Below are 60,948 nucleotides of genomic sequence, written 5' to 3' on the forward strand. Positions count from 1 at the left end.
GGCCTTATTAGCCCCAGTTATGTGTCATTTCATCTTGGGCAATCTTTTTTCCCACCCATTTAATTCAAGAGTAATCTTTTGTCATGGTTATTTTTTAACACTTAAGAATCAGGTGAACTGCCATCATGGCCACTTTCCTCATACAAATCATTCCTCTTTAATGAATTTTCAAGATGCCTTCTAGTCTTTCTGAAAGCTGTTCATAAAAGGCTTTTTTTTTTTTAATGTGTAGGTTTCTGCTCTTTATCAGTCTTGCAGAAGGGTTTTCCCTCGTGTTTAATTGAAGAGTTGATGTGCTAGGTGGAGAAATTCCAACCTGTGGATAGATTAATGGTCTGGGACACAGCAACTGTTTCTCTATGGTCTTCTGTCTTCAAGATTTCCAAACATGGGGTTGAGCTGACCAACATTTGAAAGTAACTGGATCTTTGAATGCCAGCAAATGCTCATCTCCTTCTAAAATACCAAGTGTTCTGCATCAATTGCATTATATTATGAACAGAACAGACAAGTCATCTCAGCAATACAGAGAGATAGAGGCCATCGCAACCTTTCCTGTATTTCAGCTTAGAGATGTAGTCCTGTAAATAGGCAACACTGTTGTTGACGAAGATCTCCTTCCAAAAAAAAAAATAAAAAAATTATTTACAGAACATTCAAATCCTCAAAGTTTGGTTCCATTGCATCCCTTCCCCAGAGAACACAAGAGAAGCTGGGTAGTGCCATGTAGACTGCTCTGGCATGGCCTTAAGAAGACTTGGGCTGCTACAGGTGGAATTCATTTCACAGCTGTGGGTTGAAAAGGAAGATTTCAGAGGCATCTGATGTGTGAAGTTCCTTTTGTGTTTCTAAGGACATGTGTATGCTAAGCTTTCACAGGCATCCTCAGAGACAGCCTGGTGACTTTTTGCTACCTCCCTTAGGACAGCCAAAGGCTTTATGCTCCCTGCGAGCAGGTAGGAACTCCACTTCCCTCCACTGTGGCTTGCACCACAAAGCTTGATAGACTTGTAAAACTATAGGTGACTCAAGTTAACATCATCCCTAGGGAATACGAGATTTTTTTGTGGCATGTGTTATCTAGCTTTTGAAGTTCCTGAAAAAGCCCAAAAGTTGAAGGAAAGAGAAGAAATTTGAACAAAATGCAGTGGAATACTTTTGGGATGGAAGGAAGTGAAAGATGTTGAAACTAGTGTTATGCTGATTACACCAAAGCATTTAGACATCAACACTCAAAGATTCAGGGTAGCTGGATATAAGCAAAATTTTCAGATGTGCAAGCTAGGTAATTGTGGTGGTTTCAGATGGACTCCACCACAACCACTTTCAAATTCACCCTCCTCAAAGGGAAAGGGGGAGAAAATACAATGGAAAGGGCTCAAGGGCTGAGATAAGGACAGAGAGATCACTCAACAATTATCACGGGCAAAACAGACTCAGCATAAGGGAGATTAATGTAATTTATTGCCTATCACTAGCAGACTACAACAGTACAAAAACAAAAGCAAACACCTTCCACCCATCCATACTCTTCCAACTCCTTCCTCCAAGTGGCGCAGAAGAGCAGGGACTGGGGGCTGTGGTCAGTCCCTGATGCTTCGTCTCCACTGCTTCTTCACAGTCACTCCCTACCCCTGCTCCACGTGGGGTCCCTCCCACGGGATGCCGTCCTTCCCGAACTGAGCCTGGGGGGCTGCCCACAGGCAGCAGCTCTTCAAGAACTGCTCCCACATGGATCCGTACTATGGGGTCCATCCTCCAGGAGCAAACTGCTCCAGCACTGGTCCCCCATGGGTGGGCAGCAGCTCCCCCCAGATCCCCTGCTCCTGCATGGGCTCCTCTCCATGGGCTGCAGCTCCGGCCCAGGGCCTGCTCCTGCAGGGGCTCTCCATGGGCCGCAGCCTCCTCCAGGCCACATCCACCTGCTCCACTGGGGGCTTCTCCATGGGCTGCAGGGGGGCAGCCTGCTCCACCAGGGGCTTCTCCGCAGGCCACAGGGGAACTGCTGCTGTGTGCCTGGAGCACCTCCTGACCTCCTGCTGCACTGACCTTGGGGTCTGCAGGGCTGCTTCTCACTTCTCTCTCCCAGCTGCTGTTGCATAGCAGTTTTTTTCTTCTCTTAAATCTTCTGTCCCAGAGGCCAACCCAGCGTCACTCCCTGGCTCAGATCTGGCCAGCAGCAGGTCCCTATGGAGCCAGCTACAGCTACAGCTACAGCTCTTGACACGGGGAAGCTGCTGGGCTCCGCTCACTGGTACCATGTTTGCAGCTTCCCTGCTACCAAACTCTTGCCACATAAACCTATTACAGGAATATGCTTTAAATGTGGATTTTATGTAATTAACCCATTTCTTTGGAAGCCAAAAACATACAGTTGATAGACATATACTGAAATTTGGTGAAATATTTAGACAAAATTCTGAATCTCTGTGACAAGTACTTCTAGGCTCGTGTTGTTGTAAAAGAGACCTTCTTCTTAATCACTCATGTCTTGAATCAGTTCATAACCATGCCTGAGGTGAGCACTATGGTCCTCAGAAAAAAATAAGCAGGACACAAAGCTGAAGTTTAAAGGAACATGTACAGTGCTGCAAATGAAATTAGCAGAAAAGGGTATTAAACACCAGCTTCTCTCTCATCAAGTGACACAGTGGTGGCTCATCTAAGTTAGAGCTGCAGCAGCCCTTGCAAAGGAAATATGTTTCCTTTAGCCAACCTGAGAGAGAATTTATCATCTGCATAGTTAAAGTCTAGGTAAAGAAAACCACAAATATATGGATGAATGAGATAAGATCTATTTTGAAGAAGAAATTGTCATAATTGGATAACATGATACAGATGGGTATTATAGTTGTCTACAATAACTGGGAGCAAATGGATTGTTTGTTGAAGAGCCTTCATGGCAGTAACTGAATATATGCTCTCCATAGCAAAGGGTTGCCCAGCCCACAGTTCCTAAAGCCTATACATGAGGATGAAACTCACTCAGCTTGCATTAATCAATGTGCCAATACACACCAGGCACTGGGAACATGTTTTGTCTGGGTGGGACAGAAAGGGCTTTGCAATTGCATGATGGCTCATCACGTTTCCCTGAGACAGAACAGGATTTCATGATGATACCAAGGAGATGGACACCATTCATGCAAGGTACAAAAACTCCTTGGAGACAAATTCACCCTGGATTCCTGTACTCCACTTAGAGTTGGGCAGGTCATCCAGCAAAATTCATTAAACTTCTGCACTATGTTTGTCTGCAATTAGATGGAAGGATGGCAAAAATAAATAAATAGACAAACAAACAAACAAACAAACAAGAGGACCTTAACAAGCTTTTCGATAACTAACATTATTAGTACAAAACCCTGCAATCTAAAACTTTCAACTGAAAATCTACACTAAGATTCCTGATTAGTCCTGTTTTTTTTTTTTTTTTTCCCCTCATGAAATGTCTCATTCTTGTCTTCAAGACTATGCAGTAACATAAGTGCCTGGGATACCCTGGTATGCACAGAAGTTACCCTGGTAACTTCTCTTCTCATGGCTCCTTTCCTTAACCAATCTTGGACAAGAAAAGTTTCTTCAACTTTTTCGGTATTTCTGTTACAACACCTTGCCGAGCCAGCCTGATCACACACTGAAAGAAAGTGACAGTGTTCCCTGCCTCATCTACTTTCCTCTCTCTGCATGGTGTAACCAGTCTGGATAACACTGGAAGCCACCAGTCTGGTGTGCACTGGTCTGATATGAACCTTTACTGATCATGTTTATCCAGCACCTACTCGGTTTGATCTGCATACTGAGCCACATGAAAGCCGTGAGGCAGAAAGTGCATTTCAAAAATGTGATTTTCCTTTCAGATAAATGCTTTTTACTCAGAGCAAGCTGAATTCTAACTTCTCTCCCAGATTTTTCATTTAAAAATTACTCTTGAAAGTTGAGCAGCTAAGCATCCATATACATGGTGAAAGTTCCAGCATCAGTCTATAAGGCAAGAACTCTGCTCTACCCATGCCCTGTGTCTTTTTGCTAACATGTCTTGAATTTGTGTATTTTTTATTGTAGCCAGGACAATTTCAGATGTCTCCAAATGCCCAGATGACTGCTGATTAATTAATATAATTGTAGATCCATGCCTAAATTACCAGAAATATGAAAGTTTTCCTATGTGTTTTCCCTGTATTTGTGGTTGCTTAGCTGGACTTCTTTAATTGACATTAGTTAACTCAGAAGTGAAACCAACGACTGGGAGAAGCCCACCAAGCTTGCATTTCCCAAAGCTGCTGCTATGGGTTACTCACCTGAACTGACTAATGCCTTTGAACAAATTTCCTGGATGTGCCATAGCACCACATGGGGGCCTCCTTCAGTGTTGTAACTGGGGTCTACAGCAAGATGAGGCTTGTTTTTCCCATGCTTTCTGTGAAAACTGGGACCAAGAGCAAGGAGCCAGGGATGAGAAATGAGCAGAGTGGTGGGGAGAGGTTCACAAGAAAAGACATGCCACCAGCAACTGCATTGCATTTGTACATGCTTTGTATATTAATGGAAGTGCCTTGTGAAAACAGAGCCCATGTTCCAGGCATTTTAAACCGACCGTCCAAAAGAAGTCTAACTGCAGCTCCTCCTTGCCTCTGCTCCTCATCTGTAAGACAGCAACACCATGTCACCATCGCCACCATCCCTCTGGAGTCATGAAAATAAAATGAGGTTTCTGAAGCACCATGAAAACACGGTGAAGGACAATACAGCAAAAACTCAAGAAAATTAACAACTTCTGGCTACAGAGCAGAGTTTGAATAGTGTGCAGAGACCACACACAGAACAAGACAAAAACATAGTACTGAATGGTTGCCTTTTAAGTAAGTATTGCCCCTTCCATGCACAGAACAAGGCTACAGCCCCGTGGGAAAAATATTATGCAACACTGTGACTAAAGCTTGTTATGCAGGGGGGTAAATTAAGGGCTGCATAGGAAACTTTGACACTGTTGATTTATGTCTTCTGGGTGCTTGTTGACATAATAATTTACTTTGAAAGAAACTTTTAATGTAATAGATATAGGAGAAGGAAATTATTCAGAGCCATGCTTCAGTGCTGGACAGAGATGAAATGCTCGTGTTGTGCTTTCAGGTGGACTCTCAGATGAGTGGCTCAGGGCCCCTTGCATGGGTTTCTCTGATTTCAGATCCTTTCCCTAAACTTTCTGTCTTAATTTCTAGAAGCCAAAATAGGCGATCAGTTTGATAAATTCAGGTTTCCTCCATTTTCTTTTTGCATACATCCCCATAGCCAATGGCAAGTAAATGTCTCTTTCTGACAGCGTATGCTCACAAAGTCAGTACAGCCATTTGGAAGGGGGAGCTTGACCCACCCAATTCACTCCTGAAGAGCTTGTCTCAGAATTTCTGCCCAGCTTCAGGTTTATGATTATATTATCTCCAATCCTGAGGCAGCCCAACACACCTCGCAGAAGAGAAAGCCTGCATGTTTAAGACCTGTGTCTGTATCTCTGTATCTGTTAATGTCTTTATATATATACATAGAAAAATACATATATGTCTCTGAAATGCACTATATCTATACTTAAAGTTCTATTTGTATTTAGGTGTATAAATAAAGGCATACACGTGTGTATATAGATGTACCAAATGGTGTATCAAGAATTTGGAGAACAAAACGCCGACTCCCGTGGGCAGCACAGACCCAGCCCCAGCATCCAGGGGACATGGCTGGCACAGGGAAGTCACTTGTGCACTGGTGTGGCCACAGTGTCACAGCAGGATGGGAACAGGAGGGGGAAGTGACCATGCACAGGGTGGGGACTGCCCTGCTACCGGGGTCCCCAGCGGTGTCGGGCTGACAGGGCAATGCTGTGGTTGCCCCAGTCTGCAACATCACCCTCCCAGGGAAGGAGGGGCTGGGGGGGCTCAGTTTCCAGATTAAATTTTATACATCCCTCCACTGTTTCTCAGGTTGCTTTTAGAATCAGAAAATCCAAGAAATATATTCACAGATGTTCCCTTGTTTATTTGTTGACTCTGTGTAATTTGTTTGCCCTAATTTGTTTTTGTCTATCATGGGACTTCCCTTTTTAATTTCCCTTTCTCTGTTTACCACTCTTTGTGGAGCAGCGGTCTGTTAAGCTGTGAGAGGCACATGCCAAATTAAAAAAAAAAAAAAAAAAAAAAAAAAAAAGGCACTGCAGATTGTTTTAAGCATTGGCTGCCCCTTTGGGCCTGAAGGCCTTGCTTGAAGCCTGCACCTGCTCCTCCTCTGGAGACACAGGGCTCCTGATCTTTATCCCCTGCCTTTAAGCTGCCTGATTCCTATTATCCAAAGTCAAACAGCGTTCTCTACATTCACGCCTCCAGCACTTGGCATGAAATTAATAAGCCTGGCTGATATATTTCCCTGGAAGCCTGCCACTCTTTAACAGTGGTGTTAGATTAAAAATTTTGGCATGGTTAATGAACAGGGAAAAGCTGAAGCCAAAAGTTTCATGCAGCAATGCAAAGATTTGGGGGTTATGAAAAGAATACCAACTTTGTTCACATTTTCTGAATGCCATCCTAATTACAGGGTTAGATAACAGACACAACAAAATAGTCATCGCTAGAAGAAAGGACGTGTTCTCATCCTTCCCTCGCGCTTGATTTTATCTTTAGCCTTTTCAATCGCATCGCATTCTGCTGTATTGTGCAATCTGAGACACAGCAGCGCTCAGTTGTGTGCAGAACTGTGCTCTTGGCCACCACTAGCAACAAAAGGGGGGCCACATCCAGCCTCCACCCTGTCCCTGTCATCCCCAGGGCTGGGGAGCAGTGCAACCCTCCTTCAGCCTCCTCTGGAGACTGGAACTGGACTCTCCTCCAGGCAGAAAACCCAGTGCAGATGCTGGGCTGCAGCATAGTGCTGCAGGTCCCAAATCATAACACTGTGTGGGCACTTCAGGTCTTCATCCGTCCCCAGTTTTAACAGGTTTTACTTAAAGGATATGGCCAGCAGGGTTAGATTTTTTCCTAGAAATAATAACCCTAAAAAGAAATTCCATATGCTTAAGTGTGTATGTAAGCATGAATGCTGCATAAATGCATAAAACCACAGAACAGTTTGGGCTGGAAGGGACCTTAAAGACCACCCAGTTCCACCCCTCTGCCATGGGCAGGGACACCTCCCACCAGACCAGGTTGCCCAAAGCCCCATCCAGCCTGGCCTTGAGCACCTCCACCTTGAGCACCTCCAGGGATGGGGCAGCCACAGATTCTCTGGGCAGCCTGTGCCAGTGCCTCACCACCTCTGAGTGAAGAATTTCTTCTGTAGATCTAGTCTAAATCTCCCCTCTTTTAGTTAAAAGCCATTCCCCCTTGTCCTATCCCTACACTCCCTGACAAAGAGTCCCTCCCCAGCTTTCCTGTAGGCCCCCTTTAGGTACTGGAAGGCTGCTATAAGGTATCCCTGGAGCCTTCTCTTCTCTAGGCTGAACAACCCCAACTTCCTCAGCCTCTCTTAGGAGAGGTGCTCCAGCCCTCTGATCATCCTAGTGGCCCTTCTTTGGCCTCACTCCAACATGTACAGGTATGCATATATACATAAATACTTGGGCATAAGTTTGTGTATGTGTACCATATAAGAAGAGTTATCAGATTCTTTCAGGTGCAAGACTTTCACCCAAATTCATGTGGCACATAGCATGCAATCACCATCTTTCTGTTCTCCCACTTTGAAGATGTTTTCTTTGGAAATGAATGATCTTAAAGTTTCAGTCTGCCTCCTGATCTCTGCATCATGATGATGCTGTTATTAACAAGGCTATAAAAATAATCTTAAACACACATTCTGACAAACTGAAAGAAGTGGAAAAGAAGCTGGTGATAAAGGATCCTTAGCAGGTCACCTACAGCTCTAATTTAGTGTTAGGAAGAACATGAGACCTCCTTCCTTGTCTGCCATAGGTCCCAGCTGTAAAGCCACAGTGCCTTACTAGTGGCAGAAATCCTCCCACCTTCCATTCCCTATATACCAGACCTTACCAAGCAACTGAGCTGTATACAAATGGGCACCCTCTACTGCAAAGAGGGCAGCTCTGGGGATACGTGTAAAAACGCCAATGGAAAAGAATCACCTCTCTGGCTCAGTGCTCAGGGGAAACATGGTGGGAAGGGGCCTGGTATTGCCTTATTGTTGTCCTACCTCTAGCTGATCTGCTTTCTCTCCCCTGACTTTTTCTCCCTCTGTTTACAGACACAGATTTGTCACCCTCCCTTGAACAAAGCTGTTCAGCATCTCCTGGCTTTTCTGCTAGTCCTACCTTCCTTCTCCCTTTACCTTCTGCCTCCTTTCTCTTTCTTTCAAGGTATGTTTTGGATCTGTGTTTTCCTGGTCTGTCTGATAGATTCCCTCCATCAGAATTTCCTTTTCCACAGCCTGTAATGACTTCCAACCAAGTCAAAGGGATATCTCTTCCACATAAAATGCTTTGATCACTCTGTCACCATTCAGGCAGCCAAACTCCTTCTCCCTTGGAGGAATTTCCTGTCCTTGGTACAGTTTTTATAAAGCATGTCCCTCCCTTGAATTATCAATGTGAGGCACCCTGGTAGGCCTGGCTGCTAGCTCTTCACCCACCACACTGTCCGGTCCTGTTCAGAAAGTGCCAGTATCACACAGCAGCTAGTGCACTAATGGCTAGCTTACACAGAACAGCTGTGACCTCAGCTGATATCGTACAGAAGTGTGAAATGATAAGGAAATTGCTAATTTGAGTGATAGGGCATGGCTCTGTGTGCAGCTCCTGCCTTTCAGAGCCGCTCTTTACACATGCATACCCTTGGACAGCTTCCCAGGCTGTCTCACTCCAAGGGTCTTCCGTAACTTTTCCCCTCCCCACCTAGGGTCAAGCCGTGTTCTCCTGTGCTGGCACCAACAGCTGGAGGCCAATGACACGTGAAGTGCATGCGGAACATAATAGGAGTTTACAATGCTAATAACTTAAGCAGGCAGCCTGTGACCGAGGCCTAAGTGTGTGACACGGCAAAAAAGAAAAAGAAAAAAAAAAAGTGATACAGAAGTTTAGACAGCACAACTTGTCAGACTTAGTATCATACATCCAGATGAAAGAGGGCATCTGCAAGGAATGACCTTTCCTCAGCTGTCCTGCTCGACCTTCTGCAGAGCTGTTCCAGGCATCAGAAGGACAGGCACATGGGGAGTTGGCTAGAAAAGGGGAGCTTTCCATCAAGAATTTCAAAATTTTGCTGAGTATCTAGAAACCTTTTTTTTTTTTTCAATTATCTGCCAAAAGAAAAAGAAGCTTAGATGTTTTATTTTACAAGGAACAACTTCAAGGAAAATAACATTTTTTTTTCCATCGAAATACCAATTTCCCATTTGAAGAAATCAGATTTCTGGGAAAGTTTTTGAGCCGTCAAAGCCACCAAATATTGATTCTTCATTCTGCTCTCCTGCTTTCTGAGTCCTTTGTGCACCATTGAGCCCAGTTCCTCCAGCCTAGACACAGCAAGTGTCTCTGTGCAGCCACAGCAGGTTATGCAGAAATGGCATGCATTTCCACTGGATTGCAAGGCGGGGTAGCCCCAGCCTTACAGCTCCAAATACTGGCAAATTTATGGTGTTATGAATGTCCAATGCATCTCTCATTTTTAATAATGAGTTACATATGAGTTTAACATCAATTTAACAGAATCATAATTAATTGATTATGAGTTCAGTGTGTATTAATCAGTACTGTCTGCTATTGCTAGAAATAATAATTATATTTTTAATGTGAGAGGACTGGTTTAAATAGAAGTAAGTCATCATTTAGCAGTATGTGGCTCCCGCCGTATTGGTCTTTCTCTTCTGTACAAGAAAAGCAATATCAAGAGATGTAGAGCACGATCATACTACTTCAACTGCTACTGGTAGAAACAACAATACAGAAATTATTTGTTTATGTGACATTTTGAAAAGAATGTGGCAAAAATGCTAAGTGTCTCTCTACATAATCTCACTACATAAGCTGTTTCTAGCGTCTGAATCCGCCATACTACGTGCTACTGCAAACTCTGCAGATTACCAGAAGTTTGAGAAGTGCGGATAAACACAAATGTTATAATTGCCAAAATAAAAGAGTGTTAAGGCAGGGGGAATCCAGCTTAAAGCCTAGCTTAAGAGACTGGATCAGTTCTCTTTCTGAAACAGCTTCGGCTGAGCACAGTTAGAAATCTCCCTATAAATCTTCATCTGTAGTGGTGTTTATTTCCTCTGTTCCCTGTAGGCAGCCTGATGCGATGCCTTCATGCCTCCTCTTTATATTAATTCCCTCTCCCCTTATATTTTAGCTGACTAGAAACTTTTTTTTTCTTAATCTTTATTGTTGTTTATGTTGATATATGGAAATTAACGATCACAAGGGAAAAAGACATCTGTATTTAGACAGGGTTGCAGGAATAGCAGACATAATGAAGAGGGGCTGGGACCTACTTTGCAGTATGTTCCCAGTAGATGCACTGAGGAGGTGCATGGATTACTTATAGCTGCAGTTTAATAATCTGCAAAGCACCGTGACGTTAGTCCCTGTTTCAGATCTGTTCTACCACCCAGCATTCCCATGTACCTTTGTCCATTCTCACTGTTGACCCTATCTCCACACTTCTTTTCCAAAGCCTGTGAAAGTGAATCCCAGCCCACTGCTGGCACATGGTGAGGCATAAGCAGAGCAACTGGTGCATGCCAACATGTGAAGTTGAACTCTGGTGTAACATGGTGGCTGCAGTGAGGAACGGGGCTGTGGGGTTATCTGGTGAGTTAGGGAAGTGGTATAGGAGAAATGGGTACTGTCTGTGAGAAATGCACATGTTTCAGAGACCCACACAAGAAAAAAGTGACAACAATAGAAACTGGACCTGAAAGGTCATTCATTCCACAGCCTTTCTCAAATGACATCAGATAGTCAGAGGTCAACTGTAAAGCAGCAAAGATAACAAAACTATGACACTGCAGGGTCTTGAGAAGGTCAGCTATTCCCTGGCCACTTTCCCTATCTTCCTTCTGTCCCCAGTGTGTTTCCCAAGATTATGATAGGATGGTACTAACCTTGCTAACCTCAAGATTTTCTCGCATCATTTTTTCTGTCACCCACAGGAGTGGAGAAGTGCCAGGTATTTCCTGCAAGACCTATTCAGATGGTGTCCCCTGACATCAACTTCACTGCAGCACCTTGCAGGTGGAGGCACCGATGCTGCACCACAAGCAGTCCCCATCCCAAGTCACGCATGGGCACTGGGGAGAGCTGGCACCCATGAGATGATGTGAGGAGCGTGTCTCCTGCAGGGTCCTGCTCCCCTGCCCTGCCACACAGCGTATTTAGGGACATACTTCTTGCATGATCCCATGAACATCACATTCATCATATGATTCAACATGCCAGATTTCCACCCCAACATGTGACCCAAGAAGCTGCATACACTTACCTTGTTCTAAGTTGCTTCTCAGCAGTTCATATTTCCTGTCTTTTTGTGAAATTTCTTCTCATCTTCCTTTCCTTTCCTTTCCTTTCCTTTCCTTTCCTTTCCTTTCCTTTCCTTTCCTTTCCTTTCCTTTCCTTTCCTTTCCTTTCCTTTCCTTTCCTTTCCTTTCCTTTCCTTTCCTTTCCTTTCCTTTCCTTTCATCTTTTAAGGAAAAGGGTAGTTGTCAAATAATAATTCCATGTTATCTGCGAGGCTCAGTCGTAGTCAGAGCTGGAACAAGCACATCATTGGAGTTTTTCCCTGGGGTTGCCTGTGAACCACGCACACTGCTCTGTGGCAATCTCCCTTGCCCTGCAACCAGCTAAAAGATCTTAAACCAACACAGGTGCCAGCTGCATTCTGCCAGATGGTCAGGGATTTTCTCTGTTGGTTATAAACTGGCCCAGCAAAGATGGCACGCTCCCACCAACTCCGCATGACCCACTCAGAGCTACATGCTTACACTCAGATGGCTTTGAATGGCTGCTCTCCCGTAAATGTGTTACTCTTGTTTTTTTAGAGATCTGGGAGGGGAGGATCAATCTTCATTAATCTGTGGGACATGAACCTTGCAGTTACAAAATGATTTGTCTCCACAGTGCTTAGGAGTGCACTGCTCCCTCCAGCCCTGGAAAACCCCAGTTGCAGACACCAGAGGCACCTGGTGCAAAACTTCATGCCTCCAGCTCAAATCTCACCTCATGTTTGCTGTGAGGCTGAAGGCCAGATATGCTGAAGATGTCATTCATTATCCTGAGGGCTTTGCTGACACCCTGCCAGAATCAGACTGGCAAGGGCTGCCAAGGCAGATGCTTGCCCACATCTCCCAGCAGAAGCAAAGCCGAGTGGTGACTATCCAGAAGAGGGAAAGAGTTACGAATAAAATCCTCAAAGTAAGAGCATGGTGTGCCTGTGAAATCTGATTCTTTCTTAATTATTTCACTTAGCACTCTTAGTGTTGCCAATTATACAAGAGGGTGCAATTATTCATGCTATAGGAATTGTGACATGAGAGCAGGTCAGTGGACTTTTTATTATTAGATAAAGTTCATCTTTGCAGAAATATTCTCATGGGCCAGGCTGTGGCAGCAGAATGAACTCTCACAGGAGTGATGAGACTTTGCTAATTCTCCTCTGCTCCACATGCAGAGCCTGTTTCACCATCCTCATCAACACTATCAGAAAAGTCTCTTAAAAAATCTAAAGACCCTACAACAGATGCCTCCACAGTTCTCTGCCCCTGGAAGAGAAGAATACAAAGTTAAATAAATACATATATGTATGTGGAAAATATACACTGCCTAAAGTAGCATAGGAAAAGCTTAGTATAGGCACACTGAAGTTAGTGTTACTGTGACAGAAAAGAGCAGAACAGAACAGAGCAGAGGTTACTTCTTTGTCCAGATCAATTAGCCTACGTTCTGGCAATTAGTAGTTAAAATATGTGATGCAGTCAGAAACCTCTTTGAATCCTCTTTATTTACAGGCATGTATAGAATGTCCTGTTCCCTGAGCAGAGCAGGAATCAAGCAAAAGGGAAGTTTCCTGAGTCCCGCTTTTAGACCTCTTCCAGACCACACTTTACCCAAAAAGTGAGTCCTCTTCCCTTTTTTGGCAGCATCATATTTCCTGCCCTTTTCTTTCCATCCCTTAGATTTTCTTAGATGTGTAGTTGGTCAAACACTTCTCCCTCCCCTAAAAAAGGGAGCTCCTGACCAGGCTTACAAGCAATATACTTTTTATGACACTATTGTCTCTATTTTAGTCCTTAGTGCCACATTGCCTAATTGCCACATTCACTGGCTTTGAACAAATTTCACCAAATCTCCATGATAAAATTCCAATAGCCAAATAAACTAAGTTTGAAAATGTTCTAATCAAAGTATGATTGTTCAGCAGCAGATACGTTGAAGAAAGGTCAAGAAGTCTTCATACAGACAGCTGAGAAGAAACCTGTCCTTGGAAGAGCCTGCTGAATCTCAAATGGTTTCTATATTCTCTTAAGCAAAAAGTTTTATAATCCTTTTGCATTTTTCACCCTATCTAATATGTCTGTACACTTCTTAGCTATCTATAATTGCCCTAGTAGTAAATGTCGAATCCACTCTTAATCCTGCTAACTACCTGGAGCTCTATGATAGCTAGCCACCATGAGTTTCACAAGTTGCTTTTTTTTTTTTTTTTATGTGTTAAAAACGCATTTCTTTGGATTTTATGTAGTTACAGAGCCTCTTAATTTAGATATACATTTCATCTGCCATTGACAGAAAGAACATGTGATCTATTTACTTCCTCCACCTTCGTTTTTTTCTGTTCTACCAATATGTTTCCACTTCCTTATCATCTTTCCAAACCAAGCAACCTCTGTTATTTCAGCCATAACTCAGGTGTAAGGACCTTTTATTTTTACAACCACCTTTGCTACCTGGATGCCAGCTTGTGTTTTCATACTTCTTTTTGAGACAAAGGAAGCAGGACTTAGACCAGAATCCTGGATGATGTCAAATTTCATCATTTATGTCTTCATGACGTGTCAGATACGGCTTTAACATGCTCAGTATTCAGCCCCATTCAGACCTATAGCCCCATATTGATCAGCCACTTTCACTAAGCTGTTAGACTATCACAATTCTTTCCTTAGTGCTGAACAACAATATTTATGAATAGCTTAAATTATTCCCTCCAATGAACTGTATTAAAAGGAATAATTTAAGCTACCTTGTATTCACTAACAACAAAAACCTTCACTTCTCATGTCACAATCTATTAATTAATTTATTTTTTAAATCCTCTTTTCAAAACCTGGCTGTCAACCTCTAGTTTTTGGCATAGTCTGATCTTCCAGGTTATCAAACATTTTCCCATTGGTCTCAGTTTTATGTGAGCCCCCTGTACTTCCCATACAAACTCTGTTCTATGCTTGAGGTTCCAAGTCAATGCTCCTCTATTTTTTCTTGGCATAAAAATAGAGTAGCTGATATCTCTTCCTCTACATTCTGAAAATTTACATGCAAACAAGGAAAAGTTTACAGCCTGGGTCAGTGATGCTTGGTTATTCCCATACTTCATGGTACTAGCACCTTGAACCTTGCTTTGAGAAGCTATTTTTGCCATTCTTCTCCCAGTACAACATATACTTAAAACTAGTAGTCCATTATGTCAGTCATTTTGTTTCTGTAACCACAAAGACCAAAAATACATTTTAAGACCACTTTCTTTTGCTGTTAAAGTAATGCAACAGAGAATAAATTCTAGCATTCTCATAAAGGTAAAGAGAGAGAGAAGCATGACCTGCTGATGTAAATAAGACAATATGGTAAGCCCAATGCAGCAGGTGGAATTTCTCTTTTTAGTTTTATAACTGTGGACAACACAGTCATTGCATTAAGATATTCATAATGGCATGTCTTAACTCTGGCTATTCCAGAGTGTAAATTGAATTTAACTACAGACATACAAGAGAAAAGTGTGCAATTATGTTTGGCCCCAAAGATCTTAACAATAAAATAATATCCCTGACCCATCTCCATGACAGAAAAAGTGCTGCCAAGACAATGTCAGAAGACAGGATGTAATTATGTGACAAGGAAAGACCAAGATTTTGAAAGAAGGAATTAAATGTGGGAACCAAGTACATTGACAAAAGGATCTATCTGTCCTAACTTCTAAAGCTGAAGAAAACAAAGCCTGACCTTGTTGATTTATGTATATTTAATTATCAATGGAAGGAAACAGAAGTCTCCAGCAGTGATTCATTGCCACCTGTTGTAGGTATCTGTCTGAGGATGATGTGAAATGCTCTCTGGAGATATCTGCTCTATATATAGGACTCCAAATGGAGCCCTCACAACCTCATTCCAGTGAAGAAATCCAAGAGCCATAAGGGAACCAGACTTGACAGAAACATCTAACTTTAAGGCGGCTGAATTAGGTTGGATATACTTAATGATATACTTAATCCAGTTGTCCTTCTGTTTAATGCTGTGTCCCCTTTCCAGAAGACCCCTACAGCAACCCTATTACAAAGTCACCCCAAGTGGTCACAGTGCAATGGACTCAAACAGACACTAACCACAGCAGGAGTCTGCAGCATCTGGCATTGCAGTGGCCCAAACCTTAGCAGTAGCTTTTCCAGAGATGAGCTGCCTAACAGCTCACAGCTAACAGCTCACGTACGTGTATTCACAGTTGCATGTAGACAAAAAAAAATAAATATAAAAAATCCAAGTTTTCTCCATTACCCCGTAAAACCCACAGTAAAGAGGTGAAGGGAAAACATGAGCAGGCATGAGAGGCACACTGACATGACTGGATGCAGATGGACATAATCTTGTTACGGTTATGGCCTCAAGCTGCACCAGGGGAGGTTCAGGTTGGAAATTAGGAGACATTTCTTCTCAGAAAGAGCAGCCGAGCATTGGACCGAGTTGCCCAAGGAGGTGGTGGAGTCACCGTCCCTGGAGGTGTTCAAGGAAAGGTTGGATGTGGTGCTAAGGGACATGATTTAGTGGGTGACATTGGTGGTAGGGGGATGATTGGACCAGATGATCTTAGAGGTCTTTTCCAACCTTAGTGATTTAATGATTTGGTACAAAAAGAAGAACTACATTACGTGCATAGGTGTGCTTGAGCTAAAAGCTCACCACTATCTTCTCAGACCTTACTTTCCTTCTAGAGAGAGCTGATGAGGACAGCAGTTGTGAACACCAGTGTGACAGAAATGAGTGTGAAATGCAATACTGCTTGTTCAGCTCTTTGACTACTTTATTGCCACTAAAACACTGCAAGTGCTACATATATTATTCAACTTTTAAGAGTATAACAGAAACTGGCAATCATTACTGGCTTGGCCCAGATCTGTGTCAAATTTGTTCTAGCTGAAAATAAAGAGTATAGCTATTACATTTTGAGTATGAGAATTTGATCATTAGCTCATATAATTGTCTATTAATATATGAGGATTGGTTTCTCTCTCTGTGAATGGACAAGGAAAATAAGCTCATAATGCTCATAGTCAGTCCCACCAGCTTTAGTGTTGGCCATACATGGCTGAAAAATTCAGTTCAAATCCTGCTGTGGTAGAGAATCTATGTAGACCTAGTGCAGGCAAACAAGCTAGGTGGGATGTGAAAATTTTATGATAAACAAAGAAAGAAAGAAAACTAAAAAAATAAATAAGGAAATCTACTTCCACCTTAAAAATTCAATGATACAACCCAGTCAGTTCATTGCCACTGGGATTCTCCTGCCATTGGGCTTCATCAGCCAGACTAAGGCTGTGCACAAACAGCTGCCCTCCTACTGCACTGCAAGAGGTATCTCATCCAGGAGGTCCTGCATAACACCTGCTCCTTGTGTCACCATACTGCCCACCCCAGACATTTTCTAAAATGTTATCATGACCATTAGTAGAGGCCAAAAACCTTTGCCCCAGCTGCATAGAGAAAGAGGAAGAGACATCTGCCAGGCCTCAAAGACCATTTATATATTTGTTAGATTAATAAGTGAGGCAGCAATATAAGTGTTCAGGAGTTAGAAAATAACAAAATTAATGTGACTCTAAAGCTGTCTTGTGCATTTGTCTTATAATACTGTCCTTAATTACATTACCACTGCTTTTTCTCTTTCTTTCAGTACTCAAGATAATTGCTGGTTAATTGCTGTTTTCTCCTTATAATTTGCTACTGTAGTACCCAACTTTATCTGAACCACTTACATCAACGCAGCTACACACCCTGTAATGAACGTCCCACACTCATACTAGAACCAGTACACCCCAGAGCATGAGGCTAACTGTAGATACCTGAGGTACTCCATGAGCTGGTTTGACAGCTGGATTTAACACACTTGTGTACAAACAGCCCGTGTAATACTTTTTCTGAGCGCACCCCATGAACTTGATACTTTTGGGAGCGTCTGCATGCATGTACCAAGTCTTCAATGGGGCATTGCCGTATGGAGGGACCTTTTGCCTCTCTGAGTATACAGAAGCTATAGCAACCACATTCCTAACTTAAGCATTAGTCAGGCAAGACGAACAAGCACCCATGGCACCTATTTTGTTGGATAGCCAGCATTTTTGTAGTAGCCACTGTTTCAGGTCAGTCTTCATGTAGGCCATTCATGCCAAAGACAGAATGTGGAGTGCCTGCAGACAATTCTCCCTCCTAGCACCCAGTCCAGCCACATCTCCTGCACACCATCCCAGCTGTGTGTAAGGACAGCCATCTGAGCCCTGAGAGTCCCATGGTCTGAAGAAGGGCTAATTGTAACCAAATAATTTTACATGCTTCCTGGATATTTTAGTTCCCCTGCACTGAGGAAGAAAGAAAAAAAGTGGAAAAATACATTCACTGTATTCAATCAGAGTGAAAACAATGGCAAAAAGGTTTATGAAGATCATAAGACAAAATTTTTAAGCACTTTTAAACTACTCTTACAGAGGTAATTGTCCCCTCTCCTAGAATTATATGTTACATACCCATCTTCCTGAGGAGAAAGGCAAAAAGAGAAGGATTCAGGAGAGTGAAGAGCATTTTAGGAAGGATGTAGTTCGATAAGCAAAGAAAAAAAAAAAAAAAAAAAAAAAAAAAGATTAAAAACGTATTTAAAAAAATAATAATTAAAAACAGGAAGGTTAAAACCAATCTTCAGTTGAAATGGGCTTGGTTAGGAATATCAGTTCAAGAAAAACTTATCCCTTCTACTGTTTCTCTTCAACTTTCACCTCTAGGCTTATCATCAGGCTCTTGAAATGAATCCACAACTGTTCAAAAAGTCATAACAGTCAGCAGGACCTATTTCTGCACAACAATAGTCCTCACAGTCCTCTTTAGATGCAAAATCAATGAGACTGCAAAGCACAGAGCTTTCATCAGCCTTCTAAATTTGCTCAATTAAAATGGTGCTTACGTAGAGCAAGCAGCTTCTGTAACATTTGGAAAAATCTCTGAAGGCCAACTGGAAACAAGCTAGCACCACCTACACTGGATGTAGCAGGTAAAATTAATGTATAAATTTGGCTAAACAAATCAGAATTCCACTGGCATGCAGCAGAGTTGAACCTGATCTACTGTTTTGACACTGTAATTAGCTGCTACCTGATTTATCCTCTACCCTTTATAAGATTTGACACTTCACTGATCAAACATAGTTGTGTTTTTTTTCTTATCAAAAGGGGTCAAAATCTTCTGTTTTGTGAGCCAGAACTTGGCTAGCCAGACCACTTTGCATTAGTATTCGGATGGTGGCCCAGCAGCAGAGTAGTATGGAGGGTAGCAGTTGTTTTGGTTTGAGCCCACTTTGTGTTTTTTAGCCCTAAGCATTGCCTCTAGCCAGTTGCACTTCCTTAAGAGGATTATTTGCTAGTGATATTTTCTTGAAAACACATCAACACAATGTGATGCTGTTGCCTTTGCTTAGGAAAATAAGAGAAGTTAATGACCAGGCATATGTCCAGGAGGGATTACTGGTGTCATTAATATTTCTTGTTTATTTAGTGGCTTAAAAATAACAGCAACAAAACCAGACTTCTCTCAAAACTTGTTTAGTGCAGATATAGCTGATTTTGGTAAGCCCGTATCCCTCTCTACCCTTCCACCACTCAATTCCAGTTCTTAGCCTGAGAGAAACATTTGGCTTTCAGCCCTACAGGCAACAGAGTAAGCTCTCACAACAAAATATTCCTTAAGCTTGACCCAGATCAATATGTTTCATCATTTCCAGTGAATTAGGCAACAACTCTGGTCATTTTTGCTAAAGAGTAGATCACTGGGGGGGGAATCACTGTCACAAAATACTTCCCATGAAGGGTGTTCATAATGGGGAGAGCTTTGTGCCCTGGTGCTGAAGGCACTCATGGGGATGTGTTGCTCTGAGGGAGACTGCGTTTTAGTGAGAGCATGGAGCTGAAATGAAGCCTTCCACTGTTCAGAACAATGCCCTAAATCTCATCATAGCACTGTGGTGTCCATCCTCCCTTAATGAGCAGGCCACTTAGCCTCTTCCACTCTCCAGGCAAGGTCCTGTGTCATAAGACGAGTATACAAATTTGGGGGTATGATCATAGAATCATAGTATAATTAAGGTTGGAAAAGACCTTCAAGATCAACTGGTCCAACCATCACCCTACTACCAATGTCACCCACTAAACCTAAGCACCACATCCAAATTTTCCTTAAACTGCCCCAGGGTCAGTGACTCCACCACCTCCCTGGGCAACCTGTTCCAGTGCCTGACTGCTCTTTCTGAGAAGAAATGTCTCCTCATTTCCAACCTGAATTTCCCTTGGCACAACTTGAGGCCATTCCCTCTTGTCCTATCACTGGTTATCTGCAAGAAGAGACCGACCCCCAGCTCCTCACAACTTCCTTTCAGGCAGCTGGAGAGAGCAATAAGGTCTCCCCTGAGCCTCCTCTTCTCCAGACTAAACAACACCAGCTCCCTCAGCTGCTCCTCACAGGACTTGTGTTCCAGGCCCTTCACCAGCTTCATAGCCCTTCTCTGGACATGCTCCCAGGCCTCGATGTCCTTCTTGTAGTGAGAGACCCAAAGCTGAACACAGTACTCAAGGTGTGGCCTCACCAGAGCTGAGTACAGGGGGACGATCACCTCCCTGGTTCGGCTGGTTACACTATTCCTGATACAAGTCAGTTTGCTGTTGGCCTTCTTGGCCGCCTGGGAACACTGCCAGCTCATGTTCAGAAGAGCATCAATCAGCACCCCCAGATCCTTTTCCTCTGCACAGCTTTCAAGCCACTCTTCCCCAAGCCTGATGAGTTCGTCAGGACAGAAAGCGATGTCCATATCCTGAGACAAGAACTCTCTCGAACTCTTCATAATAAAGCTGATCTGTTTGGTAGGAAATATGTGTTTCCTACACACACTTCTGGGTCCTGGGCAGAGCAGAGCAGGCACGGCACATCACAGTGGTGGGAGCATTCACCCATGAAGCTGAATGCTGCAATACCTGTCCCTGTTTTGGAGGTTGTGCAGAGGAGCATCAAAACTGCCCTGCTGGACCCAGTGGTGCTTCTAGGCCCTCTTTGTCTCTGAGAGAAATCAAGTAGGAAACTCTGTTTAAGAAAACCATATGAGTCTGAATTCAAACCTAGTGTAGGCAATAGTATGTCCCTCTCTATCTCAGAACATGGGAAAATCACAGTTTCAGTGTACTTTTCCCCTAAAGAAGAAATAATGAAAGCATATTGTTCCTACTTTATAAATAAAGAACATGAAGGCCAAATGGGCTGCCAAGATCTCACAACAAGGAGCTGAGTTTCTAGAATTGGTTGTTGGTGTCCTGGAGAAAACCTCAGCTATTGAAAGAATTAAAAAAAAAAAAAAAAAAAAAAAAAAAAAAAAAAAAAAAGTGAAAATGTCTACTTTTACTTTTTGATAGTTAGGTAAGTCACAAGGAACTGCCTGACAGTATGCAATATTCTGCACTTGAAACAATTGAAATGGTTACTGACCCTATGCTGCTTTTGCTGTTCAGAGAAGGTTATGTAAACATCTATCTCTGCGGGTATGATGTTTGAATTCCCTGCTGTTATGCTACAAAATTCATTTAGGATCTACTTTGCTGGGAGATGTTTCTGTCAAAAAACATATTGCCCCAAATATTGAGGAAAACAAACCAAAAAGGCAACAAGAATGTAACAAAATGTATGTTCTCCCTGCCTTCACAAAAAGCAGTTATTGGTGGGCTGTGTGTGTGTCTGTGCACACACACCATTGTCGGGTGTGAGCCTAGGGGATCGGTTTGATGAAGGTGAATTGTGAAAGCAAAGCAAGTATGGAGAAAGCCAGCTTCTGTAAGTGTACATGCAGTTTTGCATATAGTGTAATCCAATCCTGCAGCTAAAAGAAATGTTGTACAACCCAAGATCAGTGACAGAGCTGGGAGTCCCTTACAAAATAATCCGGACTTGTAAACCTGTGTAAAACCGCTGAGAAATAAATCACATATGTACGTACACTGTGAGTCCAATCCTTTCACAGTGGGCATGTGGAGTCTGACCCAGCAAGCATCAGGCTGGCCAAATAGAGATTTTCATCAGGCACTCTGGTTTCTCGTCTGCCCTTCACGGTTAAGGGTCAGGCTCCTTTTGCTTTTCCAGTGCCATCTGAGCATCCTCTCCTGTCAGCACGGGCACGCTGAACATTGCATCAGGAGCTGGTGACCGGCCAACCTGGCAGCTGAAATTATGGGTCAATAACCTACTGGCATGCATCTGGCCACTATAGCTGTACAGTACTGATCTCTGTTACACAGAGTCAAAACTAGTTCAGTACAAGTTGCAGAGCTCCTACTTTGTCAGCTCCTACAGGATGTTCTTTCTACAGAAATGCAAACACAGACCCTCTCCCCAGCATCAAGACATTACAAATTCAGCTCCTTCACAGCCATGTGGATGTAGGCTAGCTTAGTCCACACTTTGTGATAGGGAAACTGAGGCATGGCGCGCGTGGGTGACTAGCACAAGGTCATACAAGTCAGTAGGAGTTCTGGGAATAAAGCCCAGAAGTCTCTGGCATATTGAGACACAGGCGTATATTTCATACTGCCTTGGCACACTGCGGATGCTCTACTCTCCTCCCTGTACTCAGCGTGCCACAGAAACAGCCTTTGTTCTCACTAACTTGCTCCAAATATTTCAAACATTGCTTCTGCTGTGAACTGTAAAACCCGTATCTGGTCTCTAAGGAGTGTTTGTCTGTCCAGGATGTGGCTGTTTCTGCTCACTACCAGACTGGGCTTCCTCTGATCTTGAGTATTTGCTAACTTCTTTATGTCTGGTAGGGATACAGGGTCAGTCAGGAGAGCCTCTCCTGACATTTTTAGTTGTTGTCTCCTGTCCATCACAGAGACCCTCTGTACACAAAGAGTGACCATGAGGAGACCTATTTTCATTTGTTTGTACCAGTAATATTTAATTCTGATAATAATTGCAGCTTTTGCTCATTGCTAGTTTAAGCAACAAAAAGATGCAGTAGCCCATTAGCAAATCTTCAAGTCACAGGAGGGTCTACAGCCATGGTTTTTATTAAGCTGTTTGTTGACTGAAACCTGTGCCGAATGTGAGTCAGGTCTTTAAATAAAGGAGGAAGAATTCAGAGTGCACCTAGGACAACTTGTGAACCCTGCAGATAACCAATAAACCATTTGTGGGCTCTCTATTAGATTTTTCTTGGGAAGAAGTCCTGACCTTGAAAGTTGTGTAAACATGGAAGTTGTACAAACAGGTTTTCCCCCTGGCTCCCCTCTTGCCCTGTTTGCAGTACAAGGGATGGTATCACATACTCTCCACACACTGATGATAAGCTGAACTAACAAGAATATGAAGAAAATGTGCCAAACCCGCAGAGGGAAATGAAAATCAAATCCCCTTTCTCGCATCAGCGTCAAATTTTTATTTCTTGACAAGATAGGAGCTCACTGGAAGGGAAACGAAACGATTAAAGAACAGATAAAAACTAGAAGGAAAAAAAATATATTCAGGTCATCTACTGCCCTCCTGTGGCTTTGTGTGAAGCACCTGCAAAACACGGTTTCAGATAAAAGGCCTCATCTGAATTTACCAATTAGTAGGTTGTCTTTCCCCAGCACTTCATGCTCAGCTGTTGGCTGAAAGATCATTTCTAACTTAAATAATGTTTATTAATTAAAATAAACAGACTGTATACCAACTGTGTAATTTAAAAACCATGGGAGAATTCCTTGTATTAGTACTTCTCTACAATTTTATTGCGTTCTTATGAAAAAAATAATAACCAATATAAACCTTTGATATAATAGCATTAGTCTCTGAGGTTAACCTTGTATTTTTCCTTAATATAACATGACAGTCTGAAAATTTACTGGATTAGGCACAGCTAGGATTGCAAAGTCTTATTCATTTTCCCATGCCATTGCTAAAGGGGTAGGATTGGAACTGCTGGTTTGATTCAACAGTATTTTGGGCGTGTGGTGTATTTTCTGTCACTGCATATAAGACTGAGGTGACATTGAACAATCTTAAATCAGAAAGTCAATACGTTTTTAAGAATTTCTGGAGTTCACTTGAGTTCTTTCCCACTTTTGCCAATCATCAATCTACAAATCGCTAAATTTCTGCCACACAGCCAACACAATACAGGTGCATCCTGCTTTCAAACCAATAATGGAAAGATGTGCCACCAAAAAGGCAAGTGCCAAAGGTTGAATAAAGGAGGGGGTCAGTGCAGAGGTGAAAACTAAGGGCTGGCCTCTCTTCCATGGATGGCCGTGCTGCCCAAGGCTGCAGGCAGCTGCCCCATGCAGTGGCAGGGGAACCTGGTGAAGGGATGTCCTGTGCTGCCCAAACCCACCACAGCCACCCTGCCAGACCCAGTAGGGCAGGCACACAGCCTGGTAAGCTACTACTGGCCTTGGTCAGTACTGGGACCAGCACTGTTTGACTTTGTCATTGACATGGACAGTGGGATTGAGTGCATCCTCAGCAAGTCTGACAACAACACCAAGCTGTGTGGTGTGGTCAACATGCTGGAGGGAAGGGATGCCATCCAGAGGGACCTGGACAGGGCTGAGAGGTGGGGCTTTGCAAACCTCGTTAGGTTCAACAAGGCCAAGTGCAAGGCCCTGGACCTGGGCTGGGGCAATCCCAAGCTAGGTGGAGAATGGATTGAGAGCAGCCCTGAGGAGAAGGACTCAGGGGTGTTGGTTGATGAGAAGCTCAACATGAGTTGGCAATGTGTGCCTGCAGCTCAGAAAACCAAATGTATCCTGGGCTGCATCAAATGCTGCATGGGCAAGGGAGGTCCCCCTCTGCTCTGCTCTTGTGAGACCCCACCTGGAGTCCTGCATTCAGCTCTGGGACCCCCAGCACAAAAAGGACATGAACATATTAGAGGAAGTCCAGAGGAGGGCCATGAGGACGATCAGAAGGCTGGAGCACCTCTCCTATAAAAACAGGCTGAGAGGCTGAGGGATTTGGGGTTGTTCAGCCTGGAGAAGAGAAGGCTCCGGGGGGACCTTATAGTGGCCTTCCAGTGCCTTAAGGGGGCCTGCAGGAAAGCTGGGGAGGGACTCTGCCAGGGAGTGTAGGGATAGGACAAGGGGGAATGGCTTTAAACTAAAAGAGTGGAGGTTTAGACTAGATATAAAGAAAAAACTCTTCACTCAAAAGGTGGTGAGGCCCTAGTACAGGTTGCCTAGAGAAGCTGTGGCTGCTCCATCCCTGGAGGTGTTGAAGGCCAGGTTGGATGGGGCTTTGAGCAACCTGGTCAGATGGGTGGTGTCCCTGCCTGTGGCAGGGGGGTTGTATTTAGATGGTTTGTAAGGTCCCTTCCAACCCAAACCACTCTATGTTTCTATGATTTCTTATCTGTCATCTAGTCACAATACATAATTAAAAGCAATATGAGTACCACATGGCCAACCCCTTAAAGAAAGGTATCAGGGTTCTTTTTGCAGCTTCTTCTGGATCTCTTTGGGGCCTCTTTCAGTCTTCCCAGGCAGAGAAAGCAGGAACATTTTTGGTTGAAATGTTCATTGTTGGAGCTCTCTTAGTGAGATGGCAGCCTGTAGGACCAGGATGATGTACATCAGAGCGAGCAGGAGTCTCTGCTGGAGACACCTCAGATCAACCAGGAGGAGGGTGAACTGCAAAAGCAGAAGGAAGGCAAATAAGATACAAACTCTACACCAGTCCTTCACAAAGAAGTTTTGTAAAATAATTAGTTTCTGCTTCCTCATATATGACTGCTAAGGGATGAAGTACAGTGTAGGGAGCACTAGGTGTTTAAGAAATGTGGTGTAACTGCAGTAGATGATATAATTGCACGGCTGAAAGCTGGTGGCATGATTTACTTGGCTCACACATTACATTGGTTGTCTGTACCCCATTTAAGATGAAGAGGTTAAAGGAGGGGAAGGAACAGCACTTTAAATTAAAACCATCATTCTCTCATTTAAAGGTTTGGATAAACAAAAAAAAAATAATTATTATTATATTGTGGATACATATGGAGCAAAATGCTGACTGAACTAGGCCAAGTGGGGGGCATCCAAGGGGTCTGACATCTCTGGTGTCCGTCAATCACTCATATCTGTTTGGCTTCATTCATGTGTCAAACAGAGAAAATATTTACTTACCTAACAAGGACTCGTTTGCTTATGTTTGCAGTGGCCTGATGACATGATCTACCCTCGATGCCAACACGGCTTAGATTACAGTTAAAAATGGCACTTCTGTTCGACAGAGATTACACTCAGAGTGAGAATGAAAAACCAGCTAAACCAGGGCTTTGCTGGGTCTTTCCTTATTCGGGGCATTGTTATACCAGATCAAAATCAGGGTGATTGACGCCTAAGTTGTCTTTTTAACCCCAGTGCAGAACTGTGGGGATGTGCAATTAATAACTGGCCCTGGCACCTTCCAGCGGGGAATCAGATAAGGGACATGGTGTGAGGCTGGTATTCAAGCCAGAGCTGCCCCAATAAAACAACACATTTCCCTAAATATATATATATATATATGACAGAAAAAAATAAAGACAGAAAAAATACTATATATATATATATATATTCATATTCAGTATTTTTTCTGACTTTAATTTGAACAGAAAAAGGAAAGCAAGATTTGCAAGCGGAAATGCTGCAAGATGACTCTCTCTGCTTCAACATCTTTTTGCTTGTGAAGTGGCATAGTGTGTGCTGAAAGGCTGCCCCAAAGGGCACCATCAAGCAGGCTGCAGGGAAGGACTCTAGCCTACATTTACATGTAATTTATATGACTTGTATCGTCTCTGAGTCATTCCAGACATGTTTTGGTACCCATGAAATTCAATCATAGATGTTTGTAATCACAGCCATACAAATTACGGCCTTATAAACAAGTTTAACCTGAATGCTGAGTATTTTATTTATCATTACCTTCCTCACTACAATTTCCTCTCCCTCAACACACCTCCTCAGTCACCAGAATACAGTAGAATACAAAATTGTCTGCAGAGCTGAGAAATTGTTTCAGAAGGTGAATGACCCATGTGGCAAGTTCTCACTTATGGCTGTGCAGGTAAAAGTCGTGACAGAATTTGTATGCTATAGAGAAACCCCAAAGAGCAGCAGCAAATCCTAAAGTTTCTCACCTTACTAGCACAGAAAATGTTCAGCTTCAAGATCATCTTTTAGAAACCATTCTGATGCCTTCAAAGACATCAGCAAACCTAGGAACCTGTTTTTAGACTGGTAAAAGTTTATCACCAAATCTACCTAGCCTTTTTATCATCTCTTTTAAGAGACTGACCCAATCGTCATTGTGATTGAGCGATCTGCTTATTACAAACTTTGTGAATGGGAGCCTGCCTGCTATAGCCACTAGATCTCTTTCATTGGGTGTCATGTTAAATGTGAAGGAGATAGACATCTTTGGACCTCAACTATCCCCACATCCCAAAATAAAATAGAAAAAAAATATCAGTATTGGGGGCTGAGACTTCATTAGTGTCAGAGGCTCCTGCAGTTGCAGGTAACTCAGCTGGAGGTTATTCCCAAATGATGATAGTGAGGGAGGAGGCCTCATCTCCAGCTGAAAGTCATCTTTGCTCTGCCTCTGTAGAGGCAGGTGGGAAAACTGCTAATAAACCTCATCCATTGCTCCTAGTGAGGAAAGTGTTTCCCAGTGCCTATGAGGTAACTGTCAAAGGCCTGGAGGACTGGGATTTGCTAGTAGCAGTTGACTAATTGCAGAGCTGCATGCAGTGAGTGTGTTGAGGACAATGTGGATGTCCCTGCCCTGTCCATGGAGGAAGGGAAGAAACATGTGAAACACTGCTAGCCATTTCTTGTGGGGCCTCCTAAAGGTACCCTGGGAGAGACCTCATCTCCTGGAAAGACTCCAAGTCCTGCATCTCTGCAGGTGAGTTCTGGTAAGCAGCATTAAATCACCCTCACTACACAGAAAGATGAGCTCATTGCTAGGTAGGATTTTAAAATTTCACCTAAAAACCATTAGGTCTGCGTTTGTAAAATGATGGCTTGTCTTCTGTATCCTCCTGTTATTAGCATCTGTTTTACCCCATTTCTTCAAATATTTGCTCTTTTTTTTTTCCCCCATTAGCCATGGGTATTTATCAGCATACATTACATGTAAGGTCCTTTCTGACGTTTTCCTAATGCTGCCTGCTCAGGTGATGCGTGTTTCCAAACCTCTCTGAAATCTATGTATGGATTTAAAAATATACAATAATAAGCAAAGTAAATCATTACTAAGAACTTGACTTTTATCCATCTTGTTAGCCAGCTCCAAAAATGTGGAGAGACTAGCTAGCAGTTATATTAAGTATTCTTGTTTCTCTTTAGGCTCATTGTAAACATACTAATATTTTCACAGCTTTCAATAAAAGACTGAAGGCTTTTTTAATGACTTATCTAAGACGTTTGGCATTGTGAACCATTTCATTAAGCAGACTTCAAAAAGAAAGCTATCCATTCTGATTCCCTGAGTAGGTTGCAGAATTATACACAGCTATATAAATGATAGATCAGATTTAGTAGCTTTTTTCCCCTTTGGTTAAGATTTGTTTTTGGCCTCATAGCAGGAAGAAAACTTATTAATAAACAATAGTTATAGCAGCTAGAAAGTCCTCATAACATCCTCAAACTCCTACAATCCTTTGGTAACATACAGGTTTTTGGTAGTTGATTATGGGCTACAATGAAATCCTTGTACTTCCCAACTCACGTTTGTTATTACACATACATTAAAGTAAATATGGTTTTCTGGATTATTTTTATGGGAATAATAGGGAATGTGCTAACAGAGAATGAGAGTGACTTTGAGAAAACAGCTTGGAGAATATTTACTATTTATATGGTACTAAACCTGAGAAAACAGATGCACCTACAGAACAGATCAGATGCACATCACCTTTAAAATGTGCAACAGTATTTTAGAGCTGACGTAGTGCAACAGAGTTTTCTAGAACTGTAAGAGGAAAAGCAGTGGCTGTTCACAACTTGCACAACAGTTCAGTAGAAAGGAGGTACAAATTCACAGTGATTTTAGGAGTAGAAGATTTGGATGTTAAGTCCTATTTGGGAGCTAAGTCCTTTCATAATGACACTTTCCTCATCAGAAACTTTCTATTTTCCTGTTGCAAATCGTAGTGTGGCAATGAATCCCTGATGCTCTTCAGTTACAGGATGAAAAATATGGTTGGGAGCAAAGAGGGGCTGGTGTTGGGGGAGCTTTTCCTAATCTCAGCCACTGATCCCTCAAGTTTCTCCTGCCAGCACTTCTGATCCTCCTGGGAGCAATCCTTTCCCTACTTTGCTGTTTATTCCTGAGATCATGTATTGACACATTAAGAGGGGTGCTGAGAAGCCACGATGACAAGAGCTGTGTTAGCATGCAGTAAAGATTACCCACTAAATAATTATAGATTTATTTGTCACAGTGAGTCCCTTTATGTGAAATTATGGCAATTTCTGTATGCATAGATGTATTCAGCATAGTAGTCTATATCTTGCCCTTTGACAAATCAAAGCTTCTTATTAGATAACTGTGGTTCAGATGGCTCACAAACAAATGCTGTCTTCAAAATGATGGCAAAGCATGGCCTTCAAGTCTTTGTGCCTGGACAGAGTAAATTAAGCTCCTTTCCCTATTGTCTCTAAGGAGTGGTCTGTGAAGGACCAAAAAAGGGCCTCTGTCTGGTGACAGCCCATGATTCCTCTTTCCAAGATTCCTTCTTACTACTTCTGTATCATGTTTCTCCTTTAAATCACTTCCTTTCTATTTTGACAAACAAAGCAGTATTTCAGACCCTCATCTCCCAGCCTATAGTAATCAACACTTCTCTAAGACCCTCTAACCCACATAAAGTGGATCTGCTAAGAATGTCTTTGCTGCCTATTGCTTGTTTATCTTTCCTTTCTTTGAGCCCATCTTCTGGCTCTTTCTGTATCATATTCCAGTTTCTTGTACTTAGTTTCAAGGTTCTTAACAATGCTATCTTTCTAGTCTTGCCTATTACTGCATCTTGACAGGAATGTTGTGAAAATAAACTTAATATTTTTGAAGCACCCAGAAACCATGGTAATGACTGCCACAGAAAAAGCTCATGAGGAAATTAGTCATTCTGTTTCCATTGTAGGGCTTGAATACTGTGCAGTAAATAAGGCTCGGGGGTCACACTTCAAATGAAACAACCAACAGCTCATTATTAATTCACAAGTCTCTACCCCATGCACCAGATGAGGCAGAGGTCTTAAGGAAAAAAAATAGTAAGACTAAGAACTGAAATCTGCAACTCAATTCTTATGTAAAAAGAGGTGACATTAAAACTATATGGGCAATTTAACTTAACTGTCAAGTGCTCAACTTTACAGTCTGAAGTTTGAGTTTCTTCTGTCTGCAATGGTGCATCATTACCCAAAAAAAGTATCAAAATAGATGTGTTGGCTGAGGTTCCAGGTTATGACAGACATTTTTAGGGTGGGATTCAGGATGAGATTTAGAGGTGTTAATCTCAGTGTTTGATTGTAGGGTATATTCATGGGCTGAATGTTTGGCTGCTGTTATCATCCATGGAGATTCTGGCCGTACAGTCTGGAGCAGGAGGGGTTCAGCTCACTTGAGAGCAGACTTCTTCTGCTCAGCTGAGGAGCCCCTCAGCTGCATTAACCACTTGCTGGAATCCATGGAGATCTACTCCAAGGAAGCCATCTAGAGTGGCCTAGCAATGGCTTACTGTAACATTAAATATATGTGGACAAATTTAGGGCAAAATTTTGGAACAAGAGCCTCTTGGCTGTCTTTCTCCTCATGTTTTTTCCATCACCTTTTTTCTTGAATTGTAAACCTCATGCTACAGAATCTAAGCCTCTCCCTGAGCTTGTGAAGTACATTATGTGCAAGGACTCGTGCAGATCATATTATCTGGGTCCTACCATGATATAGATATTGAATCTTACCAGCGACACAACCATCACTCTTTGCTGTTTTGTTTTAAAGTGGTTATCTAGGGTGGGATTCAGTTGCCTAAACAAAGGTGTTTAGCCATTATTTTAGGACATCAAAAATGGACTGGCTGGTGTATTGGGTTTATGTGTCAAAGTTTTGGTAGTGGGGCGCTGCAAGGGTGGCATCTGTGAAAAGAGTCCAGAAGCTGCCCCTTGTTAGATAAGGCTCAGCTCCAAAGGGACCCACTGGTGGCCGGAGCTGAGCCAATACATGATGTTGTTTGCAACTTTGTGAGAACATATCTAAGAAAGAGGAGAAAAAAAAAAAAAACTGCTGCACAAAAGCAGCTGGGAGATAAGAGTGAGCACCAGCCCTGTAGACCCCAAGGTCAGTGCGGCAGGAGAGCAGGAGGTGCTCCAGGCACACAGCAGAAGTTCCCGTGCAGCCTGTGCAGAGGCCCCTGGTGGAGCAGGCTGTCCTCCTGCAGCCCATGGGTCCCACATGGAGCAGATCTCCACGCTGCAGCCCATGGAGGAGCCCCCGGTGGAGCAGGTGGATGTGGCCTGGAGGAGGCTGCGGCCCATGGAGAGCCCCTGCAGGAGCAGGCCCCAGGCCAGAGCTGCAGCCCATGGAGAGGAGCCCACGCAGGAGCGGGGGGTGTGGGAGAAGCTGCTGCCCACCCATGGGGGACCAGTGCTGGAGCAGTTTGCTCCTGGGGGATGGACCCCATGGTACGGAGCCGTGTGGGAGCAGTTCAGGAAGGACGGAATCCTATGGGACAGACCCCACATGGAGCAGGGGCAGAGAGTGACTGTGAAGGAGCGAAAGAGATGAAGTGCTATAGACTGACCACAGTCCCCATTCCCTGTTCCCCTGTGCTGCTTGGGGGCAGGAGTTGGAAGAGTATGGTTGGGTGGAAGGTGTTTGCTTTTGTTTTTGTACTGTTGTAGTCTGCTAGTGATAGCTGCCCAGCTGAGTAAAACCACCCTGTCTGGGCTCCAGGTGCTGCTCCTAGTCTCAAGCAACCCTTGGGTCACAACTTCACTGGAAAACAAGGGATGTTCCCACCCAGTGCCTGGCTGGTGGCTAAACCACTGTTTGGGGAATTTCACCATAGGGTTCCCCTTACGGGTGCTGTCCTGGGGCACTTTCATCCTAGGTCACTCCTGGACCACCAGCCTCCATTGCCTCACGTGAGTAACACGGGTGCCCTCCCATGTCCAGAAGTGCTCTCTGAAAAGGATCAGGCTTGCCACCAGTTACTATGATTTAAGGAGTTTCTGTCAGCAAGACTGCAGTAAGCAGCTGCACATGTACTCAAAGCCCAGACCTACCATAAGGTAAAAGGCATTAGCTTAAATCTCTTTTACTGAGGTTTAAGCTAACATCCTTAGCTGGAGATCACAACGGGCCAGTGACTGTGAAATGGCTGATATATGGGAGCTCACAAAGCTGCTTTATCATGATCTTTTTTTTTTTTCTTAGTTAACTATTCAAAAGAGCAACCCTCTGTGAATTATCATCCAGAACATTTCTCCAATGCCATAATTTAAAGTTTTGGAGGTTCAGGCATGATAGTTTGAAAGCATTTCAACAACACAGTTCACTGGAACTGAGAGAGCTGTTTCCTTGGAAGGGCTCAGTTTTGGCTGCCAGCTCTTCTGAGCTTGAAATATGGAATGATTGAAGTCCTGTATTTCAACCTATGCATGTTTTTTACCTCAGTGTTTTTTAAATACATTGACATTGCTAGCGTTCATGGAGAAGTCTATGAACACCCACTTCACAGGCCATAAAACTGCAACACAATGAGAGGAGCTAAAATATATGTTCAGAAGGGAAGGGCTGGGCCTGATTTGTCAATTGTTCAGCTGGGTGAAGTTCACTTGTCTGTTCTCTTCTCTGGTCTCACAACACAAAGCTGTGTAACTAGCCAATGCATCCCGCCCTTCCTTTCTCCCATCCCTAAGGCAGTGCTGCCCCAACCCTCACTGGGATGAATCTCTGGCAGCAGGATGTGACAGCAGGGCCTGCAAAAGCCACCCTGGGGGCCAAGCTCAGTGCTGGCAGGGTTCCCCATAGCTTCTTAACCCACAACACCAGCAGCAGAACCCAGTCCAGCATCCCTCTCTGGAGCAGAAGGGCTACCACACCCCACACTTCCCCAAGGGAAAGGAGAAACATCAGCTCTACACTGGTTTACACCCATCAGGGCTTTGTGTCTTTTGTTCTTTAAATGTGAATGTATATGCCTGCAACATCAGTGTCACCACTTATGAAGCAGGTGTGAGTGCACCTGCACACTGTTTGCTTGTATGTCTTCTATCAAGACTGTCTCCTGCTGTATCATCCCTACACTGTGTTCAGGGCCATGTGATAAGTCTGGCTAAGGACTTATAAATGCTATTTTTTTCCAAAATAGTTTCATACAATGAAACTAGCCCTTGCTTTGGGCAAGGACCTTAAAGTACATGCACTTCCCCCATGGAGTCTCTCTGAGGATTATTTATTTTCATGCCAGTAGCATTGTTCTCAGAGAGGAGCAGGGACCCCCTCCTCCTGCCCATGGTTAAGCGCAGTCCTTCTTCCTGAGCTTGCCCTGGAAATCCTTCCTGCAGTGCCGAAGGGAGAGACAGACAGTGACAGTGTGATCCAATTCACAGCACAGTGGTGGCTAAGGTATTTGCCTGGTGAGGCGGAGGTTTAACTCACTGGCCATTACATTTCCAGAGACTCCCCTCTCTCACACTTAAGAGATGGTTAGTTCATGGGCCTTCAGAAAGCAGGGACATTCAGAAGGACACAAACCAGAAAGGTATTTTAGATCCGTCACTTATAATTTACACACCAATGACATACGGCATAAAGACAAAATATACAGATTTTCATATATATATATACAGGGTTCAACACAGTGCACAATTTAAAGTTATGTTACAATTAAGTGTACAATTTTAAATATGGCTTTATAAACTAGTAGTAATAACAGTGCTAAAATAATGTATCTCTCATGTAAGTACATAGACAAATAACATAATGCAGCTACAGCATTAAAGTCCTCATTTAGCAATGTGATACTTCATTTTGTTAGGAAAAACTTGTACACCATGTATAGCTGGGTATCTCCCTCCCCCCATAACCCATCCACCCGTGCTTTATTCCTGCTGGATTGCACACCCTGTAAGTTAAAACTTTGGGACCTGTATTCTTCAAGTATTCTGGAAAATAAAAACCTGTACAGTCGAGGAAAGATCAGTCACAAGAATGAACTAAAAAGGGAGGGAAGAACACACGCAAACCTTGTGCCCAGTGAAGCTTAAAAAGCTTTTTCTTTTTTTGTAAAAGAGTTAAACAAAATACAAAGGTCACATCTTGTCTGCCTTACTCTAGGGAACAGTCCCATTAATGAGAAGTGCAAAATTCTGGGTCACTTGGAAGCTTGGTCGGAAATTTCTGGCCCTGCTGAAGCGAACGGCGCTTCTGCCAGTGACTTCAAGGGGGCAGGATTTGGTTCTGTAGAAGTTGAATGCCTTTAGGAAGCATACACTCTATTGCTGCTTTAGTTTGCTGAGCTGAATGTGGAAATCATTAGAGGAAATCCTACAATCCTTTGTATGCATGAGTCAGACTCAATGCCCATAATGATCTCTGGCCTTAAAAATTTGCAAGTTGGGCAAACAGGACGTGGTACTTACAGCTTAGCACCGCAGTGACTCACTGAACATTTTTATCGATTAAGATTCCCAGGCTGTACATACAGACATCCTATTTCTTCTCCAAACACCTCAGGGAACTGTGAAAATCTCCGCCAAGAAGTTCTTCACCTTGACACGTGCAGCAAAGGCGCGCAAGCAAAGCCCTCCCTGATGGATGTCTAAGAGAGCATCGCTGAGACAGGCCTGATTTGTGTTGCAACACTTCTCTCCGCTAAGGCAGAGCTGTGAGGAGTAGGGTCACTAGCCTGAAACTCAGTGCCCCCCTCCCTCCCTCCCGCAGGAGCCCCAGGCGGTACGGGGGGGACAGAGAACATCTCCCCTCGACTGGGCTCGCCAGCCCACACACCTCGCTGGTCAGCTGGAAGCTGCTTTCAGTGCAGCGCTCTGTGCAGGAACCGGACCCGAAGGGACCCTTGTCCCTTGCCATGAGGACATAGGTGACACTGCAGTGCAGGGATAGGATGGCAACACACCAGCAGCCTCACCTGAGCAGCAGCTTCAAAGCAGTCCCCCCGCTGCCTGCTTCACAGTAACCAGTAGCTGAAGCACAGCACACACGTGGACTGGGAGCAGCAATAAGCTGCTGAAAACCACTGCAGTCATCCAAGGGTAACTCCGGTCCTCCTGGACCACACAAGGTCAGACTGTGCTACCTGGGTGTTCCTCCAGGTCGCAGCCACCAACATGCATGGCCATGACCCACCCCAACACTACGTGTCTCCAGCCCCCTGTGCCAGCTACTGGGCTGTCCGCCCTGATTCTGCACTCACAGAGCATAATTTATTTTGATTATAAGCCTAATTCATGATTTTGTAGTATTTGGAGATGGAGGGGTTAGGCTAAACAGCTACTTGTCAGAAAAAAGATTCAAATTCTTCTTCAAACATCTAAGGGCAAGACCCACTCAAATTCATCCCCTGCCACAGAAATTTCACTTGCGAGCTGCCCTGCATAAATCTGCACATAACACACTTTTCCAGCAGGCAATATTTTGTACGGCTCAGTATCTGACAGATACAACCCTTTCAATGAAAACAGTATGAAGCTGTCATGATTACTTGAGCAGACATCACTGACAAAAGGAAATTTGTGCCTGAACTATTGCTGCAGAAATATTTCAGGCAATATTTTTTCAAAGAGAATACAGATCTGGAGGGACACTGCCAAGGTTTTAAAGATCAAAACGTGTGACTTGCAGTGTTATAATTGGATGGGAACAGTCCTCCAGATCTGAAACATCAGGTTCGGTTTGGTTTTTAAATCAAGCACCACATTTATACGATTTCTGTAGGACCTATACATCCCAGCATCTGCTTCCCCACTCGGTAACAGTGAGCTCTGCTGACAGAGCCAGCGACGCCGACACTGACAGACAAATCCATCCTGACACGACAAAGCGTTACACAACCAAACACTGCAATTCACAGCAGAAAAGAAAAGAAAAAAAAAAAAAAAAAAAACACAACAGGCTGTTTTAAATTTAACCATATTGGAAACGCAGGGAGTTCTTTAACCTCCTGCTTGCCAAATGAGAAGCCCACTTACCATTGCCTTGGAGCAGCAGTACGGAAACAAGTGCAATACGTGGCCTTTGGCGGTGTTTAAATTAAAACAAGGGGGCAGAACCACGCTGCCCCACAGCAGCAGCAAGAGCTGCTCCCCAGCCCTTCTTCCAGGTCTGGAGCCAGCAGCTGTGATGCTCTCCAACTCCCTGCCCTGCAGGGAGTCCCCGTGTGGCCAGCATCACCTCAGGCATGACGCTGTGGCCTCCTTCACCCCCAGCTTGAAAAGGCCATCCAACCTCGCGGGGCTGTCCCAGGTTTCACCACTACGGTGACACAAGATTTCTTGCCTGCCCTGCAGCATGGCCAGGACCTCCGGGATGCTTGCAGTTTTGATCAAGGGACAGTGAGGGCAAGAAAAATAAATTAATTAATTAAATAAATAAAGTAAAAACCCAAGGGAACGGCATGGAGCTGGGACAGGGGAGGGTCAGGCTGGGTGTTCGGAAAAGGTTCTGCACCCAGAGGGTGGTCGGGCACTGGGACAGGCTCCCCAGGGCAGTGGTCACAGCACTGAGCCTGCCAGAGTTCAAGAAGTGTTTGGACAGCACTCTCAGACACGTGGCCTAGTTTTTGGGTGGTCCTGTGTGGAGCCAGGGGTTGGACTCAGTGATCCTCGTGGGTCCCTTCCAACGCGGGACATTCTGTGATTCCATGATTCTCTCCGACAATTTGTAGTTCTGCACAGCCCCTCAGCACGGAGATAAAAAATAGAAATGATCAAGGGGAAAAAACAACATTGCGGGCCTAAGGAAACGTTGCTCTTTTAGCAGAATTTTGGAAGCTTAAGAAATCTGTTCTGTTTATGTTGAAGACAACTCTTGTACGCTTTTCCCATTCAAACCAAAATGAACTAAACTCTTTCATAGGTGTTAAAGCAAGCTCTTTTTTAGACATTTTTCCCCCCGGAAACATTTTGCCAAGACCAGCTTCCAAAAGAAAAAGGCTTAGATTAAATCCTTTAAACAGGTCTAAAAACCAGTATTTGCTTCTGGGCAGGATAAACACACCCAAGGATTTCCTATCAGACCCTGTCAAAACACTACACATATAAATCCCTACAGAGATGCTGTTTCCTAATTTCACCCCAAGTTTGAAACACAGCCAAACACAGAAACATAGTATCTGGAGTAGCTGTCATGAGGAAAAAGCTACTTAGTGAGTAACTTCTCCTTTAAAATAACCTGAGTAGTTCCTAAGAAATGGAAGGCAAGTGACATGCTACAGAATACATTCACCTAACTGATTAAAACACTGAAAAAAATCTCAGCTGACAGCAAGAAGTTCCTCCCCCTTCCCCAGCCCCATCAGATCTGTTCTCCTTGTTTCACTCTTCTGCATCACGGTGCCTCGCCGCACTTGCCACAGTGAAGTCAAGCCCCTGTGCAGGATTAATCCCAGAGTATTTCTCACCATTCCGCTCCTTTTGACACTGAAACATGAACACACAGATATTATGTATCTATATTATATATAGAGAGAGATGCCCTGCTCTGCAGCAGCACCGGATCCTTGGCAGGAGCAATTCTGGCAACAAGGCTCTGGGCCAGCCCCCAGGAAGACCTCCAGACATGGGAGAAGACCACGATGTGACACCAGCCTCACACCACGGTGGCGATGCCGATTCCTGTGCCTGCTCTGTGCACAGCCATGTGATACCCTAATCCAGCTGCACACACACGGACAGGTAAAATTACACTGCTGCCTTCTGGCTGGCTGCATTTTGGGAAGTCACAAGCATCGCTGCCACTGGCAGATTTGTCAGCCCAGGGAAGTGACAACGATGAGACCATCCGCTGAACTCAGGCTGGTGTTTTAATAATGGGGACTTGTTGCTGGGACTCATCTGCTGTCCGCAGGGGCTCCATACCTGGAAACATGTTCTCCTCAGGCTGAAAAGATGGAGAAGGCATAGCCTTCAGACACACAGCTTCAAAGCTCACTTCACGGCAAAATAAATGAGAGAATCTCTATCAGAATTTCCACCATGAGTGTTTTTTAAAGAGGAGCTTCTTGACATAGATGCCTGTTACCCAGAACGTCAGTACCTAACCGTCTGCAGGCAGCATCTGCCCTGATTTATCTAGGAAGTTTCACAGATGTATCAGACCATCACCCCTTGTGCTTTCAAGCCCAAGACTTGTCTTCTTGTGACCTGTTCCTGTGCTTAGTTTCCTGAGAAGGGTCCCAAGTAATCATTAATACCATCGTCCTCCTCAGTTTGGGTTCGTTTCACAAATGCTGCTTGCCCACAACAACAGAGGCTGGAGCAGAGCCCCAGGGAAATGTGTGAGGAATTTAGGAAGTAGATGCCAGTTCACACACACCTCAGACCAAACTGCAGCAGCTCCCAGGCATGGGAAGTGACTGCAGACTTGTCCCTCCACTTGCAGAGCCACAGCTAGCTGGGTGTTCCCCACAGCAAGCATTTTCCTCTGATGGAAAAACTCCACAGCCCATGAAAAGAACATGTCCTTTGAAAGCTGGAGCTAGTTCAGGCTCCAGACTACTAAGCCTACCGACAATTAGCGTCCTAAAGCATTTGCATCCTGTCTATTCCCAGAATAGACATTTGATAATTTTTTTTTGCTGAAGGGTCCTGATTCATGGAACTGTAATTCACTGAAAAAGCCCTGATTAAACTACTTTCAACAGGCTACCGCCAACGTTTGCAGGCAAATAATTGATTTTACACACATGTTTACAAAGACCAGAACCATCTGTAATTTCCATATGCTTTCTCTCCACTTAAAATGAACCGGTCAAGGCCAAGCAACACAGGTGTAGATGTTAAACTTCACACAAGTGGGCAAACCCAATGCATCCATTCTCACCTCAGACACTGTGACAACATGTGCACCCAGCATGCAGGTAGCTATCAAGTAAAATTCTTCCAAAACCGCACCAAATCAACACAGCATCAACCATTTTCTTCCACAGGAGAAAAGTGTGCCAGTAATGCCTCTTCCACTTTCGTCCTCAACCCATTCCCGTGAAGATATCAACACAAACCAGCTCTTACAAGCGCTCTGCCACCTGGATGCTTCTCCCACCCAGCTGTGGGATTTGTTTTTCAGAAAGAGCAAAAATGTTGATTAAATGGTCCCATTGCCCTCTGGACCTCCAGTTTGCCCATGAGTGTTTTAAATAACTGTTTACCTTGGTTCCATCTGAACAGTTACACAAAATGAAATAAGATTGAGACAGTCCAGTCCAACATGTGACAGCCAAGTCAAGCACAATGGTCTCTCGGAGGTGGTACAGACCTCCTCCCAGCCTGGAGCAGAAAAGAAATCAGACTGGTCCCAAGAAACAGCTTGTCTGCAAAACGGGAGATGCTTGTACACATCATTTGCATTGTTCGTGATCTCTGTAGTCATCCATGTCCACATCCGAATCAAAGAGCGAGTGTCCAGTGTAATCTGTGTCAGGGGTATGAGAAATACTGTTCCCTTCCTCATCAAATGTTTCTGTCCTTGAATAAAAACTGAAGTCCTGCAAAGGGGAGTGAGTCTTGCTTGCTTCACTGCTTTCTTCGGATTCATACAGAGTGTTATCGTCATCATGGTGCCACTCTGGCCAGAATTTCCTCCTTATTCTTTCACAATACATAGCAAGGTTAATCAGTTCACCTGCAACACAGCACAACACACTCCAGTAAATACATCCCGTCAATAACAACTTGCCAGCTGATGCAGGAACGTATTAGCATAGTTTGGAAATAAATTGTGCAGGTTCTTTCCAAAGAGGTACCAGAACCTTGTTTTGAAATGGCAAGATCCAGTCAATCCTCTCAGTGGTTGTTCACATAATTTAAAACACACACTATTAACCCATACACAGTAAGAAAGGTTACACTGAAATGAACATAAATGCAGAATACCTAACCCAAATTCAATATCTACAGAAATAAATCAAGACAAGACACTAGTAGTGTAAGATTTTCATGTCAAAATTCTTGCTTATTTAGCAGAAGTATGGTTTCTAAAGTCAGGACTTGATGCTACATATGCAATCCGTTCATTTATTAAAATCTCGTGAATTTGGATGTTTGGGGCTTGCACCACCAGATGGCAGCGTTGTCTGCAAGGTAAATTCATGGGTTTGGCTTTTGTATGACTCGCCTCTAATGTTCCTAGCCCACAGGAGTATGTTATGCTTTATGTTTATATGTATACATATGCTTAAAGAGAAGAATTTATGAGGAAACATCAACGACCAAAGAAATAACAGCATATTAGAGGGCTTATGTATGTGTATATGGAACCAGCACTTGTAATATAACACAGCATGAGTAGCTAGATGGGTACAGAGAATCATCCATGCTGCTTGGGCATTTATATAATTTACCATTCCTTTCTCTTAGATACAAAATAGTTCAAACATCATTTTTCTTGAAACCCATGGACCCTTTAGAATTCTATCTGTCCCCTCAGACATCAAGGGAAAGAACTATATGGCCTATATCTACGTCCCTCATAAAAAATCTCAAGTATATTTTTTCCTCCACTAAAAGTGCTAGTAATGGGCAAGTCTGTGCCTCCAAACTGTTGCCTTAGTAGCTACCTCTTGCTCAGAGTAGGTCTACAGATCGGATTCATTCCTTCCACAGCTATTTCACATCCTTCGTTCTTTCCATTTTTCACACTGTGTGGCTTTATTCTGCATAGCGACACCAAGATGCTCCCACCAGACTTTGGCACACATATGCCACTCCACAAAGGAAAAAAGAAGTTGGGGCAGGAGGAGCAGCTATGTTGGTTTCCAATTCATGCAAAAACAAAGAAACTCCAAAGCCAGACTGGAATCTTTTCCTTGTCCAGCATCCTGAATAGCAACAAAGGCTCTAATTGCACTGGGACAACAGTGCTTGCAGTTCTATTGTCAGTGGAAACTCCTCAGTTCAGCAAAATTTGGCTCATGGCTTCTAATACTTTACCCAGCGTTCATTCCATAGAGGCATTTGGTCTTTGCTATGTTAAACAGGGAAAAGATCAAGTACAGGAACAGAAACAATCACCATGCAGATCATTAAAGTGAAAACAAACAAGAATTTTAAGAAAAAAAAAAAACAACATTACAGGATATAAGTGCTACATCAAGGGCAAGAACAGCCTAGGATGCAGTTAAGTGCCCCTGAAATCTTCAAATAACCTTACAAGGTGCTCCAAGTTTAAACACAGCAAATGCTACCCAGAGTCTTTGTTCTGTGTTTGTTTTTTTCCCTTTGTCAGAGATCACTTAAAACCTCTTACCTTTGATTAGCCTCTCTGGTCTGGTCCCTGGTAGTGTCCACATTGCCTGGGCCAGATGCCCAAAAACGGTGGCATCAACAGTGGAAAGGTTTGGTCCCATAATGTACTTCTTGTCACCTGTAAATACAACAGCAAACATTTCACTGGGGAAATGGCAGTGAAAATCTGGATTTTTCCCATTACGTCTTCAACACAATTTTTATGGAAAATCATTTAGTTTAAAGGCAGAGATTTGATATTGATTAGGGTTCAACAGCTGATCCTAGGCCTCAGTAGGTGAAATCCATTTGTGCAGCTTGTTCAGACTGACACTGATTCATTGCAAAGACTCACTGTGACTGCTCAGAGCAGATCTGCATCTCCAGGAGAGGCAGGAGACATATGAGGACACAGCAGATAGAGGAGAAAGCAGCCGTGGGCAGGAGCAAACAGCTTGGAGCTCGGAGCGAGTTTGCCAAGAACCTCTCGCCAGGTGATACTGCTCCAAGGACGGCCACGAGGCTCTTCCCACTCTCTGCCCCCAGCTCCATCCCAACATGACACGCTTGTGGAAGGCAACAGGAGGAGTCCTGGAGCGTCCTCACTTCAGAGACAGGAGCCCCACAGACAGCAAACAGCAAAGCAGGCTCTCCCCATGCCACCCGGACGCATCCCACCGCCGCAGCTTCACAAACTGAGAGCGGGGTGTTTCACACTCAGCCACAACACAGCCAGCGGGCTCAACAGACCACCAGCCCTCCTCACACACAGCACCCCCACCTCCTGGCACCGCCTTCTGACCGGCAGGGACGCAGCCACGGCACTCCTGGTGCACGGGCAGGGGGAACGGCAGCCACGTGGGACTGCCCTGGTCTGCAGGAAGGACGTGCCTGCTCCGCACACCTCTCTGGGCACCCAGCCGTCGTGATGGTCCTGGGCAGCTACCACAGCACACACAGACAGCAACTGACTAAGACAGGGAAGAAAATCCTCTTTTAAGGAGGCCGTTCACAAAAGGATCATCCAGTACCAGCTTGCTGCCTCAGCGCAGGCATTAGCCCCACAGCACAGGCAGCAAGCAGGGCACACAAGTGAGACGTGAGGCATTTCAGGGGTCAGGTTAGATGGCTGCCTTGGCCCTGCCTTGGCCCAATGTGCTATAAAGTGTGAAATGCTGCCCGTAATTGAATTCTCCAAATCCAGTTATCCCATCTCCCCAGGACATTCTTCCCTTGTACAACACAAGCTGCCTGTAATTCAGCGGGTTATTAAATGTTAGGGTTATTGAGCGAGCTTAGAAAAACTGTCCAGCGGTGAAATACAGCAAATTGTGAAGTACAGCACAACATAATCTGCTATCCCCCTGTACTACAACGTAGCAAAGCAGTGCTCGGGAATAAGGAATAATGGTAACTTCCTACAGCGTGTCGGATGTGGTAGCAAAACGGAGCTAACTCTCCCCAGCTCGGGCACAGCTGCACCAACCTGTGTCTGACAGCTCGTACTGCCCCGCAGCGATTCAGGAGAGCCTCCAGCCAGGCTGGAAGTCCCTCGCCCACCTCCTGTCCCCACAGGGACAGACCCCTGAAGGCCACGGTTATCCAGACAATCCAAAGGTCAAATATAATGACTGTACACTGACTAATCTGACTGACTAATGGGGAAAAAAAAGAACAATATTCAGCCGATAACATAGTAAAGTAACAATAAAATAGCAGGTGCTCATCGAGGCTTTACAAAATCCAGGCAGACACGATGTTCCCATCAATAACCTGGAACTGGGCGGCAAGGCCCTGCTGGGAGCACACGCACCACGCAAAAAGAAAGCAGCGTGGTGGCAAAAAAACGAAGGGCAGTCGCAGGGCTGGCAAACGGGGCCACGAGCAGCACGCAGCATGCAGGCACACGCGGAGGTGTAGGAGCCGCGGGGAGGTCTGTCCAGAGAGTGTGGGAGGTGGAGAGAAGGCAGAGGGGAAAAAAAAGGCACATTTTTTTGCAAGATTTGAAGAAAACACCTTAGAGAGAAGCTTGAGGATTTCCAGTCATTTTTCCCATCAAAACCAAAAGCGAGGTTTGATTACAGCATTTATCTTCACAAGGAGAGGCTGCCTGAAGGCTGAGACCGGGCAAGCTCTGAACTGAAACTGGACAGCTTTTGGTGGTGATTAACACCTGCCACCAATTACTGATGAACACAGTAGCATCTCCACCTCCTGAAATCTTCTGATTAAAGCTGGATGCCTTTTGGAAAGACCCGCTTCAACCAGAAGTGAGATGGGTGCCTCAGGGCAGCAACCCATTTGTAGAGACCCAACTGGATGATTCAGAGACCCAGCGGAACTTGAAACTATGAACTTGAGCATCAGTATAGGCTCCAGAGTCAAAAGGATACAAATAAATCTGGGAACAGACCCAAAAGCAATTACAGAGAGGCAAACATGGTAACAGCTATACCTAGAAAAGGTCTCGGCTGAAGGAGTCCCTCCCAGCAGGGCCACCTGCTGCTCAGCCTCTCCGGAGGACCGTAACGGGACCGTAACAGTGCGAGCAGCTCTCAGCAGATTGAAGCCCAGAAGCTCATTGCAGACAGCTCCAGTTCAAACTTCAGCCTGAGCTACACAACCGAAATGAGGCTCACGTGGTTCTAGCTGAGTGAGGGTGACCTTAAGACTACCTGCACAGCATCCACCCATGACAACCAGCACACCTGAACCCATCCATTTTGACAAACCACCTCCTACCTACAGCTTTGAATAAAGCTGCTCACACCAACCAAATGCAGCAAAGTCCAGCTCACCAAAGTACCACCTGCAAAGGACTTTCGAATGGCAGCCTGACAATAATCTATCACACGGTAACGAGTCCCACTAGGAAAAGAGATTCCCCAAAATGTAAATAAGAGGTTACTTCTGCCAAAATGAACACTACGATGTCCTGAATTCACACAACAAAGCATTCATCCAAAAAAAAGGCCAAATTCTGCTCCTTTAGATACAGACGATGCACACAGAAGCAACCCGCCTACCCCTCTAGAGAGGCAATTTGGTGATAAACAGCGAGGAAAGAAGCCCCGTCCCCTTGGGAGTGAAGGTGGCACTGAGGGCAGCATGGCCTCCACCTACTGACAGAAGCGAGCTCATCCACATGTGCGACCAGGCTGCCACACATGGGCGACCTCACCCCGCGGGCTGTGCTCAAGCAGAAGGCGAATTGTTTGCTGTACGTTACCCAGGAGGCTCGCTAGAGTCCGCATGTCTTTCTCCATCAGCGTGTACATCTCCTCCTCCGAGAAGCGGCCGATGCCGTGGCCGTACATCTCCCGCTTCACGATCCCTTTGGTCAGGTGGCAGAGAATCCACTTCAGCAGGTCGCTGAGGGGGCCGTACACCGAAATCATCTTCTGCGTCTCATGAAGGTTTTCCACCCACTGGCAATACGCCAGAGTCCTGGAAGGATGCACAAAGCAAGTTGTAAGAGTCATCACCCTGCAACAGCTCCCACAAAGGTCAGATTGTTTTAACACTAGATGCTCTCTGCCCTGATGGAGGGCTAGCGCCCCATGAAAGCAGACCTTGGTGCACCTCGGGGTGCCAAAAGGGTTTATTAGCCAAAGCTGACCGACTGCACAGGCCTAGGGAAAACAAAGAAAAACTGAGAAACCAACCTCTCCTCCCACCAACCTGTTCTCCTTGCTTTCTATACTGCGGCAACTTAGTCAAGCAGTAACTTTGCACCAACATAAATATTGCAGCAGTGATTTCTCAGAAAGATCTCTGCTCTCTCCAGAGATTAGCAATGACACCACCTTTACCAAAAACAAACAAAAAAAGGAAACTGAAAAGGTGGTCGTTCTCAGGTTATGTTTTTCCGGCGTTTTTTCTTCCCCTAACGAAGACGTTGATCTTGTATGAGATACACTTCTAAAGGCTTCTGCTGTGTCTCAGGCTGTACTGCAGCTTTATTAAATGGCAAATGCATTACTTCAAAAGGTCTTTTCATCAAAATTTGTCTTACCAGCTCTATGTTTTGTTTCCCACAATAATTTTTGTGCTTTATTAATACTGTAGGCAAAGAAAGTCATTTGTTGCTGTTGCTACTTTAACTTTTCTAATGCACAGCACCATCTGACACAAGATTTTCTGAAGAAACAAGAGACCACACGACTTGTGACAGAAGTTCAAAGGGTACTGAAAGATGGGCTAAAGACATCTCAAAGCATACACGACAAATGTTTGAAGCCAACAGGGTCTCAGAAATATTGGGAATTTATAGTCATGTTCCACTATATTTTTAAAAATTTCCAAACTGAAAAATTTTAAAAAGTAGGCCTATGTATTTGAGATGGTATGAAAAAAGGCTCATGAGATATGATAAACTAATGAAGCTAGATAGAAAAGCTAGAATATCAAAAGTTGCAAGTTCACATATGTAAAATATTAAATAGTGTTTAATAATTAAATGTTTCCATTTCCACTATGATTGGAGCTCTTTTTTTTTTTTTTTTAAGTTCAGAATATGACTTCAGTAGAATTCTACATATTTCTACTTGCCTCTAATCTCCTTAGTGCCTATACGGATCAGCTAATTCAAAGTATGAGAAAAAAAGAGAAGCATCTCCTGGAACACTCACACTTCTTTTTTTTAAACTTGCATGCCTTATCAACCTCCAGTATATCATGACCAGAAGGTGACTTCAGCACTACCATCAGGGAAAATCTACTTTTGAACAATGAAAAAATGCTCCAATCTTTACATTTTCACAAATTCCTTATTTGAATTACTAATAACATGAGGTAAAAGGAGCATATTTGGCATAACAGCTGAAAAAAAAAAAAATCCACTTAAAGCTCAAATTTGCAATGCTCTCAGAAAGGAGGAAAGGCATTTCAGTTCTACTAAAAGCTGTCCCCTGCAGACAATGTCTTCTGCTCAAAGTGATTTCATTAAAGCCAGTAACAGTGAGGCCCGTGCAGGCATTGGTGCAAATGCATGACCAGTAAGGACCAAAAATGCACCTGCTTTGTTTCTGACAGTTTTTACCCTCACCAGGTTTCTCCACAACCTGTTGTGCTATATCAGTATGACGACAGCATCCCACTGATGGCTCACGTACCTCAGTGCGGGCTCTTCGCATGGAGACGTTGCACAATCCTTAGTGCTCAAAATGGATGAATCAACCAAAGTTTTGGGGCAAGTTTCAGCAAAGCTGGGTTCGAAACAAAACTGGGTTTAGAAAGGGGCACCAGAATGACATGGGGAACATGAAACCAGCAAGCACTGGAGCAAACGGGTACTGAAATACCAGAAGCATCAACTTTGGCTGAAAGATGTGCTGCAAAACTGCTTTGCCCCAGGAACAGACGTAAAAGGTGAAACAACTTAAGAAACATGGGAAGAAAACTGGGCTGAAAACCTAAGGGCACTTCATAAAGCAGAACATTTCAGTAGCTGTGTTTTGCAGGCCTGGGAAAGGACACGGGCTCTTGGATGGATACAGCTTTGAAGGGGAAGAAAGAACCTGGTCTTGATGAGAACATCAGGAAATAATTACAAGTATTACCTACATCCATCAGCTATTAATTATACTTTTTACTTGAATAAGCTGAGAGAAACCTGCTCTCCAATAGCACAGCTGTGCATCTGACTATGAAGGCCCTCATTCCCCAGCATGGATCTCATTGGCTTCACCTGGCCACTCTGCAGCACAGTTTTAGTTGCTTTACGACAGCAGGGCTCACCATAGAGAAGGACAGCAAGAAAAACATGACAAAATAAAGCAAAAATGCAGAAAGGAGGCTATGCTGTAGTATTTTGGAAAAAATCACGCCAGTCCAACAGCCCCTCCAGCCCTTCCAGGACTATTATGCACTCTGACTCCATCAGCGAGCTGGCACCGCACCAAGTCATCAACCATGCCCAGGACAGCTTTAATTTCATGAGACAGGACAAATAAGGTTTCCCACAAAGCTAATTAGCCTGTCCTACAAAACAAGAGCACATTTCCCTAACGCTCACTTGCTTGCTCTGGGGAAGAAGGTCTTTGGGTTTGGAAGAGGCAGATACCAGATGAAGAGTTAACGACCCGGACGGCGATGCAGGAAAAGCAGAACGGCACCAGATTTTGGTAATCCCATCTCAGCTAAATCATCAAGCACGATCTTGGACGTGTGCCTGTCGCTCTGAGTGAGTAAAGTTGTCGTGTCCCAGATCTCAAATTTATGTGGGCAATGAAGCCAGCTCAACAGACAACCACCGAGTTTACGCCTGTAATTTTATGGTTCAGAGCACACAAAAGCACAGAAAAAAAAGTAGGCTCGGATTTAGAGGGACAGCTAAAGGTACTTTTAAAACTAGCTTTATGGGCACTTTGTTAAAATGATTATATTCAAAGGTTGATAAAATCAGTGCTTCCCACCAAAACATGCTCCTCTGCATCCAATTCCACCCATCATTCCTCTGCTTAGACTGCATTAGTCCAGCATTATAAAAATTACAAAAAGTTAGGAAATGCCAGAAATCAGGTAGTCTAATTCAGCATAATTATACATTTTAAACTACAGTCAGTATTTATGGGATGCCATTTTAAATATTGGCCTGAACTGAGCATTTCAGGTAACATTAGCATTTCCGTTAGTGCCAGCATATCTGTAAAAATGTAAAAATTGTAAAAATCCTGGAGTATAAATAAAACAATAATGCATGAAAAAAAAATGCTACAGAGGTGAAGCAAATCTGAAGTATAAATGTAACAGCAGCTCTGGCCTCAATACATAAATCAGGAGAAGAGATGGAGAAAGTGACTCATCAGCAGCAGCTTGCCTGATTATCCCCAAACTAACTGAACTGAAAAAAAAAAAGCACCAAGGCAAGGGGGGAGATGCTGAAAGTGATTCGAACTGGGGGTTATTTTTCCCATCTGAATCCTGCACAGCGTGGAATTTCTTGATAGAGAAACGGATTATAACAAATTCAATCCACCGTCAGCTGTGGACACCTTACCTGCTGTGTGACTTCTCAGAGGAAATGGCTGTTAAGCCAGCAGTGGTATTCAGGCCTTGTCAATAGCAGGAGAGGTGTCACTCGTGTAACTGCCTTGATGTTAAACATGCATTACGTTACGTTCAATGCATGGCAGGTCTGAGTACCTATCAAAGTCAGACTCTCTTGTGTTATCGTACCAAGCTCTTCCTGTCCTTCACTCATCACATATGTGGTATTTACATGGTCTTCTTAAAAGACAAAGCAAGAAATTGATAGATTTATGCATGTATATACATTTATAAATCACTAAGGTTGTTTTTCACAACACAGCTAAACCAATTGGATAGGTTTAGCTGGTTCCTAAGGGGCCCACGGGTCACTGCTGGGTGCGGAGATGTCCCAGGCCAAGCCTTCGGAAGATGACAGAGGTCTGCACACAGATCGAGGACCTCGGGTCAAAGCCTGGTCCCTGAGGCACGGAACTGCTCTGCTCCCATCTCCTCCTGCTGACTCAGCCTCACCCCCACTTAGGTCAGGAGGTTTCTTCCCTTTGCTGATTTAAACATAGCAAAAGGCTGACAATTATAGCCTCCTCCGGGGACAGAAGCTCCAGCACCAGCCTCATGAATCTCAGAGACATGCTGTAATCCCAGTAATAAAATGGGTACACTCAATCACTCACTGGCTCTCTGCCCGACCCCTGCCAGGCATCGCAGCCTGGGGCAGAGGCCAGGTGGCTGGAGGCTGATGTTCACAACAACCCTACACCGCTTTCAGCTCCAGCCAAAGCAGCAATTTCCACCTTTAAGAGGCACTAAGCAACCAGAGCTGCTGCTGAAGATAGGCAATTAGCGCAGCAAAAGCTAAACATTTCAGGAGGAGATGCTGAGCACCCACCAGGATTAGCTCCATCCAGAAGAGACAGCACACCACAAGATGTTCTCTGCCTCTTCACTCGATAGATGCACTACAGGATTACTTATTTATGACGGAACTACTTTGCATGCTGCTGGAAACAGAACTGTATTAATCACAGTTTATACTACTGCTTTGGAGGCTTGAGTTTATAAACCTTACTCTGCAGAAATTGCTTTCACAACTGCCTCACCATGGGACTTGGAGACATCACAAATGAACCCTGAGCTCCTGGTGGGAAGTGGGAAGCACCCAGGTTCAAGCACCGGTGTGAAGGAACCCCACAACCATGAATGCAATCCTGTCAGATACAAACTCAGCCCTACACAGCTATGGCCTGATTTTATCATTTATATTTTATTTTATTTTAAAAATATTTTATTTTATTTTAACCACGGAGGGGTCAGGGCTGTTATCCGGGAGTTACAGCTGGACCTTTCACTATGCTGCAGAAAAAAAACAACATGCCCTAGGAAATGTGAGGAAAACTCACCCGTGGGACTGAATACAAAAGGCAACAGGGATGTGCAACCAGGCATGCACATTTTTATTTCTATTTCTTCTAGCTTAATCCATCTACTTCAATGCCATCTCCTTGCTCCTTGCCCCCCATACTCCTCTATTTCGTGCCCAGCAGCGCTGAGTCTGCTCAGTGGGAGTGTGGATGGACAGACATCAGCTTCACAAAGGAAGGAAGAGCGATTTATAATTGGGACACACAAAAGCCGTACAAGTTTGTCATCCTAGTGTTGCATTTAAAGCAGTTAAGTCCGCAGACCACGAAACAAACAACGTACTTAGGCAAGGAGATGGAGCATTAGGGGCTTAAAAGGCCTCACCTTCCCTCCAGCTGCTACAATAACGGAAGAAAAAAAGTAAACAAACAAAAAAAAAAAAGCACATTTGCAAATGACAGGTGTCTAAGAGCTGTGGTCAGATTTTTGAAGACACGTCACTGCAGATGGGCATAAGCAGTGAAAGTCACACTTCTGAGAAGGCTGGGATTTCATTTTGAAACCACATCATTTCAGCCTGCCTACTGAACGCTACATTCCTTCCCAGGAAACACTACAAATGGTTTGAAGAGCTATACATACACATGTTCACCTGGTGCTGCTCTTCTTCAATAAGAAAATGAAAAGAAAAAAAAAAAAAAAAAGAAAAAAACAAGGTAAATGCAATCAAGTTAAATCACACACTTTTGGAGAAAATAAAATGCTGTGTGAATGCAAGACTCAGTACAACAGGAACTTAAGTGCACGCTAGAAAGCAAATGGTTGAGAAAAAGCCTTATGCCTACTGAGGTATCCCATGCAGCATCCGGGACACCACACCCACCTTCTGTGGATCCAATCTGCAAAGGACACTTAAAAATGCACTGAAATGAAAAGTCAGGGTGCAGGAGGAGGAATAAAAATAAAATAATAAAAATTTAAAAATCACAGATACTATTTTCAAACGTGTCAGTAAAATGCATAGAATATCAGCGAAGTTATATTTAGGTTTTTCATTCATATCTATACTCCAGCTTCTGAGGATACCACAAGTGATGTTGTGTCCTTATCAACTGGTGCTGCTGCCAGCAATACTTACTAACAGGAATATTCTGCGTTACAGGAAAGGCAATAATCCATACTGTAATCACACACACAGACAATAAAAAAAACAGTAACTGCAGGAAAACAATATTTTAGCTTCACGGTAAATGTTGGGCATTATTTTTTGTTTCCCCTCTCAAACCTCACGTTTGCAGCCATCTTGGCTTTGCTCCTCATTGACCAGGCTGTTCCCATGTGGAGGGCACACGGAGGAGGACAAACAGCTGCTTCCTTCTGCAACGCCGACTCCTTACCTTGCCTACACATCACTACAGCTCTCAGGGGAGCTGCTCCTGACTCATAGCACAAGCAGAAAGAAGCAGCAGCCTTCCACAGTGAGAAGAGCTGTGAAATTAATAATTGGATAACTGCAATAACCGCGAGACAAAATGAGCATTCCCTAACAGGCAAGAGCGCAGGTGCAGGTCTGACAGCAGAACACAAGCAGCTTTTCCATGCAAGCTTACCAATAGAAGTGCTCCTCCACCATTTTTGTCACTGCTCTGGAAACAGCTCGTTCACGTGGACCCAGGTTTTTATTTAAATTCACTCCGAGTTGCTCTTCCAAAAAGTCAATAATGAACTCAGTGCCAGATACTTTTTTGTGATTGTATTCAATCCATGGCATTTTTCCTTGAGGGGAAAGTTTTCCATCAAAATAGTTCTAAGAAAAAAAGCAAATAAACAGACAAAAAAGGCCCTTCAGATTCTGTTTCAATGAGAATAAATCTTTTTAATAGCTTTCTGTGTTTTTAAAAGTAACATTTTTAATTAATACACCAGGTTAACTGTACCTATACAAACAGAGCAGTGGCTTTAAGTGATACCAAAATAGTTATTTCCAGGTCCTGCAATGTCTTACAAGCTTCCATATTACAAGCCACGTGGTTTAATATTACTTAAGTACCTGGGGTATTTAAGGGGTTGGAGATGCTCAGATCTCCCAGAAGATTGGGTCCATAGTTCTAAACAAGTTTTTAATCACAGGAATCACACCTTAATTTGGCTCATACACAGAGCAGCACTTTTTGTATTAAAATTATGTTATAAATACTAATTCACTGCCTGTCTCAGTGAGCCCACGATGAAAGGTTTTTTATCATTTTATCATTCCCTCACCGGGCAGGAGGGAAATATGCCTTTACATGTGCTTCTGCAATTTCCTAACTTAGAAATCTCTCACATTCACAGCCAGGGTTGTTACAATTGGATCTACAATTGGGCCAGCAGCACTGCTGAGCACAGCACGAGCACACTGCTGAATACTAGTACGTGTCCTCAGAGCAGCTCTTGTACGGATGTATTAATGTATTTTCTCCATTTTCCAGTTGGAGAAGGTGAAATAGAGAGATGAGAGAATTTATGCCTCATCTAACAAACATGAGAGGTATGCCTGGCTTCCAAAATGCGATCAGATATTTGATCTCAATTCTCTCTTGCTTCTGAAAGCAGGGATACAAGGCAGAACTTTTTTTTCTTCTCTTGGGATTCACTTCCTCGTGTCCCGTTATTTAGCAAAATAAAAATCCTAGCTCAGAAACCAAATCAGAAAGGCTCACAACGAGCAAGCTCAGTGCCCCACAAGCGTTTTGGGGTCCAGCTGCTAAGTTCAGGGTTAGCTGCTCTCAGCTGATCTGCCTGGGTCTCAAACATTTACCCCACACAAATCCACTAAAGATGGGTTAAGGTCACCACGGAGCAAGGAGCACACACCAGAAGGTGACCCCAGCTCAGCCTGAACACACTGAGCACACAGCACCCAGGCTGCCACCCAAAATAGGGATGTGCACACCACAAGCAATGCACGCCCATTCCCGGAGGCTCATCCCTTTTGGATCAGAGCAGAAGAAATGCCTAACGCTGCTGGGAAAACAAAGCCTTCTGGTCGCAGCCTTTTCCGGGACTCCTGCCCAAGCAAATATGACGGAAGGAATACCGGGTTATATAATGTCTCCTACGCTGCATCCACGCCAGGATGAACAAAGCAGCAGGATCCTCCCTGCCCGCACGTGCAGGTGACTGCCCTGTCAGTGGGAAAGACACTGAAACCACCCAGAGCCTGAAATCCAACGCAGAGCGTGAAGTCCACAGCCCCTTCAGGATGAGATGTGCACAGATACTGATGTTCTGCAGGAGGCGGTGGGCTTGAAGATGTGCCCATAACCTATCGCAGTTCTGTACGCCACATCGTTTGCAATCCAGAAAAAGCCAATTTTTTGTTATTCAGCCACACAACTCCTCAAGCATGCACACGCACATACAAATACACTGTGTAAAAAGCTAGTACTGCACTGATATTATACTCCCAAAAACACAAATGATGGCCTAAGTTGCTTTAGGAAAGTTGGTATAGGCAAACCTAAAAAAATTCTTGCAGGATTTTCATGTTTTGTTACACACAGCTCATCAAACAAAAGGGGAAACATCTTTCAATGACCTGGGGAAACCTTTGTCTCTGGGCAAATCTCACATCATACTGTTCTCGTATCCACTGTTCTCAAGTGGATATTTTTAGGCTTCAAACCTCAGTATCCTTATGGCTGCTGCTAATTGCCATCAAATATTTATCAATTTTCCACTTGAAAACTGGTCCATCTGCAAAGCAGGAAAGCCATGGTATTATTAAAAAAAAAATACCCTCATACCTCATGGTACTTTAACCTGAACTGCAGGCTACAAAGCAACTATAACAAGAGCTCCTGAGAACATCATTTACAGAGGAAATTACAAACCAAGCAGCACAGGGCACTTCTGGGGCAATTTTCTAGTGCTCTCCAGAAGAAATTAGGCTCCACATTTTCAGTTATTGTTGCTTATATTTTACTCTGCCTCATGTCTCCTCTCATAGAGAGTACCATCTTCACAGACCTGGCTTGAAAACATCATGTTTCTGATGTGCTAATACTCATCAGATTATGTAAATGTTCAAATCTTAATATTCACGAGGAAATACAAGAACACCCAAAAGACTTCCACAAGCACCAAGAACGGGTTCCTTTAAAAGGCGCTTATGAAGAAAAGCATGAAACATTTTGAAAATAAGAGCTAGGTCGTATCACAGACCAGCCCGAGCAGAACGGGCTGAATTATTTTTGATTGAGAATTTGCACCTAGAAAGGCAGCTTCAGGAAAAAACAAGCACGTTATAAGAACAAATCTGTTTGGAGAAATCCAGATTAGGAAACGGTGGGAATACTTTACTTCATTCCTCCTGTCTTCTGACACACCATTAAAACATTTTGTGCAACACAAAGCACGTCACTCAGTACTTTAATGTTCTCCAGTAAAGTCAAAACACAAGGAATCAAAAAAGAAATAACAGTCTGAAACCTCTACCTATTTGTTCTGATCAGAAACAACTTTCTTTTGTTGTTTTGTTTGTGTGTTTTTTTTTTGTCACCCTGCTTCATGTTCCTCCTTTCTAAGCAGCCCCTCCCCAGGAAGGTGATGGTTCATAGCAAGCCTCTGGCTGCACCCCCCAGGCTGTTCTCCCCTCCCCAGACACTCAGCACAGGGACCTGTGGTAGCTACCACTGCTTGCTCCTGCAGAGCCAAGAGCTGCACCACTCTAGCTCACCTGGTGCCCGGAGAGCTGCAGAATTCATCTGTAACTCAGTGTGACTGCTGCCCCTGCCAGCTGCGTGGGGTACGTCCTCTCTTGGACAGGGCTGGGGGAGGCCACACAACTCAGACAGCGGCAGAGTCGCCCCCGCAGAGAACTGGAAACACCACAGGGTTGGTGGCTGTGGCTACCAACTTACGCCTTCCTCTACCTGTATGAGCCACAAGCAGCACCACATTCCTAGCACAATGAAAAAAACAGAACCTACCTCCTTCAGAAAAAAGAGCTGTGTCCTCAGCTCATAAACTTAGCACCACTGACCTTAGGCCTAAAATCCTAGGTAGGGCTGGTAACCCCACAAATGCTGAAATTGTGTATAAACCAACACGCTGACTGACAGTACAGGAAACAGAAAGGGAAGGAGAGCCCTCTGGAAATCCCTCTCTTCCCACAGTGCCAGGTGGCTGACTTGTACCCAGCACTAGCTTTCCAAATGACTCCATCCTGAATCACACGAATGTGCAGCGTTATCTTCTGGAAGTAATTACATCCTGCGACAGCCATCTTTTACACTGCAGCTTTCCTTAACTACTCCCCATCAGAGCGATTTTTTTAATCATTTCAAACCTCTGAACTGCATAAACTGCTATTAGAGAGAAAACAGACGTCGCCAGGAATAGTTTTCCCTTCAGATGTGCAATTTCTACTCATATTACTCTGGTTTGAGAAGCAATGTGCATTAAGGCCTTCTGGTCCAACAACACATTCGAACTTCAGTATCTTTCAGGTTCCATAACCCAAAATGAGGAAAATACATCCCATGGGACAGAAGTCCCCCCAATCTACTTCCAAATGCTCTGAAGTATCTTATTCAAGTTTCATTACATCTTAAGGTAATGAACATTAAATTTCATGCTTTTAAAGACTTACGCAAAACGTACTACTTAGGTTTTCTTTTACTTCCAATGTAAAGGAGCTTAATTGCATAGGAATGTGGATGAATATCAACCCCAAATATGAAATAAAGTTGTTAAATGGTTTGTTTTCCTCTGCAAAAGACTGATCAAAATATTCTTAAGAGCACCTGGATATGCAGCAAAAAAAAAGTGACTTGAACCCATCTGGGGTGAGCACAAGGTGAGCCATGGCTCAGGCCCTTGGAGACAGTAAAATCCCAAACTTACATTGCTTGGGGAAAAAAAAAAAAAAAAGAGAGAGAGAGAGACAGATTTCTTCCACCGAAGATCCTTAGATACAACCTAAGATACAACAGTAATGATGACATCTGAAATGCCCTCAGTGCTTTATACAAACAGCAAAAAGACCTATCATGTGTTTCAAAGAGCTTGTCTTCTGCACAAGCTGCCTGGTGACACCACCACACAGCATGCGCCCAACTCGTGCCATCGCAACTGAACCCTGACATTAATAGGCAAGACAGCAAGATTGTGCTCTCCTGCCTTTCCTTCACTGGAGTATCTTGGGCTTCATCCCCCAAGGGAAGCCAGCATGGGGGGCACCCAGCCACAACGAGGCAGCCGTATTCACAGCATGGAGAGCAGCCCCGTCTTCCCTCACGAGAGGGGAAGCACCGGTGATGCCAGGTGAAGCAGAAGGGAGGCACATCTTCCTAGGAGAGCACTGGGAAGAAACCCTGTGCACCACCAGGAAAACAAGAAGCTGCAGCTATTTAATCTTGTTCTCTTTAGCAAGATGCAATTCAAAGACCATATAATACCACACTTTAGTTTTAGTGTAATATTTAACATTACATAAACCATGAGCTACCTTCCCACTTCAGCATTTCCAACCACGTTAACTTCCAATGTTGACTTAGCTTTACCAATTAAATATAGAACTGTTCTAGACCAACTTCATTCAAGTTGTACTTTTAAAGGTTATATAGCAAATTTAACCGCAGATAAAAAAGGTTTGATCTACCCAGCCAGCTGTATGGGTACCTCTCCCCGGATGAGGAAGATTGGGAGGGGAGGATGCCTGCTTGCTACTTCACGCAATTACAGGGAAAGGAAAACTGTACAGATGTACCTGGTAGGGCAAATCAGCCATCCTTAAGTAAGTTTCCATTTTCAGGCAGAAAGGGGAGAGACTCGGGACACCATTGTTAGGCCTCGAAAACTGATGCAGTATAATAGCATCTTTTGAATCCACCTCTTGCTCCTTCCTGTCAAAAACAAAACAGGATTTAAAACCCCAAAACCCAGCTGCATCATACACCAGCACATTACAGACACAAAGGAGAAATCCTGGCTGAAGCAGCACACGCGTCCTCCCTTAACGGCCTACCGCAATTTTTGTTTGCTTGTTTGTTTGTTTGTTATTCGCTGGATCTTGAGCCACTAAAAGGCACTTACAGTGCTGCGGCAGAGACGAGGTTTGGCCGATCCCACACTGGAGACGGCGGCGGGTGCGCCAACACGAAGGGGCCCCCATCGCCTCGTCCCTCTGACAGGGGCTCTGCGCCTGGCCAGCCCCTGCCACGGCTCTCAGCACCGCCTTCACGCCGGGCGTTGTCCCGCACCGTGCCCCACCGCAAGCCTCCCCCTCGCCCCCTCGGCAAAACCCAAGCCCTCGGGGCTCCCCGCATCCCCCCTTGGCTTAGAGGGCTGCGCCCCCGCGCCCTCCCCGCGCCGTGGCGCCGTAAGATGGCTCCGCGCCGCCCCGCTGCCCCTCACCGTATGGCCAGCAGCTCGTGGAGCAGGTAGGCGGCGGCGGCCAGCAGGGCGCCGCCGGTCAGGTACAGCGTCTTCTTCCACCACGAGTCGGAGCCCAGCGCCGCCATGGTGCCGCCCGCCCCCGCGCCCGCCAGCGGGAAGGCGACGATCTCGCCCCCATAGAGGGCGGGCGGCGGCTCCTCGGGCCCCCCGCACCAGCCCAGCGACAGGCTGCGGTTGCGGCTCAGGTCCGCCACGCAGGAGCGGGGCGCCGCCAGCCCGACCCCCCACAGCATGCTGCGGGCGGCACCCGCATCCCACGGCGCCCACCGGCCCTGCCCGGCCGAGCCGGGGAGGCTCCGCCGGCCGCCGGCCCCCTGCCGCCGCTGCGCAGGGCGGGGGGGCGGCGGCTGATGATGCTGCTGCTGCTGCTACTGCTGCTGCTGCTGGTGCTGCTGGTGCTGCTGCTACTGCTCCTCCTGCTCCTCCTGCTGCTGCTGCTGCTGCTGCTGCTGGCGGTGCGCGGAGCGGCCTGATGAGGGCACCCGCGCCCGCCTGCCGCTGGGCTGGGCGAGCCTCGCCCAAATTATGGGGCCGGGGGGTGGGGGATGCCGCCGCCGTGTCCCCAGGGGCTGCCGCCTCGCCCTGGTGTGTCACAGCCCCGTTTGAGAGAGGAGGCGGCTGCCGTCCAAGCCCAGCGCCCGGCCGAGGCGTGAAATAGCCATAGCCGTTCCCAGACGCTTGGGATCGCGTGGTGTTTGTCTGTTTTTCTGCTGCCCGGTGAGGTGACTGAGCGGAACACATCCAAAACATACAATCATAAAATGGCCTGGGTTGGAAGGGACCTCAAACACCACCCAGTTCCACCCCCTGCCATGGGCAGGGACACCTCCCCCCACACCAGGCTGCCCAAAGCCCCATCCAGCCTGGCCTTGAGCACCTCCAGGGATGGGGCATCCACAGGCAACCTGTTCCAGTGCCTCACCATGCTCCGAGTGAAAAATTTCCTCCAAACCTCTAATCTAAAGCTCCCCTCTAAATGTAGAAAGGTATAGAACAAGAGCAGCAAAACAATTTTAAAACAAATACCTCATCACAGTTTTACTAGCACGCATGTGGGAGTGCAGCAAGTTGAGGGCTGCTCCTCACCTCCGGCCTCACTGCTGCTGCTCTGGGGCTCCAGGGCCACAAGACACCACAGGCAGGACTTGGCTTCATCTTCCACAGAAGATCCGTAGCCCTGTGCATCACACCAGCCCTCAGGTGCCCTTCTTTGGGTTACTATCACTGACCAAGTACTTAGCCCTTCATGAAATGCCATGCTGCATACAAAGCTGCTCCAAAAACCTTCCACAAGTTAGATATTTTATCCCATCACTGGGCCAACAAAAGTGGTCAGATTCATTGCACAAATAGAAGAACCCGCACTGCCCAGCAGGGCACGGAGTGGGTCTGTGACCAGGGCTTTGTAGACACTTTGCCTCGGGATATGAGGCAGGTCAGAAAAGCAGACAAGGAAGAGAAGAGCCCTGAGCTGACAGCATGGCCATGCAGTAAGCCGTGGGGTTCAGGTGTGATGCCTTCTCTGGGTGACAGCGGTGGACAGTTTTCCGTTTTCCTCTGTTGTGCAACATCAGTGGGAGCGAGATCTGCTGTCATGCACCAGGAGGGATGCTGTGCTCAGGACACTTCCCTGCAGTAGCTCCTTGCAGCTTTTCCTTTTATTTCCCATTTTTGGGTTGCGTACTGGAGTTCAGCAGCCAGAGGCCACAGAGCCCCATGTCTGACACAGAGTGCCTGCCCATGCTGACACCCCACTCAACAATTAACAGGAGCAGAGAGGTCCCAGGGACCTGGCAAATCTCGCTCCACACACCAGGTGCTCTTTCCACACCTCTCTGTGCTCCTTGGCCTTCATCCTTAGCAAGCTGATGGCAGAGCACCTTCTTCACAGCTCTGGGGCCACCCCATGCTACAGATGATGCACAAATATCAAAGTACGAGTGGGAAGTGAGAGCAGGAGCAGTTTCATGCCACAGTCGATCATTGGCAGCATGAGTTTTGTTAGGACAAAGAAGAGACAAAGAAGGAAAGCTCTTTTCTCTACTACAGCACCTGCAAATCTCAGGCTGAGGATTTGTTTCAAGTGGCAGATAGCCCAATAAATCTGGACTCTTGCAGGCTGGTAGCCAGTCTCAGCTTTTGCTGCTGCAAGGGAACTGCTTGCTGTGGTGCAGATAAGAGCGATCCAATTACAGATGGGATCTGAGCTTCTGGGAGGGCAGGGAAAGGCCTTGGGCATCCACATGGCAGCTGCTGCACTTTCAGAGGCAATTGAGCTCTCCTAAAATCCATGTTTTGGATCAGTGTCAGCACAAGTGGCAATGAGCTGTGAGGGAGAGGAGAGTGGGAAGGAGGCATTAAGCCCTTCACCCCTTGGTGCTGCCCTGGACAAGGTAAGGAGTCCTGGTGCTTTGAAGGAAGCAGTGCAGTTCATGCTCAGAAGGTCAGTGCTTTGTGTGGATACTCCAGCTCCTGCCTTTGCTGATGTTTCAATGGTGTACATGTAACCACCATGTCAGTTCTGTGATTGTCTCAGGTTTTGGAGTGAGAAAAATCAGAACTAGTGGTGCATCCACGTGTCTGTATTGCTGCAAACCCACACCAACAGCAGCACAGCCCTGAGCAGTGATACATCACGCAGGGCAGAGCAAGATCTAATATGCAAACGTGTCCATTTATCAGCAGTCTGTTCTAAAGGAAGAGAGATTAATAGAATAAAGCAAGCAGATTTTTCCAGTTAATGTAAATCTAAGCCTACTTTGTTACATGGCAAGACAATTTTTTTTCTCTACCAGTATCCTGAAGTCTGCTGTTTCACTTGAGGGCAGGGAGGCACTAGTAAAGGCATCAGCATTACCACATGATGTGCGTTGGTATAAAATTTTTGTTCTTCATTACATTCCTGTTTGTTTGTTTGTTTGTTTTTCCTGTGGTGCCTCTGGGTTCTCTGTACCTCTTAAAACCCATCCACGGCGAGTACAGCGAGCTGCCTGTGGAGCTGCAGCAGGCATCCAACCCATGGTTTGAGCCAGGCTCTCTGCAGAGCCACGTCCCCAGCAGCTGCCCTGTGTGTCTGGTGCCTGAGACCTCACCAAACTTCTTAAAATCAGGTATCGTGGAATGCCTCACTCTCAGGTTTGCTGTCCTGTAATGCTGCTGGTCAGTTTTGGAGAGCAGAGCTTCTCTTGCCACGTCTCCCCCAGAGCTGTGACAAGCAGGGCCACCCATTTGCTGCTCATCTCCCACATCATTAATGCCCATGGCTCCTACCCTCTCTTTCTTCCCAGTAGCCAGAGCTTGGGCAAAGTGGAGCTTTTAACAGCTCCATTAACTTGTACAGATTGTTTTCTGCTTATTCCCAAGGCTACGTGGTGTTAAGCAATCATTCTGCTCTTGGGGCGCTTGGAGGAGATTCTCCTGCAAATGCTGCCCAGGGATGCTCTGCCCAAAGGGCACCCGCAGGGTGCTGATGCGGGGTAACCTGGTGTCCCCAGCCAAAGTGGTGTCACTGCTGCTCAGGTAGGGCCCTCCAATTTGTGTGCTGGCACAGCATCCTCTGGGAAGGCTCAAGTGATATGGAGATGCTTTTGTTCTGCTTGAAACTGCCCATTTACCAAGCCCTTGCCTGCAGAAGACATCTGATAGGGTTTTGTGGTGAGGGCTGAGTTTAAGAGAGGGTGAAAAGGGGCTCGTCATAGCCGGCAGACTCTCTGAGTTCCTTCTGAAACAGCTGCTGGTTGCTGCCAGGATTTGTTTTGTTGTAATATTAATGATCACTGGGCAGCTTGAGTTTCATATACACATCTCTTTGATTATTCAGATAAAAATAGCCAAGGTATAGCCGCAAAGTGTTCATGCTGCATTTCAGTTTGGATGTAACAAAGGGGTTAATGATAACTTTAATTAAATACAAACCTACAGATACAGAGAAGAGGCAAAGCATCCAGAATCTAAACTACTTCTTCTCTGCTATGCCTATATGTAAGTCCCAGAGTTTCCCTCGCACCTCCTGATAAACGAAGCCACTTTTGGAGGTGACTCACACCACGGGACTGCCCCAGATGATGAAAATAACTCAGTGTTCCTTGCTTTTGAAAAAAAAAAAAAAAAAAAGAAAGTTTGTTCATGAAACCTCCTGCTTTCTGTGGATGGAAATGCTCAGGCTGGCAGCTCACTGCCATA

At 44.8% G+C, this 60,948-nt stretch overlaps 1 protein-coding gene and 1 long non-coding RNA gene across 2 annotated transcripts; one reads left to right on the forward strand and one right to left on the reverse strand.

Moving 5' to 3' along the window:
* The first annotated feature begins 27,150 nt into the window (after window positions 1-27,150).
* LOC311434197 lies at window positions 27,151-34,942 on the forward strand. The gene is made up of 2 exons (XR_014691313.1): window positions 27,151-27,412; window positions 34,250-34,942. It is a non-coding gene; the product is annotated as an uncharacterized lncRNA (long non-coding RNA).
* On the reverse strand, window positions 33,277-57,125 carry FAXC (failed axon connections homolog, metaxin like GST domain containing). Its single transcript, XM_084514208.1, has 6 exons — window positions 56,725-57,125; window positions 56,078-56,213; window positions 50,934-51,130; window positions 44,201-44,418; window positions 40,994-41,110; window positions 33,277-39,370 (listed from the first exon to the last, which is right to left on the reverse strand). Exons 1-6 carry the CDS (start codon window positions 56,997-56,999, stop codon window positions 39,087-39,089), a joined length of 1,227 nt encoding a protein of 408 aa, XP_084370334.1. The 5' UTR covers window positions 57,000-57,125; the 3' UTR covers window positions 33,277-39,086.
* Between the last annotated feature and the right edge of the window lie 3,823 nt (window positions 57,126-60,948).

This window comes from Aythya ferina (assembly GCF_964211825.1).
Source record: "Aythya ferina genome assembly, chromosome: 3".
In the NCBI taxonomy this organism is placed as follows: domain Eukaryota; kingdom Metazoa; phylum Chordata; class Aves; order Anseriformes; family Anatidae; genus Aythya; species Aythya ferina.

What these genes read in the sequence shown, in the direction of transcription:
- FAXC (XM_084514208.1), bottom strand. Translation starts at nt 56,999, where the DNA reads ATGCTGTGGGGGGTCGGGCTGGCGGCGCCCCGCTCCTGCGTGGCGGAC. An exon ending in CACGAGCTGCTGGCCATACG is followed by an intron (nt 56,214 to 56,724) that starts GTGAGGGGCAGC and finishes TGTTTTTGACAG; the next exon opens with GAAGGAGCAAGAGGTGGATT. An exon ending in TGGCTGATTTGCCCTACCAG is followed by an intron (nt 51,131 to 56,077) that starts GTACATCTGTAC and finishes TTTTTTTCTTAG; the next exon opens with AACTATTTTGATGGAAAACT.